General features: G+C 45.3%; 1 protein-coding gene across 10 annotated transcripts; it reads right to left on the bottom strand.

Moving 5' to 3' along the window:
* Nucleotides 1-14625: 14625 nt before the first annotated feature.
* On the bottom strand, nt 14626-62814 carry PLEKHB2 (pleckstrin homology domain containing B2). 10 transcript variants are annotated; one of them, XM_032263989.1, is made up of 9 exons: nt 62286-62814; nt 43925-43969; nt 39670-39822; nt 38688-38790; nt 32317-32356; nt 30091-30201; nt 23839-23947; nt 19572-19613; nt 14626-17439 (listed from the first exon to the last, which is right to left on the bottom strand). In XM_032263989.1, the coding sequence occupies exons 2-9, from the start codon at nt 43959-43961 to the stop codon at nt 17303-17305; spliced, it is 732 nt and encodes a 243-aa protein (XP_032119880.1). In that variant the 5' UTR covers nt 43962-43969; nt 62286-62814; the 3' UTR covers nt 14626-17302. The 10 variants fall into 10 exon arrangements, with proteins under 10 accessions (XP_032119880.1, XP_032119881.1, XP_032119882.1 ...); XM_032263990.1 differs by having other exon boundaries at nt 30112-30201; XM_032263991.1 differs by having other exon boundaries at nt 23839-23944; nt 30112-30201.
* Between the last annotated feature and the right edge of the window lie 9275 nt (nt 62815-72089).

The following is a 72089-nucleotide window of genomic DNA, read 5'->3' as shown; positions in this document are numbered from 1 at the left end:
CAATAATTGCTTAAACACGACAAAAAAAAAGCAGGGCAGCAAAAAAAAAAATAGATAAATCAGACTCGATCGAAATTAGAAACATTCGTGCATAAAAGGATACTACAGTATCAACAGAGTAAAAAGATAACTCAAAGAATGGGAGAAAATTTCAAATCATGTATCTGATAAAAGATTAATATCTAGAATATATAAAAATTCCTACAGCTGAACAAGAAAATTCAACCAAATTAATGCGGGGCAAGGGATTTGCATAGATGTTTCTCCAAAAATATACACATGGACAATAATCACATGAAAAGATGCTCAACAGGCTGGGTGTGGTGGCTCACACCTGTAATCCCAGCACTTTGGAAGGCCGAGGTGGGCGGATCATCTAGGTCAGAAGTTCTAGGCCAGTCTGACCAAGGTGGTGAAACCCCATCTCTACTAAAAATACAAAATTAGCCAGGCATGGTGGTGGATGCCTGTAATCCCAGCTACTCGGGAGGTTGAGGCAGGAGGATCTCTTGAACCCATCTCAAAGTCCTTAATTTAATTGCATCTGCAAAATCACTTTACCATGCAAGGTAACGTGTTCACAGGTTCCAGGGATTAGGATGTGGATGTCTTTGCAGAAAGCATTCAACATTGTTTTTATGTTAATATTCACAGCACCACTCTCCTGATTGTTTTCCACTCAGCTGCTATGATCTTCCTGGTCTTTACAGGTATTGATCGACTTACGACCTATGCAACTTACGACCATTCGACTTTACAACCACAATCCCTAGCCACGACTGCTCCACGTCTGGCAGCGCAAACGTTGCCCAGCTGGGTGTACGACAGTGCGGACCAGCTTCCGGCAGCACTACCATCTCCGCATGCACCATTTCAACTGTACATATAGCCTACTCAACTTACGACCAAATCGTGTTACGACCAGTCTGCCGGTCCCAACATGGTCGTAAGTCGAGCACTAGCTGTATTTACTTCCAATAGTTCTGAAATGATTCTTTGTGCCATAATTTACTTCATTCCCGTTATTGGACATTTAAGATGTTTCCAATTTTCAGCTAAGTGTACATGACGAGCAACTTTGTACAGGAGACATTTTCCCCTTTGGGGTTATCTTTTTTAAGATGGATACTCAGAAGGACATGGTCAGAGTATGCACATTTTTAAGGATTTCAATACAGACTGCCAAGCCGCCCTTCAGATAGATGGCAGCCTATACCTTCCCAGTGTGGGAAGTGTCCACCACACTACACCCTCAAAACTAGCCCAGGTCGCTGCATTTACACGCCCTGAGGAGGGCAAGCCTGGACTGATGGGAGGCTGTGAAGGCACATTCAATGGGGAGTTCCTGGGCCACATGATCCAGGAGGGGCACTGACCTGGCACAGTCACCAAGGAGCCCACAGGGTGGCCAAGGGCAAGCACATCATGTGGCCTGGTAGAGGGCAGGGCTTAACCACAGGAGCAATAGGTGGAAAGGAAGGTGATAAAGGAGGTGGACAGAATCCAGCACAGGTGGAGGTGTGGGCAGCCGGAACACAGGTGGAGGTGTGGGAGGCCGGGCCACGGGTGGAGGTGTGGGCGGCCATAGCACGGGTGGAGGTGTGGGCGGCTGAGCCAGGTGGAGGTGTGGGCGGCTGGGGCACGGGTGGAGGTGTGGGCGGCTGAGCCAGGTGGAGGTGTGGGCGGCTGGGGCACGGGTGCAGGTGTGGGCGGCTGGGGCACGGGTGGAGGTGTGGGCGGCTGGGGCACGGGTGGAGGTGTGGGCGGCTGGGCCATGGGTGGAGGTGTGGGCGTCTGGGGCACGGGTGGAGGTGTGGGCGGCTGAGGCACGGGTGCAGGTGTGGGCGGCTGGGCCAGGTGGAGGTGTGGGCGGCTGGGGCACGGGTGGAGGTGTGGGCGGCTGAAGCACGGGTGCAGGTGTGGGCGGCTGGGCCAGGTGGAGGTGTGGGCAGCTGGGGCACGGGTGGAGGTGTGGGCGGCTGAGCCAGGTGGAGGTGTGGGCGGCTGGGCCAGGTGGAGGTGTGGGTGGCTGGGGCACGGGTGGAGGTGTGGGCGGCTGGGCCAGGTGGTTGTGGGAGCTCCTGGGCATGATGGAGGGGAGTCCCTAAGTGTGGATCCTACCAAAGGGGATGAGACAGCCCCTAGACGAGAGGCCACAGCCAAGGCCTGGCTATAGGAGGCCCGACTCCCCGGGGTGCCCCATGTGGCTATGTGGGTTGTCTGGGGAGCAGAAAGGCCCGGCAGAGGTCCAGCAGGGATGGGGGCAGTCCAGGTGAACTCTGCTTCCAGCCCATCACCCGGCACAAGGAGATTCACTAGAGGAAGAGCCTCCGTTTTCTGACTCACTCACAGCTGCCGGACAAGCTCCTATAGCACCTGGCCATGCCCAGCTCAGGAGCAGGTGTGGAGCAGTTAGTTGCTCAGGGCATGTTTGATGAGGGACTAAGGGAATGAGTGGAGGCAGAATGCCCTAAGACTGCACAAAAGAATCCCACTTTACTTCTGGTCGAAGCTTCCACACCACACAAGGACTGCTAAGTCAGGTCTCCCATTGCTTAAGTGGATGAGTGTCCTTCCCCACCTCCCTGGGGGGCTGTGTCCATCCAGCAGGCCCACACCTAGCCAGCAGAGGGCTGGCCTTGTGTCCACAGGCTGCACGAGGTGAGGAGAGAGGGCTCTGGAGTCACACCAGCCTCAGGAAACCCCGCTCCTGCCATCCCTGCTGTGTGACCAGGGGCTGCTGAGACAGAACTGCCGGTACACATGGCAGAGCAAGGCCAGCCTGGGGCCCACACTCACTCCTAGCTCAGCTCATCCTCACATTATGCTGAAACCCACAGCCCAGGCCCCCTCCCAGGGCCACTGAAGGAGACCCTCCAGGGCAGGGCTTGGAGCATGGTGTTGCCACAACACCCCAGGGGGTTTGCTCAGTAATTTGGAGGAAGCTGAGGGAAACTGAAAGTGTAGTTCTTCTGTCTGCAGGCAGTCCCTCCCTACCTCCCCGCAGCCTCCCACCCTTCTGCCCCCCTCCACAGGGTGCCCCAGGTGTCCCCTCATGCTCAGGCATGGTGCCCATCCCTCAGGGGCCAGTCTCCACCTCCAGCCTCCTAGGGGCCAAGGGCCTGAGGACCAGCGCAGCTCCTTGACCAGAGGCCTTTCCTGTTTCCTGGCAACAGGGCTTCTGCTGCCTTCAAGGTGTGTCCCAGGCAAACCAGCCAAGCCTTCAGCCCTGAAGTCAATGCCACCTCCTCGAAGATGGCCTGAGTATTTGCCACAAGTGACATGCTTTGAGTCTTAATCAGGCGTTACTTTCCAATCCACAGACGTCCAACAGAATGTTATTGATCAACTCCACAACTGCTGAGCACGGCATCCAAGCTAGCACCGAGGTCAGTTGGGACCTGCGTCTGGGAGAGGGTGGCTGAGAGCCCCTGCGGTACTGGCGTCTCCGCTCTGAGTCCTCGTCTGTAAATGTGGTCCTCAGAGCAGCACTCAGCACTCTGCAGCCAACACTCTTCTAAGTGGGTTCCATGCAAGTTCGTTCCTCACCCCAGCAACCCTCTAAGGGGGACATTGTCATTGTCCCATTTTACAGACGCGGTTGCTGAAGCTCAACTAGGATGCTGGGAGAGGTAGAGGCAGCACAGCCCTGCTATCTCTGGAGCTCTCCTCTGGAGGTCCCACCCAGCAGGGAGCTGCCGCCCTAGGCTGGTGGCACGGCTTCTGCTACAGACCCGGTGATGCATGGGACCCAGGACAGCCAGGCCTGGACCACTCACATAGCTGACACAGGGCCAGGTGCGAATTGGGAGTGGAAATGATAATCACCTCTCTGGGCATTAGATGCAGGGAGCAGGAGTGACACTATGGGGGGAAGGAACATGCGCACACGAACGAGCACGCATGAACCTGTACGCACATACGCCCATGGACATGCGCACACATGCACGTACACATGCACACACACGCACATTCGCACACGCGCGCGCACGCACACATGAACACACTTGCTTGCGTGCCCCAAGGCCAGCTGCGCAGTGTCCACGTGGAGCCTCTGAGGGCAGGACTGTGCCCGCCTGGCTCCTTTGTGCTCCGGGCCGGCCGTAGGGCAGTGGCGGGCACCCACAGGGAAGCGATCGCCCGGCAGAGATCGAGAAAGAGCGGGCGCGGACCGCGCAGGGCCAGACCCTTAGCCTCCACCGCCCCTGCGCTCCAGGCTCGCGCTGCGCAAGGCCGCCCTGAAGAGGCCTGGAAGAGTCTGGGGACGGAGGCTCCAGAGGGTGCGCGGAACTGGACGCATGGCCTCCGCATCCCCAGCTCCAGTCCTCTCCACTTTCCCTGAAATGTGTCAGGGCCACCGCCGCTCTCCACGTGCCCAATCCAGTAGAGCCCTCTATTCCCGCCTCTGCCCGGAGAAGTCTCTCCTGAGACTCCGTTGCTACCCGTGCCCAGGCCTCTGAAGTGACCTACAGATATTCCCACCTGGATGTTCAGGAGAAATCTCGCCCTTCACAATCTCACTACTGAGTCTCTGCCCCCCAGCATCACCTACGAGCGATCCCGCACAAGGCCCAGGAGCTCCGCCAGAAATCACTTCCCCCACCCGATAGCTGAGTGAAGGGCTCCTGCAGCCTGGCCTCACAGCGGCGGTCCCCGAATCGCTTCTCCAAGTTCTCTGCCCCGCAGCCCACCGCCCATAGGCACTCCCGCCTGAGCCCGTCTGCAGCCCTCGCCCACTAGCTCCTCAGACTAGAATTCAGCTTAGGCCCTTCCGCGACCCAGGCAGTCCTCCCGATGCTCCGCCCAGCCCCGGTGGGAGGGTAACCGCTGGTTTTGTGTGGCTGCAGGCAGAGACCTTGCTCGCCCTACTCGGCCTCCTGCACCCGCACCCGGCACTGAGCAGGCCCAATCCTGTGTCCAGCGCATGGGAGGGTGTGGGCTGGCCTTGAACTCAGGGGAGCTGGAGCAGGCAAGCTGGTAGGGGACTGTGGGCAAAGCCTGGTGCGCTATGTTCAGGAGGAGGCTTGCGGCCTACCAAGCCTGTGGTGGCGGTCAGGGACGTGTGGTTACAGGGCTACCAGTAGTCCAGGGTCGGCCTCAGCACCGGCACAGCAGGACAGGCCTGGGAGACCCAGCTGTGAGGACTGGACTGGGTAGAGGGTCTGAGGCCCTGGCCAGGAATCACAGTGGGACACAGAGCAGGGTGGTTGGAGAATCCTCCTAGGGCAGAATAAGAGAATGAGAACTCAGCAGTAGAGAGGAGGAGTTGGGCATGCCCCCCAAATCTCACAGCATTCACACTAGGTACTGTGGGGCTGCCCCTGTCCCCACCACACAGGAGCTGACATATCTGCTGCCTTCTGGCCTGGGTGACTCACCCTAGACAGTCAGAAAAGGACAGGGAAACATCCAACCTGTGAGAGGCTTAGGAAGCCCCTTCCCCTCTCAGGACCTAAGCCATCTGGTGCCCCTTCTGGCCTGGAAACACCAGCGGCAGAATGGCTCTCAGGGATATGAAGTAGGTGCACGGCATGAGCCAATGACCGCAAAGCAAGACTGCAAGGTCTCTGAACTCAAACGGGACCCACCCAGAGCCAGGCACTTCCTCATACCTGCTAAATCCCAGAACTCCAAACAAGCAGTCCTAAGACACCGCAGGGGCCAGGCCAGCAGGGTACATTCCTGAGGCTGGAACATTCCTGAGACTGCCCTGACACCTGGTGGCAGCCCTCAGAACCAGCAGCTGCACAGAGGAAGTGCTGGCGAGCAGGAGTGAGCACAGGAAGGGGGAGAAAGGGGAATGGGAGAGAGGGAGTCCATTCTAGACCAGTGGTCCTCAAACTTCAACCTGCAAGGGCATCATCCTGAGGCCTGTGACTGATTCAGGAGATCCGGAACTGCTGGAAAATCTGCATTTCTTTTTGTCGTTGTTGTTGCTATTTTTGTTGAGATGGAGAGCACTAAGTGCAGTGGTGTGATCTCGGCTCACTGCAACCTCTGACTTCCCGGTTCAAGCAATTTTCCTACCTCAGCCTCCGGAGTAGCTGGGACTACAGGTGTGTGTCACCACACTCAGCTAATTTTTGTATTTTTTTACTAGAGACAGGGTTTCACCATATTGGCTAGGCTGATCTCAAACTCCTGACCTCATGATTTACTCACCTCGGCCTTTCAAAGTGCTGGGATTATAGGCAGGAGCCACCGCGCCTGGCCGGAAAATCTGCATTTCTACGAGGTTCCCAGAGGCTGTTGTGCTTCTGGTCTGGGACCAAGCCATGGGTCTGGGAAAGGAATGGAGGGGTGTCTGTACTCCTGCTGGGTGCCTACCAGGTGGTACTGTTACTACTATACCTTCCTTACAGAGCAGGCCACCGAGGCCGGAGAGGCCATGTTCCCATGCTATCCACGTCCATGTCCACAGAAGAGATCGAGCCCCAGAGTCTTCCCTAGGGGGTCCCTGCTGCACATCTGTTGAGCATGTCATAGCCTGCTTTGTTCACAACAGGCAGGCAAAACGGCTCCTGAGAATGAGGACTGAGCAGTCTCCACAGGTGCCCTGATGGCTGAGCCGGGAACATAGGAACTGCTCACCTGGCTTCTGACAGCTTAGTGAAAGAACAGGGTAGGGCCTGCCTGGGGTGCTGCCCAGGAGCACCTGGCTCACTGCCCCCTGGAGATGACCCTGTTTGAGAAATGTCATTCTGATGACACAGCAGTGAAGGGCCTGATGGAGCTGCCAGCTCCTCTGGGGCCCAGGAGGAGGTGCTTCTGACCTGATTCCCACTTCCCAGACAGGGCCACACCCAGAGAGCTATGCAAAGCCAGTGCCAGGCCCCTTCCTGCCTCCCTCTGGCCAGTGAGTGTCCCTGGGCTCAGCAGCATCACAGGGAGGGGGCTGTACCATCCAGTGTTGCTCCTCTCAGCATTGTGCTGAGGTGGAAGGAAGGCCAGGAAGCAGCCCAGCAGACATCAGTTACATGAGCAGGGAGGGAGGGGAGTGAGGAAGGCCGAGGTCTGCAGAAAGGGCAGGGCTTGGAGGCCAGCATCAGGGGCGTCAAGGCTGCACAGAATCACCTGAGGGGTGGTGGAAATGCAGACTCGGGCCACCCCAGATCGCCTCAGGACTGTCTGGCTTTAAGTCCCAGGAATATGCATTTCTAACTAACCTGCTCCTGGCCACTGGAGTTTGGACCTCAGGATTCCCGAGACCTTGGCAAGGTGGCCAACTTGTGCTCCCAATACCAGGTAAAATGAAAGGTAGAGGGTAGCCTCTGCCCCAGCCGAGCCCACACTGCCTCCTCCCTGCCTGATGGGGTCCCACAGGTCCCAGAGCTAGCCACCAAGCCCGGCAAGACATCAGGCCTGTCCAGGTGCCTCAGGGCTGGCACACCACGTCTGTCACCTCATCTGTAGGCCCGCATCATAAGAAGCATTTACTGTCAGTAAATTTTTTACTGACATTTCATTTACAAAGATTCCCGGCACCACTCTCCATGCCTCCCATCTGTGCTGACTCAGTTAATGCACATCACAGTCCTTCAGAGTGCCCCTACTGTGCCTGTTGTAATCAAAAGGGGAAATGCAGAGGCGAGCCACTCCCCCGAGCGCGCAGCTGGTAAGTGCCTGGCAATGGCTCAGGCCAGACCTCACTGCCACCATGCCCAACTACCCCCACATCCACCAGGTTAGGGTGGTGGTTGAAGGGAGAAAGTTCTGCAAAAAGATTAAAAGTGGGGGATTATGCAAAGACCAATAAAGGGTCCTAGGAACACAGAAATGCCAAGACTCCACTTTACATTCCCTGGAGGGGCAGAGGAAGCCCTTCCCACCTGCACAGCTCAGGCATGCAGGGCCTTCCTTGGCCATGAGAACAAAAAGTGAGTGGCCTCATCTTCGAGGGCTATGGTGACCCTCAACTGTCACCTAGTTTTACAAATAACAGAAGAGGGGCTCAGGAAAAGAGAAACAGAGGAAGGGTCAAATCTGCAGAGGGCTGAGTGTGCCCAGCACCATGCTCGGCCTTCCTGCACATTCAAGTCACTTAGTCCTCTACCAGCCCAGTGGGCTCAGCCTCACCCCTCCCATCCAGCCATTCACAGAGAAGGAAAGGCTCAGAAGGGCAGGCTGCAACCCTGGGGCCCCACATGGTGCAGTGTTATCTGGACCTGTCACTCTGGTGAGGCCTGGGCAGTGCTCTTACTGTCCCCCTCCCGAAGTGTGGTCTCGCTCACTGCTGTGCCCCCTCACTTGGCACGGCACCCGGCGGCAGCTCGTCCTGGTCAGCTTTGCTATACAGAAAACAATGCTCCTGCCTTCTGTGACATGGAGCCCCTGAGGGGCAGCCGTGGAGGCTCTGCCCCATGAGTCTTATCTGGGACCACAGGGGAGGGAGCGGCTCCTGCAGTGGGGAAAAGGATGAGAAAGCTGCAGAAACCCCCTCTGCTTCCTAAAGCACCTGCTCGAACATGGCACACTCATGCCCCCTTCCCTCAGGCACAGCACACCACCCGCTGTCAGTGAGGCTTGGACTCTGTTCCTCCAGTGGCCGAGATGACATGGACAGGCACTCAGCACCAGGCAGGAACTGACAAGCTGCTCACAGGGAAGGGGGAGGAGAACAGCCAGGAGCAATAACACAGTCACACTCAGCATGGCTTTAATGTATTAAAGGACAGACGGAAGAAGGGACTATATTCCTTGCTGGAAAGGGTAAAAATCTTCTCAAGGCCTATCCACAGCAGTTGGTAAGTAGGGAAAGAAATGATCTGACAGCAACGAAAGTATCTGTGACCAAATGACATTTGTGTTGTGTGAACTAACAATTTGCTTGTAATTTGCAAACACTGGCTTTATTAATCAGTAAAAACTGTGCAAAGGAAAGTTAATATAAACCCGACTTCTACCAAGCATTGAGGATACTTGACAATCATAATCTGTCATTAACCATGTCCTGTTGTGTTTATCAGCAGCTGAGGCGAGGGCCATTTCTTCCTGAGCTCAGACAACACCCCTCAGACCTTGAGCACGGAGCCCGGACCACCTGATCAGCTCTCACCACTGGATGGGCAACGCCACTCTAGAGCTGAGGATGGGTGGTGTTCACTATCTTTTCTTCCAGCAGGTTGTATAAGTTTCCACGGCAGATCCCAAGGCAGAGATGAAAGCTGCTTCCGTCCCTGAATGACAGCCTAGAGCAGAAGCCTCTCATCCTGAACCCACAATGGACTGCAACTTAACAAGAAATAGAGCTTTTCTGCGTTCAGCTGCTGATGTGGGGTGGCTTACCACAGCAGTTAACCCCGTGTGAACCTCGTGTGGACAGCACTGACTCACACTTCTAGGTCCTGGTGATCCTGGAGGTGAGCTATGAGCTGCAGTGCAGGGAACCTTCAGTCACGGACTAGTTCCACACCACGTTCAAGAGCCCCCACACCAGGAGTAACTCATATATCCTAGCATTGTTAGCTATAGAAAAAGTCAAAATGGTGATGGATAAACTATGGGACAAAAAAAACGAATAAGCAGGTTCTTTATGTTCTGATATGGAAATGCCAGATACATTAAGTGAAAAACTAAGGCACAGAACAACATACACAGCAGTTTTTCAGATCTGATCCCAGGACCCTGAGACTGCCCAGGATCCTTTCAGGCAGTCCACTAGGTGTTCCCCTTCCAACTACACAACTTGTAAGGATGTACTTCCTTCACATGTCCCAACCAAAAAACATTACAACAGTTTGAATGCAAAGATGAAAATCCAGCTATCTTCTACTAAGCCAAGAAAGAAAAATTTTTAATGCAAAAACAATGTTATGCTTCACTGATTTTGTTTTGAAAAATAAATTTTTCTACATTCTTTTAAAATGTCACTATAGGCCAGACACAGTGGCTCACGCCTGTAATCCCAGCAATTTGGGAGGCCAAGGCAGGCAGATCACCTGAGGTCAGGAATTCCAGACTAGCCTTGTCAACATGGTGAAACCCCATCTCTACTAAAAATACAAAAAAATTAGGCAGGTGTGGTGGCAGGCGTCTATAATCCCAGCTACTTGGGAGGCTGGGGCAGTAGAATTGCTTGAACCTGGGAGGCAGAGGTTGCAGTGAGCCGAGATCACACCATTGCACTCCAGCCAGGGCAACAAGAGCAAAACTCTGTCCCCCACCACCCAAAAAAGTGGGCACTATAGGCCAGGCACAGTGGCTCAGGCCTATAACCCCAGCACTTTGGGAGCCTAGAGCAGGCGGATCACCTGAGGTCAGGAGTTTGAGACCAGCCTGGCCAACATGGTGAAACCCTGTCTCTACTAAAAAAAAAAAAAAAAAAAAAATTAGCCGGGCTTGGTGGCAGGTGCCTGTAATCCCAGCTACTCAGGAGGCTGAGGCAGGAGATTTGCTTGAACGCAGGAGGCAGAGGTTGCAGTGAGCTGAGATCATGCCACTGCACTCCAGCCTGGATGACAGAACAAGACTTTGTCTCAAAAAATAAAAATAAATAAAATGTCACTATACAATGGGTTTATCATTTTTTAAATCTCAATTTTATTTTCTAATATAATATTGACATAAATCACATTTTAAAAGCTCTTTGGGGGCCTCACAACTTAGTGTAAAATCATCCTGAGACCAAATTTTGAGCACCACTGATCTATATGGTATACTACTTTTGTGTAAAAAAGGAAGAAAATTCATCTTGTACCAGCTTACAATGCATAAAGAAACCCATTAAGAATAATCCACTATCAGTGGTACTGGGCAGATGAAAGCCCTTTTACTGAATGTATCTTTTTGTTGTTAACTTTTGAGCTATATATAACCTATTCATTAAAGTAAGTTAAAAAAAAACAAACCCTAGGAGCCACAAGAAGCAGGAAGGCCAGCCCAACAGAAGATGGGATAGACTAGAAAGCCTGTGTGTGGACGACACTCCTTCAACCCAATCCCTCCAGAACCATGGTCTCCAGGAGAAATATCAGAGGATTCTTCTCCAAAGAAACAAAAGCAAGGGACTTAAGAGCTTAACTGTAACTGGCTCCCTCATCTTAACTGTAAGTGGCAACCATGATCCCACATAGTCAGGGTCTATAAGATGTGAGAAAAGCAGAAAAGCTAGCCCAGAGAAGAGAGGCAATTCAGAAACTAAAATATTTTTTTATTATTCTTTAATTTATTATACTTCAAGTTCTGGGATACATGTGCAGAACGTGCAGGTCTGTTACATAGATATGCATGTGCCATGGTGGTTTGCTGCATCCGTCATCCCGTCATCTACATTAGGTATTTCTCCTAATGCTATCCCTCCCCTAGCCCCCCACCCCCCAACAGGCACCGGTGTGTGATGTCCCCCTCCCTGAGTCCATGTGTTCTCAATTATTCAACACCTAATGGGTGAGAACATGCTGTTTGGTTTTCTGTTCTTGTGTCAGTTTGCTGATAATGATGGTTCCCAGCTTCATCCATGTCCCTGCAAAGGACCTGAACCCATCCTTTTTATGGCTGCTTAGTATTCCATGGTGTATTTATGTGCCACATTTTCTTTATCCAGTCTGTCAATGATGGGCATTTGGGTTGCTTCCAAGTCTTTGCTATTGTGAACAGTAGCCACAAAAAACACGTGTCCATGTGTCTTTATAATAGAATGGTTTATAGTCCTTTGGGGATATATCCAGTAATGGGATTGCTGGGTCAAATGGTATTTCTATTTCTAGATCCTTGAGGAATCACCACACTGTCTTCCACAATGGTTGCACTAATTTACACTCCCACCAACAGTGTAAAAGTGTTCCTACTTCTCCACATTCTCTCCAGGATCTGTTGTTTCCTGATTTTTTAATAACTGCCATTTTAATTGGTGTGAAATAGTATCTCAATGTGGTTTTGATATGCAGTTCTCTAATGACCAGTAATAAGCTTTTTTTCATGTTTGTTGGCTGCATAAATGTCTTCTTTCGAAAAGTGTCTGTTCATATCCTTTGCCCACTTTTTGATGGGGTTTTTTCTTGTAAATTTGTTCAAGTTCTTTGTAGATTCTGGGTATTAGCCCTTGGTCAGATGAGTAGATTGCAAAAATATTTTCCCATTCTGTTGGATGCTGGTTCACTCTAATGATAGTTTCTTTTGCTGTGCAGAAGCTCTTTTTAATTAAGATAGCATTTGTATATTTTGGCTTTTCTTGCCATTGCCTTTGGTGTTTTAGTCATGAAGCTTTTGCCCATGCCTGTGTCCTGAATGGTATTGCCTAGATTTTCTTCTAGGGTTTTTATGGTGTTAAGTCTTATGTTTAAATATTTAATCCATCTGGAGTTCATTTTTGTATGAAGTGTAAGGAAGGGATCCCGCTTCAGCTTTCTGCATATGGCTATCAGTTTTCCCAATACCATTTATTAAAATAATTTTTTTTTGCAAATACTTTTTAGAGGAAGAGAGAAAGAATAAAATAAGAAAAAAAAAAAAAAGAATGAAGGAGAGGAAGGAAGAGGAAGACGGAGAGAGAACAGGGGTGTTGCTTTATTGCCTGGGCTAGAATGCAGTCTAAAAATGGGTATGCCTGTAATTGTGTTTAATAATAGAGACATAAAAAAAAATGAGGGAAGAAAATAATGAACAAGTAGCCAACCAATATTTCATTTAAACCTATAAATAGGTGTGATGTAGTACTGATAAGAGTGTATATTTTGTGTATTTAAAGTCGAGAGTTCTATAAACATTAATTAAGTCTACTTGTTCCAGATCTGAGTTCAAGTTCTGGATATCGATGTCAACTTTCTGTCTCATTGATCTAATATTGATGTTGAAGTCTCCTACTATTATTGTGTGGGAGTCCAAGTCTCTTTATAAGTCTTATATATCTGGGTATTCCTGTATTAGGTGGGTATATATTTAGGATCTTTAGCTCTTCTTGTTACATTGATCCTTTTATCATTATGTAATGTCCTTCTTTGCTTTTGATCTTTGGTGCTTTAAAGTCTATTTTATCAGCAAAAATTGCAACTCCTGCTTTCTATCTCATTATTTTTGCTCTCCATTTGGTTGGTAAATCTTTCTCCATCCCTTTGAGTCTTTGTGTATCCTTGCATGTGAGATGGGTCTGGATGTAGCATACCAATGGGTCTTGGCTTTTTTTGCCTGTCTGTGTCTTTGGATTGGGGGATTTAGTCGATTTAAATTTAGAATTAATAACAATATATGTGAGTTTGATACTGTCATTTAATGTTAGCTGGCCGTTTTGCCCATTAGTTGACGCAAGTTCTTAATTATGTTGATGTTATTTTTTGGTATTTTTTAGAAAGGCCAATACTGGTTGTTCCTTTCTATTTGTAGTGGTTCTTTCAGAGGCTCTTGTAAAGCAGGCCTGGTGGTGATGAAATCTCTGAGTGCTTGCTTGTTCACAAAAGATTTTATTTTTCCTTCACTTATGAAGCTTAGTTTGACTGGATTTAAAATTCTAGGTTGAAAGTTCTTTTCTTTAAGGATGTTGAATATTGGCCCCCACTCTTTTCTGGCTTGTGGGGTTTCTGCTGAGATCTGCTGTGAGTCTGATAGGCTTCCTTTTATGGGTAACCTGACCTTTCTCTCTGGCTGCCCTCAGTATTTTCGCTTTCATTTCAACCCTGGTGAATCTGAGGGCGATTATGTGCCTTGAGGTTGGTCTTCTTGAGGAATATCTTTGTGGTGTTCTCTGTATTACCTGGAGTTGAATATTATCCTGCCTTTCTAGGTTGGGAAAGTTTTCCTGAATAATATCCTGAAGCGTATTTTCCAGCTTGGATTGATTCTCTTCATCACATTCAGGTACACCTATCAAACGTAGATTAGGTCCTTTCACACAGTCCCATCAAAAAAAAAAAAACCCCATCAAAAAGTTTAAAATAATTTTTTAAAACAAAAATAAGAGCCGGGCACAATGGCTCATGCTTGTAATCCCAGCACTTTGGGAGGCGAAGATGGCAGGATCACCTGAAGTCAGGAGTTTGAGACCAGCCTGACCAACATGGAGAAACTCCGTCTCTACTAAAAATACAAAATTAGCCAGGTGTAGTGGTGTCTGTAATCCCAGCTAGCTGAGGCTGAGGCAAGAGAATCACTTGAACCCAGGAAGCGGAGGTTGCAGTGAGCCAAGATCGCGCCATTGCACTCCAGCCTGGGCAAAAATAGCCAAAGTCCGTCAAAAAAAAAAAAAAAAAGTCATGTATCCAAAGATGCTGGAAAAGTTATTGGACACACACTGCCAGGGGGATCTGGTTGGGGAAAACAGTGTCTGTTTTCTCACAGCCATTTGAAGTGTGTGACTACACAGCCCATTCCTATGTTTGTGGAACTCATGTTCTCATAAGCACATGGCACAGGGAACAAGGCGGCGTTTTAACATCCGATGTGGAGACCTACTGCCTGCACACTCCTGAGTAAGTAATTTAACTTCTGAGCCTCAGTCCCTCCAGTGGAACTTGGATAACACCTCCCTTACAGAGTCACTAAGAATTCAGTGAGTTGTCTCTGATGTGACAACACATTCCAGCACTTGCTAGGTCCTCAATAAATGCCATTCTTATGATCCATGACAGCAGAAAAACCTGAGAGTATGTTACTGCCAGTAATTTTTAAAAAAACAACAGAAGTCACAAGGAAACATCCTTTAAGGTTAATGCTTTAATGTATTGACATTTTCATTTAGAAACGTACAATTTGCATATGTAGGAAAAACTCAGTTCTGTAGACACAACGGAATACTAGAGACGGGAAAGCAATCACAAAAAGATCAACTCTGGGGAGAAAATGGAACTGCATTCCATGCCTTGTATCTGCATACACTAGGGAAGGAAAAAGAAGTTTTACACAGGATCAAAACTTGTGGAAAATACACTTGGGTCATTTTGTCTCCACTGCAGGATCTTCTTAGAATCCAGAGATGGCTACCTTGAATCTTGACGGCCTAAAATGGGCAAAGTCTGGTCTTGCTCACAAATGATGATCCAAAACATTAAGCACAGTTCTCCCTCTCCTCTTTAATATCCAAGTCCCTGAAGTTGACTCAAGGAATGAAAAGAACATCAGATCAGCATGTATACAATGTGTCATTAGCCAACTTCTTCAAGGTATGGATCATTATTTAAAAGTACACATGGAAGTAATATGCTTACTCAAACCTAAACAAGAAGTTTCTTCTAACTCACGCACTTCTTGACTTAGATGCTAAGTGTAGCACTGTAAACAAAGGACATCGTTGAGAAACTGAGGCTGTCAAAACATTGGCATCTATGGGAGTTGTGGTCAAGAAAATGAAATACTTGAGCCCACCTTATCCCCAGTATGCATTTCATACCAGAATCAAGTCACTAATGACAGTCACTTTCCAGGCTCATCTACGGCTGCCTAATGAGGCTGGCCCCACTGGGATGGGGACTGCGGAGGGTACACACATGGTGCCCAAGTTTCAGTCCACACCTCTCCCCTTCAGCCAGAAGCAGCCAGGAGAACATAGGAACATCTGCCTCAAGAGCATTTCGGCAGCCAAAGTCAATACTCTGTGGTTCCTGTAATTCCCACCCAGTAATTCCAAGTTCAAAATTACCACCAGTGCAACATGAAAAACTTAATAGTTTAAAGTAAAGTGTACATACAGCTTTAATAACAATTATAACCTGAACAAAACCATTCTTCTTACAACGGATGGAATATCCTCAAAGCAACATTTTAAACCATGGACACTAGTGTTGTCATACATTGCATCTATTCAGAGATGAAAGGTACACATCCTTCCATGTGGGAACAGACACTTCCATGTCAACAAGTCCCCTGGGATTAGAGAGAAAACACAGACCCATGGTCACCACTCAGTTTCTCTGGTGTCTGGCTTCATATGGAGTCCTATATAAGTCGGCTTAAGTTGGCCTCAGAGGGAGGTGGCTGAGCAGTAAAGCAAGACAGCATGAGTGTAACCAGCCAGGCAAAATAACAAGTCTGTGCTACCTGGAGTGTATTTTAGGGAAAAAAGGACCATATGGAGCGTGGGGCAGGAACATTCACTGTGCTAAACTGCCTTTGTAAAAGCACACTGTTTAAAGCATGCAGGGCAGAAAACTGGAATAATTCAGAGCTTGAAAACAAGAAATAACAGAAATGTGAATATCTGAAATACATACTTCATAATATTGGAAATAAGAGCATTTGACAGAAAGGCTGGACTGTGTTTTCCAAAGACTTATACTTTTGGGGCTCAAAATTCAATGTTCTAAGTTTCTCTATCACATAGAGATCACGAACAAAAGCAAGGCTGAGTGAGGGTCCTGGCCAGGCTGAGTGGTACCTTGAGCCAGTCTCTTTGTCCTGAGGGTCCCTGGGCCCCATTTCACATCCATAACCCAAGTCTGCTCAGCTACGGTCTGCCCTGGTGCTCAGTGAACAGCCACAGGGCCCCACTTCTGCAAAATGGGAACACTCTACTAAGGCTCTCCTTCCACTCCCTCACTGTTCCTCCAATATTACTCCCTCAGCAAGTAGAAAAATAGCCTTAGGCAGACACACACTCAGACAGCTCCCTCTGAATCAAGTAAATCTGCCTCCACACACTTGTTATTGTTTGGCTTCTCCAAGTTTTAAAGGATAAAGCCCTAAAACTCTCAGGCTCAAATCAACTCCTAATGTGGGTTATGTTTTCCAAGTATGGCTACCAAAACCATACCAGAATAAAGTGAGAATAGGAAACTCGGGTCAGGCAGATTTCTGAAGCATCATTCTTCAAAGGCAGCTATGCCCCATCATCCCGGGCCGACGGCCTTGATGGGGGCCTGTGGAGCCCAGAGGGCAGGTCAGGGGCTCTCACACCATGGCCTCAAGAAGTACCTGGGAGCTTACCAACCCACAACTCCTAAGTAACATGCAACCAGTTCTGGCCTGTGGTTTGAAAAAGTTAAAACGGAAGAGGCTGTAGCTTTTCTTGCCACTGTCACTCATTAGGCATACAACACTGGCATAACACGAGAGTAAATTAACCCTTAAGCACTACACCTAACTCTAAAAAGAAAATGCCTTTCAAAACAGGTATGCTCAAATAAGGTATTCTGAGAGTTCCACAGTCTTGGAATGAGCCTGTGCCCCCGGAGAGCCAATGTTTGAACAAAACAGCATAGTTCAAACCCTTCTCTGTGGTACTTATGTGGATTAGTTACAATTATGACATCACTACTTTCCAAGGAATGATTAAAACTATTATTAAAAACATTTGTCACAAACAGAAATGCCCTGCAAATAAATCATCTTATTGCACACAGGGTTGTGAGAAGCTATGCACATCAAGACCCTGAGGCCTCTAGAAGACCCAAAATAGAGACCCTAAGGCCATGCCCGTAGCTGCTCCTGCCAGCATGCCCAGCGCCAGGTCACTGTCATTGTCCCGATACCGCTCTCGAATGATGACTTGGTTAGCAGGCGGCTGTCCATAAAGTCCTAAAAGAGAAGGAAAATAGCAGATCTCTGAGCAGCAGTTTGTGAAGTTCAACATATGCAAAGCATCAGTTCTCCTTTCACAACAAGGATCCGCCGTCTCCTGTCACACGGGGTGCCCCACCCCTCCTCCACTACAGGCACAACACATGGCCCGCATCCCTGAAACCGCCCTGGGAGGAAACCAAGATCCTCAGCTCACTAAGGGCCAAAGGCCCTAAACTGCAAAGAGCAGAACCCTAATGAACCTTCAGATTCCAGCTTCTGATTTCTACTTCAGCCTTCCACACCATGCTTATTAAGTGGCAGACAAATGGGGAACATGAGAGATACAGAGTGCCCATCAAAAGCCCAAAAAGGAAATGTCCACCTAATGCAAATTAGCTTTTTAGTATGCATGCAAACCAATTTTTAAATTAAATCTTAAATCTGCTCAAGTAACTTTTTTTTCTTTTTTTTTTTTTTGAAATGGAGTCTTGCTCTGTCCCCAAGCTGGAGTGCAGTGGTTGGATCTCAGATCACTGCAACCTCCACCTGCCACGTTCAAGCAATTCTCCCACCTCAGCCTCCTGAGTAACTGGGACTACAGACACCCACCACCATGCCTGGCTAATTTTTGTATTTTTTGGTAGAGATGGGGTTTCACATGTTGGCCAGGCTGGTCTCAATCTCCTGACCTCAAGTGATCCACCCACCTCAGCCTCCCAAAGTGCTGGGATTACAGGCGTGAGTCACCGTGCCCAGCCTACTCTATTTTATTGCATGTCTTTATGGGGAAAAAAATAAATACTTATGTTAGAGATGAAAACTTCAAAAAAAAATAAACTACAAACAAATTTAATATTTAATTTGCAAGATTAAAACTTACAACTGGAAATGTACTGTTTGCTCTCTTCCATGCTTCACCGCTATATTGCCTAGTAGCTTTCAAACTGCTCAGGTATTAATAGTGTTAACTTTCCTTCTTGATCTTCTATTCCCTTAATGGTTCAACAGCAGGGCGAGGTGGGCCACAGATGTAATACCAGCACTTTGGGAGGCTGACAAGGTGGATCACTTGAGGCCAGAAGTTTTAGACCAGCCTGGCCAACACAGTGAAACCCTCTCTTAAAAAAATTACCAAAAAAAAAAAAAATTAGCCAAGGGCAGTGTTGCATGCCTGTGCCTGTCAACCCTCGCTGAGGCATGAGATTGCTTGAACTTGGGAGGCGGGGGCTGCACTAAGCTGAGATCCTGCTACCACAGTCCAGCCTGGGCAACAGAGTGAGACTCTGTCTCAAAAAAGAAAAAAAACTACTCACTAGTGATGTGCACATGTGGATGAAGAGCAGAAGTGAAACCCGCAGTGATAACAAAGGTGAACATTTCCAACCACTTACAGCACTACATACGTTGAAATGCTCTGGTTCAGGTGAGTGTGCTCTTGTCCCTATTTTGCAGATGGGCAAACTGAGGCACACAGCGCTTAAGGACAGTAAGGGCATACAAACCCAGGCACTCTGACTACAGTATGCACTTATACCCATTAATGCCTCAAAAACAACAGAGGACGATGGAAGACAAAAATCAAAGGCACAGAGTAGCACAAAGAAACCATCATAAATCTAGAGGCTCATCTGGTACAGGTAACAGTATTGGAAGCAAGTGATTATTTCTGCAATGTTAAAATTTCAAAACTAGGGAATTATGGCATTTACTTTCACAGCCTTGACATTTTAAAATGTTCAGTACTGTCAACTCCGACTAGGCAAATGTAACACAAGAGAACTTGTAAGTGACCTAAGGAAAAGGTCCCATGGAAAATCTACATTGTGCATCCCCCTGCAGGTCACACTCCTGTGGCTCCTACTGAGCTCTGCTCCTGCATTGAGCTCACCTTGCCGGAGTCAGCTGTGGATGCTTCCACGTCACACTCATTATTAATTGCCTAATTTAACTAATATTACACAAATGGTCAAAATGTGAATGAGAAAAAGGCAGACACAGTTTCTATGGCAACTAAGATACTACAGGAAAGACTAAAGGAAGGTTACTTTTACAAATTACCATCAAAACAGGGAATTGAGAAAACTATAAAAGATGGGGGGATGGGAGGACTATAGTCCCAAAATCTAGAAGTCTGCTCTTGGACTTACCCCTGGAAACTGCAGTGCAATGACGTGTCATGAGGATGGTCTCTACAAGACAGAAATAGAAGACTCCAACCAAAGGAGCCGACTCAAGCAAACACCTCAACCCCACAACACGAGAGAGCCGAACGAGCACCCACTAGCAGGTTAAATCACAGCACAATGTTTACAGAATGTCTACAGCACTCTGTACCTTCTCAGTTGACCGACTGACCCACTAGTTCCAATCACACTCAACAGAATGCCATAACCAGCTCTGTGCAGGACTAGGAGGGTTCTTGTGGACTAGCTCTAGGCAGTGAGACCCTGGCAGACAGGATGGCATGGAGGTGGCAAAGCACCCATCTGGTTGTCAGCACAAGCTGCTATGCATCAACCACAAACCCACCTGACCCTTCCACCCAAGCAAGTCTGGGGACTGCCTGGTCACCCCCCTAAGGCAACCCAGGGTCAGCATAAGGCAGGCTGACCACAGTGCCCACTGGTTCAGCCCCTCATGTGGCAAGCATTCCGAGTACTGCCTGTGAGAGTGCCACCGCTACTCTACTGAGGAGAGCTAAGGGCAAGGATGAACTCATTTCCAGAAGTGCCCTAAACAACCATGTCTGCAATATCTGTGCTCTCTATACAGTAAGAAACAATGGCAACTGCCCTATTCTGTGGGCTGGAAGCTGAGAAAGAGGCTGGGTCTCACGTGGCATGTCTAAGGCTTAAAAATCACCACCCCCATAGGATCCCAACAGAAAAGTGTGCAAAGGAAAATAATTCATAAAAGGGGATATATAAACTAAAGCAACTCAATGGTTCCACTTGAGACCTACTGAAGCTGTCAAAACTTTTAAAGCACAACAGTCAATCTTTATGGGATTACAGATAAACCACTGCATCGGCAACTGCTAGTGGCATTATAAGTTGGTAAATCATTCTGGAATCAACTTGGTAAAATGCTATCCAGGTTTAATGTGTATTATCAGATGAAATTATTAAAAATCTAGGATGTCTCTTAAACTAATCCAGAGATAGAGAAAGGAGGCTGAAGTAGAGATAAAAGATTAGACATAAGGTGGTTAACTGCTGAAGCCAGTGATGGGCACAAGATAGTTCATTATTCCATCATCCCTATTTTTTATGTTTGAAATCTCTTACATTTTTAAATCATATCCCAAAAAACCCTCAAAAATGTCTATGCCTCTTGACATATTAATAGAGATGCTCCTCAGCTTACAGTGGGGTTACCTCCCAATAAACCCATCATAAGTTGAAAACATCATAGTCAAAATGCATTTAATACAGCTAACTTACCAAACATTATAGCTTAGCACAACCTACCTTCAACTGCTCAGAGCACTTACATTAGCCTGCATCTGGGAAAATCAACTAACACAGAGCCTACTATAATCAAGTGTTGAAGATCTCACATAACTGAGTACTATACTGAGAGTGAAAAACAGAATGAAGGTAGGAATACCTGAAGTACGGGTTCTACTGAATGCACATTGTTTTTGCACCATTGTAAAGTCAAAAAATCATTAAGTCAAACCATCCTTAGTGGGGGCCTGTCTGCATATAGAGATACATTCTAATTGGGGGGAAAAAAAAAAAAAAGAAACATATTCTAGGTCAGGCGCAGTGGCTCATGCCTGTAATCCCAGCACTTTGGGAGGCCAAGGAGGGTGGATCACCTGAGGTGAGGAGTTTGAGACCAGCCTGACCAACATGGTGAAATCTCATCTCTACTAAAAATACAAAATTAGCTGGGTGTGGTGGCACATGCCTGTGGTCCCAGCTACTTGGGAGGCTAAGGCAGGAGAATCATTTGAACCTGGGAAGTGGGGGTTGCAGTGAGCTGAGATCGTGCCATTGCACTCCAGCCTAGGCAACAAGAGCGAAACAAGACAGGACAGGAACAGTGACAGGGACAGGGAAAGGGAAGGAGAAAGGGAAGGAGAGGAAAGGGGAAAGGAAAGAGGAATAATACATATTCAGTAGGAACAAAAAGAAAAATGACTAAAGATGTTCAAAGCAGTATCTACAACAGCAAAAAAAAGAAAAAGAAAAGAAAAGGTGGGGGAGAGAAAGAAAAAACAGCCAATACTGCAAGGTTTAGTAATACCTCACCCAATATGATAATAGGCAATTACTAAAAATATTTATGAGTATTACGTAGCACTTGGGACAATACACAGAATATTTATAAACAAGACTAGAAATATAAACGCATGTTTATAAAGAGAGAAAAAAAAAATTCTTTTTTAAAGATGGATTCTTGCTCTGTTGCCAGGCTGGAGTGCAGTGGCACGATCTTGGCTCACTGCAACTTCCAGCTCCTGTGTTCAAGCAATTCTCCTGCCTCAGCCTCCCGATTAGCTGGGACTATAGGCATGTGCCACCACACCCAGCTAATTTTTGTATTTTCAGTAGAGACAGGGTTTCATTATGTTGGCCAGGATGGACTCAATCTCTTAACCTCATGATCTGCCCACCTCAGCCACCCAAAGTACTGGGATTACAGGCGTGAGCCATCACGCCCAGCCAAGGAGAAAACGCTTTATGTGGAGGATGTACAGCAGGTCCCAGATAACACTGTTTCATTTAACATAGTTTCATTATAACATTGATAAGAAGAAAAGAATTGATTCCCCTCTGGGCACCACCTGTGTGAGTTTGAAGGTTTTTTTTTTCCATGTCTGTGTGTTTTCTCCAGATAGTCCAGTTCCTTTCCATCCCAAAGATGTGGCCCTTAGGTGAATCAGTGTGTCTAAACTGTCCCAGCCGGAGTGAGAGTGGGTATGGGTGAGTGTGCCCCGCAATGGGATGGCATCCTATTCATGGTGAATTCCCCACCTTGAGCCCTGAGCTGCTGGGAAAGGGTCCCGCCATCCATGGTCATGAACTAACTAGGTAAATCATTATCTCACTTGTTTTTATTAATCTTTCTTACATGTATGTATAGCTCACATTAATTTCAATGGTTGATATTAGAAGTGGTGATGTTTTTGTGACCAGAAATAAGCCATAGAAACTTAACTCTTGTTTATACCAATTAGCCTACAGTAAAATTGGTTTTGTTACATGTTTCACTGGAAGTCACATTTTCCAATCATCTACTGTTGATGTTAAGGAAGAACTTACTGTAATTCAAACGAAAATATCTGTGCTAGGCTCACAAGACAATGGACAAATATTTAACCTGTCATAATTACTTATTATTATTTTATTGGTTTTCAACTTGACATGAAAAAAAGTCAAGCAAAGTAGAATTCTCCAAAGTCCATGCTAGTTGGGTGAATCTGCCTCAGATTCCCGGAACAGAGGAGTATGAGATCTCTCTATTTCTATTCTAGAACCCATTTTAAGTGCTAAATGCATCAAAAGCCAAAGCAACCACCAACAACTACAAGGACGCCATCTAAAATTGTAACCCGGAGGTCTTGACTTCTCTGGGCACCACTATTAGTGACCGACCCACCCTTCTGGTACCAGCTTGCCTCCCACTGCCTCTGTGCTGAGACACCATGCTAGTTTTGCTCACAGCCCAGAACCACTCCTCCTCCTGCAAACCTCCACATTTCCATCTCTTCTGAGCTTGGCCTCTGGCTCCAGCCCACCTACCTGTGCATCCGCCTGTGCTATGGTGCTATGCCCACTGCATCTGCCCGGCCTCACTTCATAGGAACTATCAGCACAGCTCTGCCCTTCCCACCCTCACTGCCACGCCAGCACCATGCAGCCCCAGCAGGTGGCCAGCACTGTCCCACAACTCTATCCTGCTGACCCCCTTGCCAAGTGATGCCCTACATCAGTCACTCACGCCTGCCATGTGTTTCATCTGACATGAAGAATAGAAATAACAGACTCCAAGCCCAGAATAAATACAAGCCCTTCTACTCCACTGTGAAACAGAACATCACCTCAGCAGTGACAACTTTCCATGGATGTCACCAGAAGGAGAACAGCTGAAAGGTCACCTCTCATCCCTTAAAATGGGCCTCTTACTTTGATTGCTTCTTAACGTAAGCAAATCCCAATGAGTACAAATTCCTTCTGAGAACTAATCCAGACACAACAGCAAAGTCCTAAAAATCAAGCCTACTCTAGCTTTGCAGAGCAGTATGAAACTACCAAAGGCTTTTTTTAAAGCATAACAACAGAGTGATTTGCAGTCCACAACCAGAAAATATAGCTTAAACCGAAAAATAAAAATGTTTATAGGTCTCTCTGGTCTACTCAGTAAATGGAGAGAAATCAGGCAGGAAAGGCTGGTGTGAGTTACCTGCATATGGGTACTGGTAGGGCACAGCATACGCCTGCCCGTTTGCAGCATAGACAACTTGAGTTCCTGGCGGGTATGCACCACCGTACGGCCCATAGCCGTATGCCTGCTGAAAAGAAAGAGGCACATTAGAAATACAATTGTGAAACCTCTGGTAAAGTATTAAAATTGGGTCTCCAGGTTGCAATCGATAAAATTTAACAGTCAATTTAAACAACAACAACAAAAAAAAACACGAAACAGTGTGGTTACTAAAAAAAAACACAAAAACTACAACTGAAGCCCACTTTCAGGCTACAGAATGAAGAAGGCAGAAAAACCCAATAAAAGAAGAGAACTGGACTTGCATGAGATTTGGATTTCAATTCAGCTGTACTGTTAACCTGACCTTCAGTAAGACACCTGGGCCTTCCTTTGCCCATCTGTAAAATAAGGTTGAACCAGGTGATAATGAGATTCACCAAAACTATTTTCCAGGCAAAGCCAGCCTAGAAGCAGAATCCTTTCTGCCCCAAGTTTGGCAATTCCAGGCACAGTATGGAAGATGAAGGTGCCCTGAAGTGTGGTACCTGGGCAGGGGACCGATGGTTTTCTGGCTGCACACACCCATGAAAGGGCACAACCAGAAACGGGCAGCAGTCCCACCTCCACTGACTGAGTGAATAACCACTATATGCTGAGAAATACTGAAATCAAGGGCTGGCCTTCCATATGTACTCACAGGTGAGAAGGAATCAGACACACAGACACAATTAATGTCGTTCTGTGACAAGTGCTCTCATACAGGGAGGACAAGTGCTCTCATACAGGGAGAACAAAGGTATGGCCAGGCAAACGTGTGTGTAGATCTAAACCTGTTATCATACAAAAGCAGGAGACAAGAGGTTTCTAGAAGATGGAGTAGACATTCTTTCCCATATTCCTCCTAAGTACAACTACAATCTCTGGGCATTATATACAAAGCAAACACAAGAAGACTGAAGAGTGACAAGACAGATGTGCTAGGAATATTAGCACATGAGGGAGGATGCACGGTAGGTCCCCTAGGATTCCTTTTCGCTTCACACATCCCAAACTGGACAATGGGGAAGGTGGCAAGCTGGAAGTGCCAACCAGTGCAAACCATAAAGGCCCTGAGAAGAACTGCTCTCTTTCACAAAGACCCTAAACAGGAAAGGGGCAGCCCAGCAAGATAGAACATTTTTAGACAATAACCTCTCTACTCCAGGGAACAACCACAGAAAAGCCCGCAGCCTCACACCAGAAAAGGCCAAGTATGAAGAGCCTGAATTTCCGTGCTCAGCAGACTATAGCAGGGTACCGCCAGGCCCTCAGAATACTGTCAAATAAGACTGAGTGAGAGACTGAGAATTTCTTCCCAGCCAGACAGAAACAAAACACCCACAACCCACTGGACAGTGTCCATGGAGGCCTTGTGGGGAGCCAGAACCCCACTCCCACCCAGCAGAAATAAGATGCTCTCCCTATCCCACTGAGATGGGATCAGCAGAGGCCAAGTGGAGAGTGAGTCTTTTAGGACCTCTCAGTGGCAGCCATGGTATCAGTGGAGGCTACGGGGGAAGCAATAAGATGGAGCCTTTCCTCTTCCCAGACAGGGTGGTCTCAGTGGAGATCTAGTGAGAGCCCAAATTCACAACCCCCTCTGCAGTGACAAGAAACCTGGCCCATGAGTGTCAACTGAGGCCCAAGGAGAGCCCGGACTTCCACCTCCATCTGGCAGATATAAAGCAGCCCCCCAGAAGGAGGTCTGCTAAAACACGAGATTTAAATAAGATTCAGAGTCTTACAGTACTTAAAATGTCCAGCTTTTGATCAAAAGCCATTCATCATACCAAGAACCAGGAAGATCTCAACTAAATGAGACAAGACAACAACAAAAAACACAACACCAAGATGACAAAGATGCTGGAATTATCTGGAAAGATTTTAAAGAGGCTATCATAAAAACCTTCCAATAATTATGAACACACTGGAAATATAAAATATCTACCATAAAAGAGAAAAATCTCAGTAAAGAGTATATAAAGACATGCATTCAGTATTTTATATATCAAGATATAAAGAATAACCAAAGAGAAATTTCAGAAGTAAGAAATACAATAACCAATTTAAATGGTTCAACGAATGGGCCCAACAACATAATGGAGATGACAAAGTGAAGAATCCATAAGTGTGAATATAAAGGGCAGAAATTACCCAATCAGAACACAACAGAGGGAAAATAGACTGAAGTAAAAAAAAAAAAAAAAAAAAAAAAAAAAAAAAAAAATGAGCAACTCTGGGACACATGAGACTAACAGGGACGTCATCAGAGTGCCAGAAGGAGAGTAGAAGGAGGCTGGGGCTAGAAAAGCGCTCAAGAATAATGGTTCAAAATTTCCCAAATTTAGCAAAAAACCCAAGCCTGTATATTCAAGAAGCTGAATGAATACCAAACAGGATAAACCCAAAGAAATCCACACAAACACATACATTATAGTCAAATGTTTGAAAACCAAAGGCCACAGAGCAAGCAGAAGGAAGAAAATAAAAGAGCAGAATCAGTAAAATTGAGCGACAGAAAAAGTGAATGAAACAAAAAGTTATTTTTTTGAAACTATTCATAATATTAATAAAACCTTTAGTAAACTGTCAAAAAGAGAAAAATCAAATCACCAGTATCAGGAATGAATGAACTAGATGATATGTTACTATAGACTCTGAAGACATCACATAAATCAGACAACTTACAAGAAAAGGAACAATTCCACAAAAAGTACAAACTATTAAAACCTACTCCATACGAACTAGAAAATTTGAGGGGACAAGTAACTACTAACAAAGATGCATCTGCGGTAGGCCCGAGGAAAGGTCATGTGAGGATACAGGGAGAAAGAGGTCATATGCAAGCCCAGGGAAGGCCTTAGGAGAACCAACGCTGCCAGCACCTTGATCGTGGGCTTCCAGCCTCCAGAACTGTGATGAATAGATATGTGTTGGTTAAGCCAAAACAAAGGAAAAAGAAAACAGAATTTTTCATGTAAAATCTCCCAAAAAAGAAATCTCTAGGCCCTGATAGTTTCAATGGAGATTTCTACCAAATTTTAAAAAATAATTAATGCCAATTCTACACCATTTCTTCCAGAAACTAGAAAAGCAGAAAACCACTTTCCAATTTATTCTATTGCCAAAGTATAAAAAAAGAAAACTATAGGCCAATATCCCTCATGAATATAGCTGTAAAAATCCTTAACAAACATTAGTAATTGAATTCAGCAATAAATAAAAAGAATAATACACCATGACCAAGTAGACTTTATTCCAGGGAATGCAAAGCTGGTTCAGTATGTGAAAACCAAACACTATAATCCACCATATTAGCAGGCTAAAAAGAAAAAAATAATAATCATAATCATAATAATTACTACAGAAAAAGTATTTAACAAAATCACTTTGGGAGGCCCAGGCAGGAAGATCGCTTGAGGCCAGGAGTTCAAGACCAACCTGGGCAACACAGCAAGATCCTGTCTCCACAAAAAAAAAAAAAAATTCTTTTTTGCAGGCATAGTGCCACAGGAGGCTAAGGCAGGAAGATCACCTTAGCCCTGGAGTTCAAGGCTGCAGCGAGCTAATGATAGTACCACTGCACTCCAGCCTGGGTGACAAAGTAAGACCCCATCTCTGAGAAAAAAGAAGAAAAACTGACACCCATTCATGATAAACACTCTTGGAAACCAGAAAGAGAGAACTTGTAAATCTAATAAAGAATAGCTACAAAAAACCTCCAGCTAACAGCATACTTAATGAATGTATTAAATACTAAATAAATGCATATATAAAACCAAATACTAAATTCAGCACTAAAACGAGGTCAGGAGATTGAGACCATTCTGGCCAACATAGTGAAACCCCGACTCTACTAACTATAAAAAGTTAGCCGGGCATGATGGTGTGTGCCTATAGTCCCAGCTACGCAGGAGGCTGAGGTAGGGGAATCACTTGAACCTGGGAGGCAGAGATTGTAGCGAGTGGAGACTGTGCCACTGCACTCCAACCTGGGCGACAAAGTGAGACTCCGTCTCAAAAAAAAACAACGGTAAATTTTTAAAACTCAATAGATCTCCCGTAAAATCAGGAACAAGGCAAGAATGTCTTTTCTCACCACTGCTACTCAACATATTTGAAGGTCTAACCAAGGCAATAAGGCAAGGTAAGAAAACAGAAGGCACACAGATTAGAAAGAAAGAAAACTGTTCCTATTTGTAGATGACATGATTGCCTATGCAGTATATCCCAAAAAATCTACAGGAAAAGGAACTAGACTAAGTGAGTTTAGAAAGTTTACAGGCTGCCGGTGGGACGCCATGGCTCACCCCTGTAATCCCAGCACTTTGGGAGGCTGAGGGAGATGGATCACCTCAGGTCAGGAGCTCAAGACCAGCCTGGCCAACATGGTGAAACCCCGTCTCTACTAAAAATACAAAAAATTAGCCAGGCATGGTGGTGGATGCCTATAATACCATCTCAGGAGGCTGAGGCAGGAGAATCTCTTGAACCCGGGAGGCATTGCCTAAGTCAAGATCGCGCCATTGCACTCCAGCCTGGGCAGTAAGAGTAAAACTCCATCTCAAAAAAAAAAAAGAAAGAAAAGAAAAAGAAAGTTAGTTTACAGGCTGCAAGGTCAACCCACAAAAACCAATTCTATAAGAATTGGCAATAAATATAAGAAAACTAAAACTAAAAATGTAATACGATATGCAATCACTAAAAAAAAGTGGAATACCTGTAAATCTAACAAAACATATATGGGATTTTTATACTGAAAACCTCAAAATGCTGATGAAAAAATTAAAGAGGATCTAAATACACAGGCAGTCTATGTTTATAACTGGAAGATTCAACATTAAATAAAGATGTCCTTACTCTCCAAATAAATATGATACACAGGTTTAAGGCAATTCCTGCAAAAGCCTTGCAAGGTTTCCAAAAAGGAATCAAGAGGGTGCTGATCAGTCCACCCAGTTCCCAGACTTATTATATAGCTACAATAATTAAGATTGTGTGGTACCAAAGGAAGGTAACCACACAGAACAATGGAACAGACCACAGACCTCAGAAATAGATACATACAATAGAGCCCTGAAACAGACATATATCTTATAAAAAACTAATTCAAAATCAATACAGACTATTTATAAAACCTAAGACAATAAAACTTTCAGAAAATAATGTAGAAGAAAATCTTAGGAAACTTGGGCTACGTTTGTCAAGCTAAGTTTAGCATAACAGCAAAAGCACAATCAAAAGGCAAGGCCAATAAATCAGAATGTGCCAAAATTCTTAATTCTGTGAAAGGCCTTGTTAAGAAAAAGACAAGTTACAGGCCAAGGCCACATGTAGACTGAGCATCTCTAATCTGAAAATCTGAAATGCTTCAACATGAGTCAGTGATACCTTTCTTTGCTTTCTGCTAGCTCAGGATACAAACGGTTTCATGCACAAAATGATTAAAAATATTGTATAGAATTACCTTCGAGATATGTAGATAAGGTGTATACAAAACATAAATAAATTTTGTATTTAGACATAGGTTCCATCCCCAAGATATCTCACTACCTATGTAAATATTCCAAAATCAAAAAAAATCTGTTATCCAGAACACTTCTGGTCCTAGGCATTTTGGATAAGATTTACTTGACCTGTATCTAAAAATAATCCATGGCCAGGCGCAGTAGCTCATACCTGTAATCCCAGCACTTTGAGAGGCCAAGGCGGGCGGACTGCCTGAGCTCACTCAGGTTCACATCCAGCCAAGGCAACATGGTGAAACCCTGTCTCTACTAAAATACAAAAAATTAGCCGGGCGTGGCAGCGTGCACCTGTAGTCCCAGCTACTCAGGACACTGAGGCAGGAGAAGTGCTTGAATCCAGGAGGCAGAGGCTGCAGTGAGCCGAGATCAAACCATTGCACCCCAGCCTGGCGACAGAATGAGACTTTGTCTCAAAAAAAAAAAAAAAAAAAAAGGATTCATTTCTCAAACATGTATGTAAGAATGATTGAACCCAGGGAGGTGGAGGTTGCAGTGAGCTGTGAGCTGAGATCATGCCACAGCACTCCAGCCTGGACGACAGAACGAGACTCCACCTCAAAAAAAAAAAAAGGAAGAAATGGTTCAGAGTATGTTTCTAATTTCATTTAAAGAAACAAAACAAAGCAGGACAGCAGCATAGACCCCAAGCTTCCCTGAGATGGAGGCTCGGGGTTCTCCCTACCTCAGGGGCTGGTGCAGCATAGGCCGTGTATGGTGGAGGGGAGGAAACCACGGATGTCTCATCAGTCATGACTGCAGAGCCCACATACGCCTGTGGGAGAGAGGAGAGGGTGAGGGCAGGATAGCGTCCCAGCAGCTGTGTGCTCAATGATGTTGTGCATGTGTCCCTTTTATTTAGCAAATTAAAAATTTTAAAGGACAAAAAGTTATATAGCTCTCTGCAAAGTAGGAAAAACTCCCCCAGTCCAGTGGGGGCCCCTAGCCCTACTCTGGTGTCCTCTAAATGCAGGAGCAAAGTGGCCCTCATTCAGCCCCTAGCAGGATTAGCACTCTCACAGCTAGGAAGGCACTCAGAGGCCCCATTGTTACCCAATACCTTTTAAAAGATATTACACCAGGCCAGGAGCAATGGCTCATACCTGTAATCCCAACACTTTGTAAGGCTGGGTGAGAGGATCGCTAGAGCCCAGGGGTTCAAGGCCAGCCTAGGTAACAGAGGGAGAGCCCATCTCTACAAAAAAGAAATTAGCTGGGCATGGTGCTTATGGGAACAGCTACTCAGGACGCTAAGTCTGAAGGATCACTTGAGCCCAGGAGGTCGAGACTGCAGAGAGCCAAAATTTAGCCACTGTACTCCAGCCTGGGCAAGAGAGCAAGACCCTGGTCTCAAAAAAAAAGATGTTACAGCACTCTCAACATCCTTTATTCACAAATGAAAACCCTACAATCTAAAATGTATCAGAGATATGTCCTATACACAGTCTGTTTTTACCTTAAAAAACAAAATTCTTCATTAAATTACTCCTCAATGTAATTTAAAGAAAAACATGTTAGTTATTAAAAAAAAAATCTGGCCAGGTGCGGTGGCTCACACCTGTAATCCCAGCACTTGGGAGGCTGAGGCAGGCGGATCATGAGGGCAAGAGTTCAAGACCGGCCTGACCACCATGGTGAACCCCGTCTCCACTAAAAATACAAAAATTAGCCAGTCGTGGTGGTAGGCACCTGTAATCCCAGCTACTCCGGAGGCTGAGGCAGGAGAATCGCTTGAACCCAGGAGGCAGAGGTTGCAGTGAGCCGAGATCGTACCACTGCACTCCAGCCTAGGTGACAGAGAGAGACTCTGTCTCAAAAAAAATAAAAAAAATCCATACAAAGAATTAGTTGGGGATCTTGCCCTTAACTGTATGGATCATTAATACTAATTTTACCCACGAAAAGCATTTTCACGAAGAAAAGGTAACTGCAACTATAGAGTAAGCTTGGAATGAAGTTCTGCGTTGTGCTAACACTGACACTTGGATATTAAGCCTTTTACCTTCTTCTCCCACATGCACACATTCTTGTGTAAGCTTGATCCACCTTCTTCTTTTCTTAGAGATAAAAGAGGAAAAAATCCCACCTAAAGAATGAAAGCTCTGACCAGAGTAACACTCCCTGATCCCTGACAGATAAAGATGGCATTACAAGCTCTACAAATGGGGTTCACTGTCTCAGTGACCTCCTAAGGCCAGAAACAGGATAAGAGACAAGTACAAGTCACAAAAAGGTTTGTTTCACAAGGCTGAGCTCCTGTGCATAAAAAGGATCCTGCAATTCTTTCTGAGCCTTTACTGCAAACCACAGCAGAATTCAAAGTGTTGCAGAACTTCAAGAAATACAAACATTTCTAGAAAGCAACACTGGAACAAGCATGCCTGTGTGAGGAGGGTGCCTTCTGCCAAAACATTTGGCAAACCCAGCTTGCTCACTGTTGGTTAAAGGTGCCCTGCCCAGTGCTACCCGCCCAGTCATGGCTGGATGGCCAGGAAACCCGTTTTCCCCCTTCTCCAATTGTTACGTAAGACCATGTGAAAACATTACTGGTGGCTGGGTGTGGTGGCTCACACCTGTAATCCCAGCACCTTGGGAGGTGGAAGTGGGAGGATCACTTGAGCCCAGGAGTTCAATACCAACCTGGATAATATAGTGAGACCTCCTCTCTACAAAAAAAATTTTTTAAATAAGCTGGCCATGGTAGCATCGGCCTGTAGTCCCAGCTACTGGGAAGGGAGGAAGGGGAGGCTGAGGCGGAAGGACCACTTGAGCCCAGGAGGTAGAGGCTGCAGTGAGCAGCACCACTGCACTCCAGCCTGGGTAAAAGAGTGAGACCTTGTTAAAAAAAAAAAAAAAAAAAAAATTACTGATGATTGTATTAGCAACTTACTGTGTTTGTCCTAGAATCTTGGAGTGTAAATTTCCAGGCCCTGGAGAAAAGAAAAAGGGTACTTAATATTTAAGGCAATCCAACATTTCAATGATTCTCAAAACCTGGGTTGGCATCAGAATTCCTGAAGAGACCTGCTTAAAGAACAGGTCTTCAGGCCTTGCCTCAAACCACTTGAGATATGCACTAGGAATATACATTTTTTAAAACTACATCTATAATAGATACATAATATTTAAAACATAATCTATACAATACTTTTTAATAAATGCGAAATGTACTGCCACTTGCTTTGTGAGTTCATGGCATACACACAGATCTACTTCCTTTTTAACAGCTTTATAATATTCCATGATACGATTAAATTTAGATGTTAGCAATTTTTCGACATTAAAAAGAATGGTGGGGACCAGATGCAGTGCCTCATGCCTATAATCCAAGCACTTTGGGAGGCCAAGGCAGGGGGATCACCTGAGCCCAGGAGTTCAAGACCAGCCTGGGCAACATAGTGAAATCCCAGCTCTACAAAAAACACAAACATTAGCCGGGCATGGTGGTGCATGCCTATAGACCCAGCTACTTGGGAGGCTGAGGTGGGGGAATAGCTTCCTCCTGGGAGGTCAAGGCTATAGTGAGCCAAGATAATACCAGTCCATTCCAGCCTGGATGAAAGAGAGAGACCCAGTCTCAAGAAAAATAGAAAAAAGAATGCTATTAACATATTAACATCCCTATTACCCTTGCACTCTTATGTAAACATTTCCATAGGGCAAATTCCAAAGACTGAAACTGCTAGGTCAAAGGATATAAACAGAATTTCAGCAGGTATTGCAAAATGGCCCTGCAAAACGACTCTAACAGTCTCTGTAACCTACCAGCTTTCCTCCATATTGTCAAGAAAAAACTAGATATCTGAATCTTAAGTATCACAATTAAGTTTTTGCTTTAATTGATAGGCAAAAACAGTCTCTCATCCAGGCACCATGGCTCACGCCTGTAATCCCAGCACTTTGGGACGCCAAGGTAGGCAATCACCTGAGGTCAGGAGTTCGAGACCAGCGTGGTCAACACGGTGAAACCCCGCTTCTACTGAAAATACAAAATCAGCCAGGCATGGTGGTGCATGCCTGTAATCTCAGCTACTCCGGAGGCTGAGGCAGGAGAACTGCTTGAACCCGGGAGGGAGACAGAGGTTTCAATGAGCGAGATCACACCACTGCACTCCAGCCTGGGCTACAAGAGACTCCATCTAAAAAAAAAGCAGTCTCTTGTGTACCCACTCATTCCTTTACCCCTTACTTTTCTTACTAACCCCAGCCCTCTTACCTTCATCAATTCCTTTCATTTTTATTCTCATTTTACTATCGCCCTAAGTTGAAAGATTCATTCAGTTATTTTCAAGTGTTCTGGCTTTCTAAGGAATGCAGTTAAGTTGCAAAATTCCCCAACAGATTTTGTATGTGGCATACCACTGTCATTCACTTTGCTAAAGGGATCACATTGGATTATTCATATATGTTATACAAATTTTGTTGTCATTTCAGGTGAAAGAGTTTAGTATGGCCTTTGGTCTGCAAATTCAGTTCTGTTATTTCAGAACATATTTCTTGCCCTGAATTTCTAATTACCTCTTTTGGGGTTCTATACTTTCTGCACATCAATAATCTTTCTGAACTTTTTTTAGTGTTTCTAACATATCTCTGATCTTTTCTCCAAATCTTTTCATCTTTTTCCCCCTCACTGAGATTATCTCCAGTCTCTTCCCCCATGCCAGTGATTCACTTTTCATTTGGTGTTGTATGCAAGGGAAGACCACTTTCATCAGATTATAATGTGAATGGCACCCTCTTGACAGTGACAGACCTTCTAGATTATAGACACAAAAGAGCAGAAAAGAAACATAAATCTCTGCCCTCACATAGCATACATTCTAATGAAAGCAGATGATGAACAAGATAAATAGTTGGTAGATGGTGAGTGTGTATGCAGACAGGGAGATATAAGTTTAAATATGGTGGCCAGGAAAGCATTCCTGAAGACTCTGCTTCTGTTCCTTGGATTTTATTTTCCTCCACTCTAGGAGCTTTTCCTGAGGCTTGCATTTTACTTTTCTTATTTTTCCTTCAAGGTCTATCTGCATAGCTGCCAAGCCACTTCTTTACATCCTGCTCACTTTTTACATGGGAAGTGATTCTAAAACTTCTGTTTGTGCTGATAAGGTAGGAGTTATTTCTCCTTGACACCCTCCCTACCTAATCTGGTATCAACCGGTAGCTCTGCCCTGTTCCACCTCTGTCCAGCCCAGCAACAGTCTGATAGCTAGGTGTACCCTCAATCAATATTCTATAATCTGAGGGCACAGGGCTGGAAGAGAAGGAAATTTCTTCTGAGATCGAGTAAGTCTTTTCTGAAAAATCTGGGTCCTACACTCTCTTCTGAGCATATTCCTTTGAATGTCCCCATGCAAAGGCTCACTTCACAGCCATAAAATTATCCAACTCCTGTGAGCTTCAGTGCCTTTCACTGCCCTGCAAATGATGGGCCCTGGGAGAACCACCCAGCCTCTGCTGAGGTCCCAAGGACATCACATTCTCAAGGATTTTTCCTTAGCTTTTCCAAAAAGTACCTTACTCTTAATCAGCATCACTCCAGACTACAGGGTAAAACTAAACATTTGCAGTATTTAATTAATCCATCTTGTTACTGCTTCTGGGATTCGCATAGGATTAAAGAACATCTCAACAGAATCATCTATTTCTTTGGCTGTTTGTATTTTGTGATTGAAATCAAACTTCTTTATTTGGTTGCACCATTGAAATGTTTTCCTCTCAGGGAAGATGATCTAATCCATTTCACCATTGTTCTCAAAGGTCTCTATGATGGGGTTGACTTGTGTCCTCATGAAAATGATATGCATAAATCCTGATCCCCAGTAGCCACGAATGTTGGATTGTTATTTGGAAATAGGGTATTGGCATATGGAATCAAATTAAGATAAACAACTCATAGTGAATTAAGGTGAGGGTCCTTAATCCAGTATGACTGGTGTCCTTTATAAGAAAAGAGAATTCTGGACACAGACACAACAGAAGAAGGCCATGTGACAACAGAGGCAGAGACCGGAGTAACACGGCTGCCAGCCAAGGACACCAAAAACTACCAGCACCACCAGAAGCTAAGAAGAGGGAAGGGACCCCATCCAGCATCGCAGAGGGAGCAGGGATCTGTTGACACACCAGATGCCAGACTTCCAGCCTCCAGAAATATGAGACAAGGAATTTCTGCCATTTTTGTCACTTAGTGTTCAGCAACTTGTGACAGCAGCCCTAGGAACTCACAGTTTCCTTACTCTTTCCTTTTTTGTTTTTCTGGCCATTTTATTTCAAGTGTGTTTCTTCTTAACAGAATATATTGCTGGACTTTGTATTTTCTGCTCAATCTCAGATCTTACCTTTTTTTTTTTTTTTTTTTGAGATGGAGTCTCACCCTGTCACCAGACTAGAGTGCAGTGGCACCATCTCAGCTCACTGCAACCTCCGCCTCCTGGGTTCAAGCAATTCTCCTGCTTCAGCCTCCTGAGGAGCTGGGACTACAGAAGCATGCCACCACGCCTGAGTAATTTTTTACATTTTTAGTAGGGACAGGGTTTCACTGTGTTAGCCAGGTCTTGATCTCCTGACCTCATGATCTGCCCACCTCAGCCTCCCAAAGTGCTGGGACTACAGGTGTGAGCCATGGTGCCCAGCCCTCAGATCTTACTCTTTTTAGGTAAATTTCACCAAATCACATTTACTAAAATCACAGAAACTATCAGTCTAATTATTGCCAGGACATTTACTGTTGTACTTTATTAAGTTTTCTTTTCACGAGGAATATTTTCTGTTCTTTTTATTCTTCTGGTTTAAAAATATTATCCTCCACTTCTATCCGCCCAAATTTGTGCCCTTAAAATATGACACATGTATAAAGCTCTCTTTTACATCTAGGTTAAGAACAAACTCACTCATTCTTTCAGGCTAAACAAGACTAGCCCTTCAAGTATATATTTTTGCCTCTTCTCTTATGTGCTTTGCTTTTGTTTTTTGGAGACAGGGTCTCACTCGGTTACCCAGGCTAAAGTGTGGTGGCGTGCTCTCGGCTCACTGCAACCTCTGACTCCCAGACTCAAGCAATACTCCCACCTCAGCCTCCTGAGTAGCTGTGACAACAGGCACACCCCACCACGCCCAGCTAATTTTTGTATTTTTAGCAGGGACAGGGTTTCACCAAGTTAGAAAGGCTGGTCTCAAATTCCTGACCTCAGGTGATCCAGACGCCTCAGCCTCCCAAAGTGTTGGGATTATCGGTGTGAGTCACCGCACACAGCATTCTCCCATGTTTTGTTAGATTACTCTAAAACTCTAGTTTCAGATGTTTTTCCACTGTTTCTTTAAAAAATATTTTGTACATGTGATACTGCCCCCCAGCAGAGCAGAGCAGTTAAGGACAAAGGGCTGTAGAAACAAGGGTTCAGATCGAGTCTAGCCTACCAGCTCTAAAGCCTGTAGGAAGTGCAGCAGGCAGAATGACAGCTCCAAAGATGTCCACAACCTAATCTCCATAGCTTATGAATATGCTGCCTTACAAGGTAAAAGGGATTCTGGGACCAGGTACGGTGGATCACACCCGTAATCCCACCACTTTGGGAGGCCAAGGTGGGTGGATCACTTGCGCCCAGGGTTTGAGACCAGTGTGGGCAACATGGCAACACCCCATTTCTACAAAAACTAGCTTGGCGTGATGACAAGCACCTGTAGTCCCAGCTACTTGGAAGACTGAGGCAGGAGAATTCCTTGAGCCCAGGAGGCAGAGGCTGCAGTGAGATAGCATCATTACACTCCAGCCTGGATGATAGGAGTGAGACTCTGTCTCAAAAAAAAGGTCGGGGGGGTGGGAAGCAGGGAAGCCAGATTATGCAGCAAGAATTAAGACTAAGGACCTTGAGATGATGAGATTAACTTGGAATATCCAGGTGGGCCAAACTAATCTCGAATCCCTAAAACCACGTAACCTTCCTGGCTGCAGAGAACCAGAGATGGCGGCAGGAGAGGACTCCACCTACCACTACTGGCTTTAAGGATGGAGGAAGGGGCTGCAATCCCAGGAATGCAGAGGCTTCTAGAAGGTGGAAAAAGGAAACAGATTCTCCCCTAGAGTTTACAGGGCGAATATGACCCTGTAGAAACTTTGTGACAAGTGAGGCTCGTGTTGGACTCCTGACTTCCAAAAGCATAATAGTAAGTTTGTATTGTGTGAAGCTACTAAGCTTGCGGCAATTTATTACAACATTAAAAAACATATAGAAGTTACTTAACCTCTCTATGTCTCCACTTCATATGAGTGACAGCACCCACCTTGTAAAATAAGACATGATGAGGATTACAGTCATCTGTGAAGCTGTTAACTCAGTGTCTAGTGCAAAGGAAGTGTTCAATACATGTTGGTTTAAATTTTTAAACAGTAATAACAGAGCTCCAATTTACAAAAGTAGCAAATTAGTTTGACACATGGTCATTTCTCCACTGGACTTTAGGAAAGCCCCATCCCTTCCAGAATGTGCCATATTTGTATCAGAGTCACTAATATAAATTAGAAGAATGTAAAAAGACAGCTACTTCTGGGACTTAAAACAGACCCTAGAGTTTGGCATGGAATGACGTTTATACAGAGGCTGAGCACAGATATGTGTGGCAGGCCCTGACAAAATGGCCTCCAAATCTGTGAAGACATTGCATATCTACAAATATTCCAGTAATCTCTGTTAGTGAATTCTCACAACATCCAGAGTTCACCCACTTAAGTGGTAAAGTAGACAGAAAAACCAATTCCAATTCTCCCCAAATTTCATTCAATCAGTGTTTTCAAGATTCTGATCCAACATCAATGCCAATGTTAGGAGGCCAAGGAGTATTACAATTGGGATTTCCCCATCCCTTCTTCAGAGATGGCAGAGAAATGACCACCAAAGAAGGAAAAGCTGCACAGTAGAGATGTGAATGCTTTTCAAAAAGACATTAACATAAAAAGAACCAATCTTAACAAACCATTCAACTATGCCTGTTACCCATTGTGAATCTAATAATGAAAGAGAACACAACGAGACTACAATTCCTTTCTGCCATTTTCACCGCAATGGGATCGGCTCAGGCAGTCCCAGAGAGGCAGACACTAGAACTGAAAAAGCAAGTCTTGTATTTCTCTCACACATCCACCGAGTCCCTCATTCTGACGCCTCAAGGAAAACTCTACTCCCATTCTTTTCATTTTTTGGCAATCAGACATTAAAATAGAAAATACTTTTTAAATTAAACACATAAGAAAGCAAAACTTACAAGCAATCATCTGTGCTTTCTGCACAAAGACTAATTGTTTTCCCATCTCGGCAAACAATTTGCAGCATGCAGTCTTTTGACTTTCCATCCGGAGGCTGAATATCTATGAAAAATACGGCAGAATAAAGGAAATTTTTCAGGATTTCTTCTTACATTTTCTAAGAACTACCAGCTCAGAGAAGCAAAGGACTAGACAATAAATCAAGTGCTATATCTATGAAAGAACCCTCTGCCTTTCCAAGAAGGCAGAAAGAACATAGCTAGGCTGACTAACAGGACCAGCTGCCAAGAAGATATCTACAAAATGTATTCCTTATAATGGGTATGAAGAATAACTTCAGGAAACGACATCTCAGATGTTTTCTTTTTCTTATTTATTTTTTTTTTTGAGACAGTCTCACTCTGTCACCCAGGCTGAAGTACAGTGGCACAATCTCGGCTCACTACAACCTCCACCTTCCAGGTTCAAGCAATTCTCTGCCTCAGCCTCCCGAGTAGCTAGGATTACAGGTAACCGCCACCATGCCCAGCTAATTTTTGTCTGTATTTTTAGTAGAAATGGAGTTTCACGATCTTAGCCAGGCTGGTCTTGAACTCCTGACCTTGTGATCCACTGCACCTGGCCAACATCCCAGATTTTAAGCAACTGACTGGAGTCAGCATCAAACAGAAGCCAGTTTCTGAGTACAAAATCAACACAGTCTAGGCTGGTCTGTGCTTCTTGAGGTTCCCAGAATGCTGGTTCCCTCGACTCAAGTAGAAGAGACATGGAATGGTGAGTTTAACTCAGTTGAGAAAATTGATTTGCCCCTACCACGTGGTTCAAGATCTAAGTGCCTGGGGCCCCACTGTGGTCACCCTCTAAGAAGAAACCCTTCTTCAATCTGTTAATGAAAGCAGAATAGGGAAGGAAGAGGACCCAGCTCCTACTAAGACAGAGAAACAGCTGAAGACAGAAGTTGGCCAAGACAGGCCAGCTTACCCCGACATTCCTGCCCCGTGCGGATGTTGATGCAGTCCACTGGCATATGGACCTTATCCTCAACATTCTGCCGAGTCTGGTCATCATAATAGATTAGGTGACCATCCGACCACAGATCAAACCAATTCTTCTTCCAGCGCTTCAAAATAGTACCTGGAAAAAAATAGTAAGGTTAGTAAGTCTTACTATTTCGCCCAAGTTAGAATGCAGCGGCTGTTCCCAAACGTGATCATAGCTCAATGCGGCCTTGAATTCCTGGGCTCAAGCAATTCTCTCACCTCAGCCTCCCTTTTAGCTGGGACTACAGACACATGCCACCATGCTCAGTTGAAAAATTGGCTTTAAGCCAAAAGACCAAGGACATAGTCCTCTAATTCCCAGCAGAAACAAAAGGAGCTCTTCCCTGGCCCCTTAATTACACCTGTGTAGAATTACCGAAAGCAATTCATCAGGATGAAAGGGAAAGCAGAGCACGGCAGCCACCCACTGGTACTTTCACAGGCTGCATGCAGCACACACTGGCAACAGAGAAGACTGCCAACCAACTTAGAAGTCCCAATACTTTCAATTTAGGTTTTTTTTGTTGTTTTTTTTTTTTAAAAAAAAAAAGCTTGCTTTTCAGCAAATGAAATGTATCTAACACTTAATTCTTCATACAGTACTAAAGTTTGAACCTCTCAAACTTTTAAACTTTCTAAATTTCCAATACTGCCTAAATTTGCTAGATTGATCAGAAAATGGTGGACTGTAATTTCTCTACATGCAAATAAAAATAATACATTTCTCTTCTGAAAAAACATGTTTTGGCCAGGCGCAGTGGCTCACGTGAGTAATCTCAGCACTCTGGGAGGCCAAGGTGGGTGGATCACTTGAGGCCAGCAGTTCAAGACCAGCCTAGGCAAAATGGTGAAATCCCGTTTCTACTAAAAATACAAAAAATTAGCTGGGCATGGTGGCTTGTGCCTGTAATCCCAGCTACTATGGGGCTGAGGCAGGAGAACTGCTTAAAGCCAGGAGGGGGAGGCTGCAATGAGCTGAGATCACACCACTGTACCCCAACCTGGAAGACAGAGCAAGACTCTGTCTCAAAAAACAAAAGAAAAAATACATTTTTTTCCCTTGTCCTTAAGAGCTTTCACAGATACTGTTTCCTACCATTTCCAAGAGGAAGCCCACAGTATGGAAGGTGCCCCCTTCCCGATGCATACACTGGAGAAATGAGCACAGCAGGATGTAGACCAGGCCCTGCCTGGCCTCCCATGCCAACTCCCATACTGTATACATCCTACTACCTCACACACTTCTGTCAACTTGAGTGAATTCATCCTTTCATTTGTGATCTTGGATCAGGTACTTAACTTTATAAAATTGTAATTTCCTTGACTGCGTAAAGGGAAAACCCCAGTAATGAACTTAAAGGCCAGTTGTAGCTCCAAGTCATCTCTGTACCTTCCTCACATCCATTCACTGCCCACTACACCTTCTGTTCCTATCCACCTCACCCTGTTCCTGGCCAACATGCACAATCTCATTTCACGCACTTCCCTTTATACTGCCATGCTTGCAACTGGTGTCAACCAGATACGTGCCATCCAGCTTTCCTGCCACTATCAGGCACTCTCCTCACCAAGAGGGGTGTCAAATGCACTTGCCCAAGTGACCACTAAGTGATACCCAAGCATCCATTTGATTGACCACCTGAGCTGTGCAGAAACTACCAAATAGGCTGGGTGCAATGGCTCATACCTATAATCCCAACATTTTGGGAGGCTGAGGTGGACGCATCACTTAAGCCCAGGAGTTTGAAACCAGCCTGGGCTACACAGCAAAAGCCTGTCTCTACAAAGAAAAAAAAAGCCAGGTATGGTAACACAAGCCTGTATGCCCAGCTACTCGGGAGTCTGAGGCAGGAGGACCACTTGAACCTGGAACATCAAGGCTGCAGTGAGTAGTTTTCATGCCACTGCACTCCAGCCCAGACGACAAAGCAAGTTCCCATCTTAAAAAAAAAAAGTCAGCCAGGCACGGTGGCTCACACCTGTAATCCCAGCACTTTGAGAAGCCGAGGCAGGCAGATCATGAGATTAGGAGTTCAAGACCAGCCTGGCCAATGGTGAAACCTTGTCTCTACCAAAAATACAAAAAAATAGCTGGGCATGGTGGCGCATGCCTGTAATCCCAGCTACTTGGGACACCGAGGCAGGAGAATCGCTTGAACCCAGGAGGCAGAGGTTGCAGTGTCCCAAGATTGCACCATTGCACTCCAGCCTGTGTGACAGGGCGAGACTCCGTTTCAAAAAAAAAAAAAAAAAAGCCCTACTAAATAGAACCACAGAAACAGAGAGGTGGAACCACTGGGTCAAGGAGTTCTGCCCAAGTGTCTCAACCTGCCATCAAAGCCCTGGCTGCAGACTCCCAAATCAGGCTGTCCTCCAGGGGCCAGGACTGGGTTCCAACAGCATACGTGGCAATGGCATGAAAAAGTCTCAAGGACAGCTTTGTCCACATCACATGTGTATCACCACTGCTCTACAACCCCATGAATGTAATACACCTCACCTCGTTTTACTGGCATTGATCTTCTACTTTCAGGAAAAGAAGGAAAATTAACCCACATCTATAGGTATGGGGTTATAGAATAAGTCTTCTGAATAAACACTTCTCAAACACCCATGGACGAGGACACTGGAAAAGTCTATGTGACTTATTTAAAGTGTATCTATTTTATGTACATCACCATGCTAGGCGCTGATGGGGAGCACAAAATTACCAAAAGGGTCATTGTTCACTACGTTGACAGAGAATTTACATCAAGTTGTGGTGGAGAAGGGAAAGCTTACCCTCAAACAAAGGTGTGGTAGAGCCTGGGGAGTAAAACCAAAGGCCATCCGAAGGGCCAGTAAAGGAGGGCTCTAATATGCCAGGACTGTCTTTGTGAAGCTAATATGATACCTCTGTCTATTCTAGGACTACAGGACTAGCACAGACAAGGGACACATGGTTCAGCTCCAGGCTAGGAACACAGAACTAGTCACAGACACACAGGCTGAAGGCCCGTCTCCTGGTGCATATAGTGTCAGTGCTGAAATCAAACAGTCCTAAGTCTGAATGTACATTTGTCACCATAGTTTACAGTTAGACAAGTTACCTAACCTCACTGAATCTCAATTTCTTCAACTGGAAATAATAATACTACTTATCTCATGTCTCTGAACAATAAATGGTATGTGACACAGCTCAGTTTTTGACTAGAATCATAAATGACATACTAGTCACTTTACCCTTAACTTCATTCTTTCTAGTATAGCAGAATAATCTGCTTGGTCTTTTCTTTTTAATAAATAGGACTAGTTCTTCCTACTTTAAAACACAGTATGAATCTCACCTGGAGTGACAGCCTCAGAGATAAGCAGACAGTGTATGAAAGATAGGTTTGAAAAGATAAGCCTAGAAAAGTGACTCAAACCCATTTTAAAAAAAATCCTGAGTCTCTTCTCGAGTCCTTTTGAAGACACAAAAGTTTTGGTTTTAGATAAACTCATTGCCTCAGATCAAGTCTTCAGCCACATAATTACAAAGACTCCCACATTTGAGAATCTGAGTCACTGCTCAATCCCCAGATAACAGAGACAAGCTGGGCTCAGTTAGATCCAGGCAGTCCCAGATTCATCATTAATAATAAAGCACACAGCCGTGTGCAATGGCTCATACTTGTAATCTCAGCATTTCGAGAGGCCAAGGAGGGCAGATCATCTGAGACTGGGAGTTCAAGACCAGCCTAACCGACATGGAGAAACCCCATCTCTACTAAGAACACAAAATGAGCCGGGTGTGGTGGCACATGCCTGTAATCTCAGCTACTCAGGAGGCTGAGGCAGGAGAATCACTTGAACCTAGGAGGCAGAGGCTGCATTGAGCCAAGATCGCACCATTGCACTCCAGCCTGGGCAACAAAAGCAAAACTCCATCTCAAAATAAATAAATAAATAAACAAACAAAAATAAATAAAGCACACTAGTGAGGAGAGCAAAAGCAGCAGGGACTGCCATTGTTTCCTGGTTCCTGACAACTCAGCAACCAAGGAAGAGCTCCATGGTGTGCAAAGTCAGTTCACAGAGATCTAAGAATATCCAAGGGGAAACTCAAGGCCACAGCACTAGTAAAACTTTGTTTTTAAACATGATCAGCTTAAGCAAACAGAAATAGAGATTGCCCTTTGGCAATGCCGATCACAGGCCGTACACCCTGTACTCACTCTGTCGCAGCAACCAGCCACTCTTCACAAACGCCATCTCTTCACCTACAGAACAAGAACAGGCAGGTTCAAAATCATACACAGAATGAGAATAGCCTGCCCAGCCCAAGTCTCTCTCCTTATCCCCTTTAGCATCAGCTGAGGAAGGGTCCAAGGCCATTTTAGCTCAGTGCCCCCCTGGCATTTAACAAATACCTCTCCTCAGTGGGGTTGACGCACTCCGCACCCTGTGCCATGTCCCTTCCTCCCACACTAGCCTTCAGCCTCACCACCCAGCCCACCTGACCGAGTTAACACCACTCAACAAACATAAAGCAGCCCCACGGACACAAGATTTAGCCTCTCAAGGACATGGAGGATTCTCGTGGCTTGCTGGAGCCCCGAGGTGCCTACATTTGGCATTCCCAGTGGGGTCCACATGGCCCAGGCAGGGGTACTGCACTGGTGTCGGCGGTGAGTGATATGGAGTGTCCAAGTTAGGGCTAAAAAGCAGAAGTCATCAAGAAAACGGTTCATAAAGTCAACTCCATAAAAATTTAAATTTTCTGTGTGGAAAAAAGTCAAATGTGACTTTAAAAGTGACAAATTAGAAGAAACATTCATGGCTGGGCATGGTGGCTCACGCCTGTAAACCCAGCACTTTGGAAGACCGAGGCAGGTGGCTCACCTGAGGTCAGGAGTTCAAGACCAGCCTGGCCAACATGGTGAAACCTAGTCTCTACTAAAAACACAAAAAATTAGCCAGGTGTGGTGGCAGGCTACTCCAAAGGCTGAGGCAGGAGAATTGCTTGAACCCAGGAGGCAGAGATTGCAGTGAGCCAAGACTGCAGCACTGTACACCAGTCTGGGCAACAGAGTGAGACTCCAACTCAAAAATTAAATAAATAAATAAAAAGAAACATTTACAACCATATGGCAAGAAGGAGCTTATTTCCTTCACTTACAAAGTTTACACATATCACACAGAAAAGGCAATCACTTAGCAGTTCACAGAAAAAGGAATACAAAGGACCAACAAACTCATAAAAAATCTCTGAATTTCCCACTCAATTCAACAGATACAATTCCAACTATACAGTTACCTACTGTACCCATCAGGTGGGCACAAATGAAAACCTCCAAGACACTCAGCAAGGAAAAAGTGTGATAGAGGAAAAAAAAACTGCCGCAGCCTTCCAGAGGGAAATTTGACAAAATCTATTGAAACTTTAATAGTTCACATACTTGCACCCAGCAATCTCACCATGACTAGGAATTTGCCTCACTGAGATATGTGCAGAAGTTCACTCACACACACATATACATAGAAAAACACTTGCTGCAACATCACATATACTGCAACAGCACACCATCACCAACATGCCCCATGATGAAGGACTGCTGAGTGGCACCTCCACACAGGACAGATCGCCAGGCAGGCAAGGGAGAGCAGCATGTGCTCAGGCTGCCTCCTGGGAGGAATCCTAAAACCTGTGAAGGATGTGTCTCTGGAAACAAAATGAGGTGATTCTGCGTGTGTCACAGAAAAAACAGGGTGACTGGTCCTATTACTCTCTCCTGGACTATTTGAATTAGTTAACAATTTGCATGCATTATTTTCTTTTTTCTCTCACTGCAACGCCCAGGCTGGAGTGCAGTGGCGCGATCTTAGCTCACTGCAACCTCCACCCTCCAGGTTCAAGCAATTCTCTTGTCTCAGCCTCCCAAGTGGCTGGGACTATAGGCACACGCCACCACACCTGGCTAATTTTTGTATTTTTAGTAAAGACGGGTTTCACTGTATTAATCAGGCTGGTCTTGAACTCCTGACCTCAGGTGATCCACCTGCCTCAGCCTCCCAAAGTGCTGGGATTACAGGCATGAGCCACTGCACCAAGCCATTTTATTTTTTGAAATCAATAGGAATTATTTGGAAGCTGAAACCATGGGCCACTTTTGTTTTCTGCTTTAGCTTTTTAGGTATTTCTTTAAGTCACTAAGGTTTATAAGGTTATCAAAAGCCCAAATGGGCACCTCAGAAGAACAAATGAGTCTCTCATGCAGTTCCTTCCCCATATCTAAGCATGGCTGAATTCTCACCTTTCTCTAAATCTTTATAAAGAACTCCACAAGCCTCAGTCATCCCATACTCCAGCATCTCCAAAATCATGCACGCTGAAGCTTCTTGCTCTCTTTGCAGTTTTTTTCAATTTGTGCTATTTGTCCTTACCAAGAAAGGAAATGCTTTTCATCTTTCCCCGGTCTTTCTCTCCCGCATTTAGGTTCTCAAACACAATCCCCAGCAAACAAAAGCCAGTCTCCTGTCTCCCAGAGGATGTGAGAGAAAGCTCAGCGCTGTTCACTGTGCTGGCAGCCACCTTGAGGGACCAGGTGGGGGCAGCTGACCCAGAAACAGCAGAGCTCACACTGCTGAGCCCACACTACTGAGCCACCGACTTCGCCAACCCCCAAACCCACCCTTACCCAAGACTTTCTACTAAGCAGAATGATAGGTTTATCACTTAAGATGGTTGAGGCCGGGCGCGGTGGCTCAAGCCTGTAATCCCAGCACTGTGGGAGGCTGAGGCGGGTGGATCACGAGGTCAAGAGATCGAGACCATCCTGGTCAGCATGGTGAAACCCCGTCTCTACTAAAAATACAAAACATTAGCTGGGCATGGTGGCGCGTGCCTGTAATCCCAGCTACTCAGGAGGCTGAGGCAGGAGAACTGCCTGAACCTAGGAGGCGGAGGTTGCGGTGAGCCGAGATTGCGCCATTGCACTCCAGCCTGGGTAACAAGAGCGAAACTCCATCTCAAAAAAAAAAAAATAAATAAAAAGATGGTTGAATTTGGTTTCCTGCAACTTACAGCCTACGACATCCTAAGACAATTATTTTACTTCCAAAAAGCATTTGAGGCAGAGAACCACCAGCATCATATTTTCATTAAACACAATATTCTTAGAGCACCTAATGTGTGCCCAGCCTTGTCCTAGACACTAAGGATACAGCAGCGACCAAGCCAAAATGCTACTTTCATGTAGCTTAGTATAAAGGGAGGGATGCTGTAGACAGCATCACATCTGTGCAGTGGTGTTATTAACACAGAACACAAAAAAATGAGAGGGCATATACATGTATGCATTCACGTCAAATCCTAGATATTTACATTAGAACTACAGCTTCCTGCATCCATAATGTGAATTCTCAGCAAAATCCATATGAAAAAAAAAAATGGAAACAGGCTAAAAATTACTAGCAAAAGTACTGAGAGATACCTAGTCACAACAAATACAAAACCTGACTGAAACACAGCCATACAACTTCACTGGTGGTTATATAAATATAAAAATGTGGAGTAACAGAAAGGAGTCTCCTGAATTTCTGTGGTGAATTTCTTTACATTTCTAATGGTTGTTTTTGTTTGTTTGTTTTGCTGTCACCCAGGCTGGAGCTCAGTAATCTCAGCTCACTGCAGCCTCCACCTCACAGATTTAAGTGATTCTCCTGCCTCAGCCTCCTGAGTAGCTGGGCTTACAGGTGTGTGCCATCACACCCAGCTAACTTTTCTATTTTTAGTAGAGACAGGATTTCCCCTTGTTGGCCAGGCTGGTCTCAAACTCCTGACCTCAAGTGATCCACCGGCCTCAGCCTCCCAAAGTGCTGAAATTACAGGTGTGAACCACCGTGCTAGCCTTGTAATCATTCTTGATATTAATTTAGCTACATTTGCTATCTTTTTTTTTTTTTTTTTTTTTGAGACAGAGTTTTACTCTGTCACCTAGGCTGGAGTGCAGTGGCACTATCTATGCTCAATGCAACCTCCACCTCCCAGGTTCAAGTGATTCTAGTGCCTCAGCCTCCCAAGTAGCTGGGATTACAAGCATCACCACACCCAGCTAATTTTTGTTATTTTTAGTGCAGACAGACTTTCACCATGTTGGCCAGGGTGGTCTCAAACTCCCAACCTCAAGTGATCTGCCTGCCATGGCCTCTCAAAGTGCTGGGATTATAAGTATGAGCCACTGCGCCCAGCCTTCTATCACTCTTAATGGTTAAAATGTCAGACCAGTGTAACACTGAGATTAAGAACAGCTTCATTTATTCAAAGGCCCTTAAGAATCTGAGCCCAACAATCCTACATGCTGTAAGATCAACAGCATGAAGATAAAGAGTTAAAAGAGAGTTTTATGGGAAACTTTAAGGACCCAGGGATTTCCTGGTATCTCTGAGTATTATGTACTAATTCTATGGGTCAACATCTGCTTTACCAAATGACATGGTTTGGCTCTGTGTCCCCAACCCAAAATCTCATGTTGAATTGTAATCCCCAGTGTTGGCAGAGGGGCCTGGTGGGAGGTGACTGGATCATGGGAGTGGCTATCCCCGATGCTGGTCTTGTGATAGAGTTCTCAGGAGAGCTCGTTGTCTGTAAGTTCACTCTCCTGCTGCCATATGAAGACATGCCTGCTTCCCCTTCACCTTCTACTATGATTGTAAGTTTCCTGAGGTCTCCTCAGCCATGCCTCCTGTACAGTCTGCAGAACTCGTGAGTCAATTAAACCTCTTTTCTTCATAAATTACCCAGTCTCAGGTAGTTCTTTATAGGAGTGTGAGAACAGACTAACACAACGAATGTTGTGCCTATGTTTTCTTTGGTGTTTCCTTGAGGTGGACCTGGATTTCTCTTACTTTTCAGGTAGTTGAGTCTCAAAGAATGGCAACAAGGAGAAACTGAACAGCAGACTTGGGAATCAATTCAGGCCACTTGAGTAAGATTCAAAAAGAAAAAAGAAATGGAAATGTCTGCATCTAGAGGCCATTATAAACATACCTTTGGTGTTCCTAAATAAAATAACTCAAAACTCTTAGAGAAAAGGGAAATCAGATTATGAGACAGAAAAGAAGTTAAACTGGAATTAGCAACAGAAACTCATGACTTTTTAAAAGCTCAATTCCTCTGCTGACTTAAGTAGCTTCTTATCTCGTGTCATACTGTCTATCTCTCCTCATTCTGTGGAACAATCTCATGTACCTCCCACAGCCCAGATTTTTATCTCTAACACTAGTCTCCTCTAAAACAAGCCAGCACACTTTGAAAATGAGCTACTTACAGTTTACAGGCAGGATATGTCAAGAGGTACCTAAGATATCTTATTACCAAAAGGAAAGATGCTTTCAAAAGTGCCTTCAGAAAGCATCAAGAAGCCACCCAGCTTAAGAAAGAGCATCTAACAGCCAAACTGTGACACAAGTGTCAAATTCAAAGGAAAAATTACAGCTCATTACAACCAACTAAGGCTGAAAGGCATCCTGCGTTTAAGATGATTAAAATGAGATATATGACAGTAGAATGTATTAGAGAAAAGACACACCTTCTGATAATGGTTTGGCTGTATTCCCACACAAATCTCCCTGAATTGTAATAATCTCCATGTGTCAACAGTGAGGCCAGGTGAAGATAACTGAATCATGGGGGCAGTTTCTCCCATACAGTTCTCATGGTAATGAATAAGTCTCACATGATCTGATGGCTTTATAAATGGGAGTTCCCCACATAGGTTCTCTTGCCTGCCACCATGAAAGACATGACTTTGCTCATCATGTGCCTTCCACCATAATTGTGAGGCCTCCCTAGCCATGTGGAACTGTGAATCAATTAAACCTACTTCCTTTATAAACTACCCAGTCTTGGGTATATCTTTATTAGCAGCATAAGAACAGAGTATTACAGAAAACTGGTACTGGTACAGCAGAGTGCTATTATAAAGATACCTGAAAATATGGAAGTTGGAACAGTCTGGAGGGCTCAGAAGAAGACGGGAAGAGGTGGGAAAGTTTGGAACTTCAGAGACTTGTTGAGTGGCTTTAACCAAAATGCTCATAGTGATATGGACAATAAAGTCCAGGCTGAAGTGGTCTCAGATGGAGATGAGGAACTTGTGGGGAACTGGAATAAAGGTCACTGCTGCTATGCGAAGAGACTGGTAGTATTTTGTTGCTGTCCTAGAGATCTGTGGAAGTTTGAACTTGAGAGAAATTATTTAGGGAATCTAGAGAAAGAAATTTCTAAGCAGCAAAGCATTTGAGAGGAAGCAGAGCATAGAAGTCTGGAAAATTTGCAGACTGATGATGCAATAGAAAAGAAAATCCCATTTTCTGGGAGAAATTCGACCCTGCTGCAGAAATTTGCATTAAGTGACAAGAAGCCCAATGTTAATCACCAAGACAATGAGCTGCCCAAGGCCATGGGAGCTCACCTTTTGCATCAGCATGACCTAGATGTGAGACATGAAGTCAAAGGAGATCATTTTGGCTTTAAGACATCAATGCTCCATTGGGTTTCAGACTTGCACGGGAACTGCAGTCCCTTAGTTTTGGCCAATTTCTCCCATTCGGAACAGGTGTACTTACTCAATGCCTACACCCCAACAGTATCAAGGAAGTAACTAACTTACTTTTGATTTTACAGGCTCAGAGGCTGAAGAGACCTGCCTTATCTCAGATGAGACTTTGGACCATGGACTTTTGAGTTAATGCTAAAATTAGTTAAGACTTTGGGGAACTGTTGGGAAGGCATGATTGATTTTGAAATGTGAGGACATGAGACCTGGGAGGGGCCTGGGTGGAATGATATGGTTTGGCTGTATCCCCACCCAAATCTCACCTTAAATTGCAGTAATTCCCATGTGTCAAGGGTGGGGTCAGGTGGAGATAATTGAATCATGGAGGCAGTTTCCCCCATACTGTTCTGATGGTATCAAGTCTCACTAGTTCTGATGGTTTAATAAATGGGAGTTCCCGCCGGGTGCGGTGGCTCAAGCCTGTAATCCCAGCACTGTGGGAGGCCGAGGCGGGTGGATCACAAGGTCAAGAGATCGAGACCATCCTGGTCAACACGGTGAAACCCCGTCTCTACTAAAACTACAAAAAATTAGCTGGGCATGGTGGCGCGTGCCTGTAATCCCAGCTACTCAGGAGGCTGAGGCAGGAGAATTGCCTGAACCCAGGAGGCGGAGGTTGCGGTGAGCCGAGATCGCGCCATTGCACTCCAGCCTGGGTAACGAGCGAAACTCCATCTCAAAAAAAATAAAAAAAATAAATGGGAGTTCCCTTGCACAAGCTCTCCTGCCTGCTGCCATGTAAAACATAACTTTGCTCCTCACTTGCCTTCCGCCATGATTGTGAGGCCTCCCCAGCCATCTAGAACTGCTGAGTCAATTAAAACTCTTCCCTTTATAAATTACCCAGTCTCAGGTATGTCTTTATTAGCAGCTTAAGAACAAACTAATACACCTTCCAATATGAGTTCAATTTCACACAATTGAGGACAGGAGGACTGATTTAAAACAAAGGAACAAACAAAAAAGGTTGAAACACTTGAAACACTTTGATAATTGTGATAAACACTTGAAAAACTTTTAAACACTTTGATAATATCCCCTCATTGGATAATTCAAATGGTTACTATGTTAATTGTAGGGGATATTTGTTGCATTTACTACCTAATATCGGGATTTCCCTTTTAAGACAAAAGACTAGACTTGTGAGTTGAGAGCTCATGTGTACTGAAACCTGGATAGCAGGGGAGACTGCAGGAGCAGGCTTCAAGCCTGCCTAAACTCAAGCTGCTGGAGAGAAATGGCTGTGGGGAAACCAATCATGGATTCAACACAGTAAGGAATATGTTGCAGGAATACACTGCTTTTAGTGACTTGCGCAGCTGGGCAAGCACTTACACACCAATCTCCAGAACTCAGAAGAAAATAAGGGGATATATAATAAAAGTTCTACGACACTGAGACCTCCTAAGGTACCTGTGGTACCTTCACCTGGATCAGACAGTATTATTAGCCACAACGCATCTTGGGGGACCGAGGCTGGGCATTTTGTCACCTTGGCAGCTATGCTCTTCATCTCCATTAAAGAGACGTGTATCCTTTGTCTGTGTTAACTGGCCTCTCCTATCTGTCGGTCACCAAGCTGGTACCACCACCACCACCACCACCGGGAACATTACTTGCCTCACCAGTTTCCACCACTGGCAGCAACCCACCCTTGCCTCTAGTTCCCAGTCCAAAAGTAGCATGTAGCACAGCCCAGACCCCTCCATGTGGGCAGGATAAATAAGAAACACCAAGGGAAACAAGTCCTTAAATAAGTCGTCATACTCATCCTCTCCCTAAATGACCCATCTCCCCTGAACTGGACTGCAGCGAACCCTTTCTATCTACAGTGTGTCCCCTGCCAGGTTCTTCCACTGTATCCTGAATCTTGCTCACAAAGCAGAGGAGTGGACACTGTCACTCGACCAATGTGCCTTCAGCCTTCCAGAGACTTACATGTCACTACTTCACAGGCGTCCCCTTCCCTCCACCTCCCCATCAAGCTAGACCAATTCCTGATCCTGATATGGCTGGCCTGCCCTGCCTGAAGGTTACATAGGTCCCAAGGCTCACAGGGAAAAACAAAAAGAGGCAGACTTTAAACATCCATCTTTCCATTCTTTTCTTTCCTTATGTTTGTCTAGATAATTCATATTTCTTGTCACTACACACTGCAATTCAGGCGGAGTTATTTTAAAAGGGAGATGACACAAGCGTGACATTGAAACATGGATCCAAGACAAAAGAAACAACAAGCTAGGCAGTGGCTCATGTCTGTAATCCCAGCACTTTGGGAGGCTGAGGCAGGCAGATCACCCAAGGTCAGGAGTTCGAGACCAGCCTAGCCAACATGGTGAAACCCTGTCTCTACTAAAAACACAAAACTAGCAGTGTTGTGGCGGGTGCCTGTAATCCCAGCTACTCAGGAGACTGAGGCAGAAGAATCGCTTGGACTCGGGGAGTGGAGGTTGCAGGGAGATAATATCACACCACTTCACTCCAGCTTGAGTGAGGGTGAAATGCTATAAGAAGGAAAAGAAATGAAAGGGAAAAGGGGAAAGAGGAAAGGGGAAAGGAAAGGAAAAGACAAACCAGTAATATGAAGCTTGACATGCTGGCAATTGCTTTGCAATTTCCAATGTTAATGATGAATTGTAAAAAGCACAGACAGCTAACTCCACTCCCTCCTGAAATTGCAACAAAAATGAGAGTTAAGGAGAAAACAAGGCATAAATCCACAGAGAACAGCAGCAGACAAAAGCAGATGAGACACAACAACATTTTGAAGGTTCTAAGTGAACCAGACAAGTGGCAACTAACATAAAATATGGCCACCTCTGCTTTGTCATATGTTAATAGAAGCCAAAACAAAGCAAGCCAACTCCTGCCACATAAAAATAGAAAGACTGACAAACTGGAGGTAAGAGATAATTCTAAAGGTGGGGGACAAAATCAAGAGAATTAATTGGAAGTTTTTAAAAGGGTCACTAGGCACCTTACCCACGCAGACAGTGACCTTCCCTGATCCTGAAGATGACACTTTGGGCGTGACCACACCACACACAACTCAAGAGTAACAGGTCACACTTAGAATGGACATATACTAGGTGAAAGTCAAATTCTCCATCTTCCTCCTTACTTCCCTTACTTACTAGCTCTGAGCAAAGGCACAGTCCCAAGAGGAAAGGCTCACTGATACTAACTGTCTGGTAGAAGGCCTCTCTGGCCCCACCCCCCAGCCACATGGAAGGAGCTTAACTTCCTTACGTGACTCGGCACAATGCCCCCGACTGAAGGAACTCCAGCCCCTTCCACCTAGCAACCACCTAACCAATCATCACCTGCCTCTTTAGCTCCCGCCCAGCAAACTTCCTGCCCAAATCCTGACCAATCACCATATGCCCTATCAACCTCCTGCCCACTCAACTTCCCGTTCGGCAAACTCCCCGCCCGGCAACCGGGACTAACCAATCATCACCCGCCGCCACTGCTCTCCCACCGCCCCAGGCCCTCTGCCCCTATAAAACCGACCGAACAAGGAAAGCGGGCGCGATTCTCCCTTCCCGCTTGAGTCGCCCGGAGGTCCCAATAAAGTCGGTACCGGTCACCATGCGTCCTGCCTCGTGTCTACTGGGTGCCTGCCTCCGTGGGTTGGGGTCCCACAACCAGAGGTCGCACACTAACAACTGGGTGTTCTGCAATGAAAAAGCCAATCTTTGCCTAACACTCTCCAGGGAAGCTCATCAAGAGATAGACGTGAAGCAAACACACAGACTTCCAACCAGCTTTTCAGTTCCTCTCTTAAATAGGAATACAGAGCAAGCATCATCAGTCTGAATGGAAAAAACACTGGTTTTCCTCTGCTCTCTCATTGCAACAATCAATACAGAAGTCTTCTATGACCAAATGTGTGAGGGTTTCTCCCCATACACCAAGCAAGCAATCAGTTATGCGGCAGGCCCATGCATGGTGTCAAGCATCTGTAACCCCAACACTTTAGGAGGCCAAGACGCAGGGGGAAAACTTGACCTCAGGAGTTTGAGACCAGCTTGGGCAACATGGTGAAACCCCATCCATACAAAAATTAGTGGGGCGTGGTGGCGCACACCTGTAGTCTCAGCTACTGGGGAACTGAGGTGGGAAGACCACTTGAGCCTGGGATGGGGAGGCTGTAGTGAGCCGTGATCGTGCCACTACATTCTGACCTGGGCAAGAGTGAAACCCAGTCTCAAAAGTAAAAATAAAAATAAATTCTACAGCAAACACCAACTAGGTGTCCAGTAATTCAACTGTCACACTATCTACCTGGATACAGCATCAGATCCCACAGGTTGAGGGCTCAGTCCCATAAAACTGCCCACCCTTCAGACACTAGCTGCAAGTCAAGGCCTCTGGAACAAGTGACCAACTAGCTTCAAATCAATGAGGAAGCAAAGCAGCTCGGAAACCAGATGTCTCTAAAAAACAAAAAAGAAGAAGAAGAAAGAAAAGTAGCTCAGAACAATCAGAAGAACATAAGGCATGCGAAATTTAGAAAATGGGTCTTTAGTTACCACAGCCTCACCCATGCTCAGGGTTAATTGTTTAAAGACACTCGGAGGCTTTTTAATCTTCCCTTTCCTGTAGTTTCCAGACAAGATGATAAATTACCAAGACTTTTACTACAAGTTACACAATTTGGCCCTTACCCATTTTCTTCATGTTCCTGGAATATGTGATACAAAAAACAATATACAGTCAACCAATAGTTTACATTCAACTTAGAAACTGCCCCAATTTTTGCCCTTTAAAATCCCACTTGTAACTGTTGCTACTAGAAGCATATATTCAGGCAGGGCAACTTGAACCTATGCTTCCCAGGTTGCTGTCCTCAAATCTGGCCTAAATAAACTCTCTATTTATAGTAATTTTGGCTTTAGTTTCTTTACGTCTATTAGAATTCCCACAGCTCCCTGTGTTTGATTAATTTGCTAGAGCAGCTCATAAAATTCAGATAAACAATGACATATTCACCAGTTTATTATAAAGGGTATTACAAAGGACACAGATGAACAGATGCATAAGGCAAGGTATTAGTGTTCAGGCCTCTCCAGGCATACCACCCTCCCTCCAGGAACTGCCACATATTTAGCTATCCTGGAAGCTCTCCAAACCAGACCCTTTTGGGTTTTTATGGAGCCTTCATTACATTAGCATAATTGATTAAACCATCAGGCTGTTGATGATCAACATCACCCTGACCCCCTCTCTCCTCCCTGGAAGGCTGGGGGGCAGAAATTAAAGTTCCAACCCTCAAATCCCACAAGGGTGTTTCAGGTGACCAGAGCCAATTCTGAAGAAGGTCTGCAGGCCATCAATTAATCATTAGCATACAAAAAGACAACATTTTGAAAATTTTAAGGATTGCATTAAATAGGAGTTGAAAGGCAGGAAATGAGGTTAAAGACCAAATAAACGATTCACGTATCACAATCAGACACCAGAGAAAAATCCAGGCCATAAAAGATTGTGATTAAAGAAAATAAAATTTTAAAGGAAAAAAAAAAAATCTTCACAAGAATCAAAGACAATGCTTGGTACAAAAGAAAACTTTAAAAATTTTATTTTCAGCCAGCCACGATGGTTCACGCCTGTAATCCCAACACTTTGGGAGGTTAAGGTGGGTGGATCACTTGAGGTAAGGAATTCAAGACTAGCCTGGCCAACTTAGTGAAACCTCGTCTCTACTAAAAATACAAAAATTAGCCAGGCGTGGTGGCAGGCTCTTGTAGTCCCTGCTAATCAGGAGGCTAAGGCAGGAGAATAGCTGGAACCCGGAAAGGAGAGCTTGCAGTGAGCCGAGATCGCACCACGGCACACCAACCTGGGGGACAGAGCGAGACTCAAACTCAAAAGCACAAGAAAAACAAAAGAAATATTCAAAGTTCTCAATTTAAAATAACCAAAATTAAAAACTCAATACAAGAGTTGAAAAGATCAAGATGGAAGAAATCTCTCTGAAATGAAGAGTTAAAAAAAAAAAGCCCAAGAGATGGAAAAAAATTAAAAATTAGAGGATAAGCATCAAATATAAAATTCTGCTGATCGGGTGTGGTGGCTTACATCTGCTAATCCCAGCACTTTGGGAGGTCAAGTGAATCACTTGGCATCAGGAGTTCAAGACAAGCCTGGCCAATATGGTGAAACCCATCTCTACTAAAAATACAAAAATTCGCTGGGCGTGGTGGCACACGCTTGTAGTCCCAGCTACTCGGGAGGCTGAAGCAGGAGACTGGCTTGAACCCAGGAGGCAAAGGTTGCAGTGAACCGAGATCATACCACTGCACTACGGCCTGGGCGTCATGAGACTCTGGCTCAAAAAAAAAAAATTCTGCTTATAGGAGAATTTCATAAGTAAACCTCAGAGGAAAGGGCAGAGAAACAATACTATAAAACCATTTCCCACAACAGGACAACACATTTCTAGATTCAAAAGCTCCAATGAGTGTCCAGCAGGATAACTTTTAAAAGATCCTCCCTCCATACGTAGGATGACTGAAATTTCGGAACATCAGTGACAAAGAAAAGAACCTAAAAACCTCCCAGAGAAAAAAAAGCATATATAAAGAATCAACAATCAGCAAGGCACAGGACATCTCGAGCAATACCTTCAAAATGCTAAGGGAAAATTATTTCCAAGCCAGAATTCCATACCCAGTCAAATTAATAATCAAGGCCAGGCATGGTGGCTCTTGTCTGTAATTCAACACTTTGGGAGGCAAAAGCAGGAGAATTGTTTCAGCCCAGGAGTTTGAGACCTCCCCAAACAACACAGTGAGACTCTATCTCTACAAAAAAATAAGAAATAAGCTGAACATAGTAGCACACGCCTGTAGTCCCAGCTACTCAGGAGTCTGAGGTGGGAAGATCACTGGAGCCCAGGATGTTGAAGCACAGTGAGCCATAAATAATCATGTCACTGCACTCCAGCCTGGGCAACAAGAGTAGGACTCTGTCTTTGGCTGGCAGGGGAGAAATTCCCAGACAAACATCTGTGAAGAAGGACTTGGGGGGATAAAAAAACAGTCCAGATTGGAGCAGGACCAAGTACTACAGAGGGGAAAAAAGTAACTGACAAATTTTCTGCAAGTTTTTGACTCCCTGGTGAATTAAAGGGTTTTACAAGGCAGTAAAAGTCTTCTACGGGCCGGGTGGGGTGGCTCACGCCTGTAATCCCAGCACTTTGGGAGGCCGAGGCAGGAGTGCAATGGTGTGTTCTCGGCTCACCACAACCTCTGCTTCCTAGGTTCAACTGATTCTCCTACCTCAGACTGCCGAGTACCTGGGACTACAGGTGTGCACCACCATGTCCAGCTAATTTTTAAAATATTTTTAGTAGTGACGGGGTTTCACCATGTTGGCCAGGATGGTCTCGATCTCTTGACCTCATGATCCACTCACCTGGGCCACCCTAAGTGCTAAGATTACAGGCATGAGCCACTGCACCCAGCCTAGAAAAGTTTTCAGTTGTTAGCCAATCAGGTTCAGTTTAATTGTGAGGTCTGGCTCCAACCAACAGAGATCAGACACAGAAATAAGGACCCAATGCGTAAGGAATAAATATGTCTGCCTTTCCTTTGTTCATTGTACCCTCATGGCAAGATGGCTAATGAGAGCACCCTTTCTTCAGAAAGGAAAATTGCTTTGCTGAGAAAAATTTTGTCTGAATGCTAATTTTTCCTTGCAGTACCTCGGAAAAAACATTCTGCCTCTAGTTGCCTATAGTTTAAAAAAAAAGTGGGTGGGTAAAACATTGATTTTTTTTTTTTAATTCTAAGGATTTAAAAAGTACTTTTTTTTTTTTTTTTTTTTTTTGGGAGACCAACGGCACGATCTCAGCTCACCGCAATCTCCGCCTCCCAAGTAGCTGGGATTATAGGCACCTGCCACTTCCCCGAGCTAATTTTTGTATTTTTAGTAGGACAAGGTCTCGCCATGTTGGTCAGGCTGGTGTAGAACTCCTGACCTCAGGTGACCCACCTGCCTTGACGTCCCAAAGTGCTGAGATTACAGGCAAGAGCCCCTGCGCCCAAACTATTTGGTCTTTCAATCTAAGTACATGTATTATTTTGATAAATGTAAACATGTAAGTAATAACCTAAACCAAAACTATAACAAAACTTCAACTATATCAAAACATAAAACCAACCTAGATTAATCTACCTACTTGAACCTTCTAACAGTGCTCTGCTTTTGTTTTTAAATTGGGGAGAGAAATTTACAGAGTATCTTTAGCAATCAAAAATCATAAAAGTATGATTTTGATCACAGTTTGTTTTGCTTTTGTAGAGATGAAATCTCACTATGTTGCCCACGCTGGTCTCAAACTCCTGGGCTCAAGGGATTCTTCCACCTCAGCCTCCCAAAGTTCTGGGATTACAGGTGTAAGCCACTGCGGCCAGCCCATCATATACTTTTGAAAATTCATGGAACCTAGTGTTTGGGTATAAGCTTTAGAGTCAAAAGACCTGTGTTCAAATCCTGACTCAATTGGGCAAGTTACTTTTCCAAGTCTAGTTTTCTGATCTATAAAATGATGTTTGGAAAATTGGGTGAAATAATACGTAAGTATTTGGCATGGTGCCTCACAGTTACTAGAACTTGATAAATGGTAGCTGCTATGACAGCAATTATTACTATTTACTACTATTACTTGCTTATTTTCCCCCCAACCAAAATTTGCCTAAAACATTCTAGAATGAGCTTGTCCAACTGGTGGCCCCAGCCCAGGACAGCTCTGATGCAGCTCAACACAAATCTGTAAACTTTCTTAAAATGCTATGAGATTTTTTGCACTTGTATTTTTTAGTGCAATGGCTATCATTAGTGTTAGCGTATTTTATATGCGGCCGTCTTCCAATGCTGCCCAAGAAAGCCAAAAGATCAGACACCCCTGTTCTAGAAGAAACACAACATCAAGCTACTTCTCCAATGGCTTAGAAGACTTCTATTTGTTTGCCTTAGCATGCTGAATTTCACACCACTCCATGACTAAATTCAACATTTCACTATTTCTTTCCTGGAGCAAAACTGAATGCATAAACTAAAACTCATCAGATAAAACACTAGCCCTAGCTGTTGGTCTCTAGAGAATAAAATACCAGCAAACTAGCTACAGAATAACATTTTTATGATAATAAACCCTATACAAAGCTTTAAAATATAAGCCATATTAAACAATTCAGATTTTTTTAAATTTCGATTCGTTATCTCTTTGAAAGCACTGAGTGGAAACAGACAACAGGTGGACAAAAAATACTGCCTTTGGAATCTGAGAGTTCTAAGCCTGAAGGCTACTTTGCCTTCTGTTCACTGGTATGACCCTGAGCAAGATTCTGAACTTCTCTAAGCCTCAGTTTTCTTACTGGAATGACAAGGCACAACCAATTACTTACACATAACCAATGGGGTTATTGTGACAATTAAAGGAGATATGTCCAAATAGCCCTGTAGTAGATGGCCCAAAAGTGAAACTGGCCAGTCACAGTGGCTCACACCTGTAATCCTAGCACTTTGGGAGGCCAAGGCAGGTGGATCCCCTGAGATCAGGAGTTCAAGACCACTCTGACGAGCATTGTGAAACCCCATCTCTACTAAAAATACAAAATTTTAGCCGGGCATGGTGGCACACACCTGCAACCCCAACTACTTGGAGCCAGAGGCAGGAAACTCCCTTGAACCCGGGAGGCAGAGGTTGCAGTGAGCCTAAGAAACAAGGGCAAAACTCCACCTCAAAAAAAGAAAAAAAACGAAACAAGTGAGAACTGCTACAACTACATTTCTATTTTCTTCCAAAAGCTAGAATTCAGGTTTAACTGTCTACAACTAACTCCTGAGGATATCCCAGTTCTCTAGCTCTCTTTAGCTGTAAAGCGGCTTCCTTATGAAAAAGGAAGAAAACTCATCTCTGTTTTTCAAGGACAATAATGGAGAGTCAAAGAGATGTCCCAGGTACATTCCAAAACAGGAGGGAAAGAAGGGTTGGGTGACCCATCATCATGTAGAAGTCAGTTTCTATGTGGCATTGGCCATTTCCAGCTGGGAACCACTTCTTGACAAGTCTAATACAAGCGCAATCAAATGGCAGACAGGCCAAGAAAGCAAAGAGGCAAGGAAGTCCAACTTTCCATTTCCATCATCCACTGTGGGAGCAAATATACAATCAATAAAACAACTGGGTCAATTAGCCCCCACTTTGGGAACATTTGTTTTGTAGTTTGAAGTAGTTACTGTCATTAATAAGGTAATTCTTTAACCTCTTGAGACATACAGTAGGAAACAAGGCAGAGGAAAGGAGAAAGAAAAATATTAATGCAAGCTGAGAAGCATAAGCAAAGCTTTCGGAAAGAGCTAAGAGAAACCTCCACCTTCCCAAGGAGTACCACCACAAGAGTATCTGTCCTTTCTCTACCACTGCTGTACACATTTATCAACTCAGTCCTTGAGACTATCGGGAAATTTACTTACAGAAGGTACGAATGCCTTTAAAATATAATGCTAGCAAAGAAGTGCTGTCAGGCTCTGAGTTCTGTTCTGCAGCCTTCTTCAGTAAGCATTTACCGACCACCTACGAAATGCCAAACACCATGCTGTCTACCAGGGAAACGCTGCAGGAGAGCAGCATGTAAGTCGAGTAAAGAGATACCACCACAGAGTAAACACCAGGCACGAGGGAAGCCCAGACAATATCCAGCCAAGCAGCCCAGGGTTAGGAACTTTCTGGACCTAGGAACAGTCCTGAGCACCACAACTGAACCGGTCACAGCAGTATTCCCACACACCCACAGGTCCTTAGGCAGTCACACCCACTGCGCGGGCACAGGTACACAACTGTGTCTGTGCATACATGTTTTGGTCACGTGTATTCAACAAATATTGAGGGCCATACTAAACAGGCGGTTGGCAGTGCCTGCTAGGGTTCTAATTCCTCATGTGACTTCGGACAAGTCACTTCCTGCATTGGCACTGGTTCTACCAAAGGCCACAGAAGACCTTGAAATATCGCCCCCCCCCTTAGCTGTCAGCCCTCCTCCCTCGGCGGTGGTTCCACCCTTTACTAAGCAATAAAAATTTAAAGGCTGAGACCATGAGTCATTATCATTTTGAATTAACCATGTTCCCCTAAATTTTTAAGTGACCGCTCCACTTCATTCGTTTCCTCCACCCACCCTGAAACATCGTAAATTTAGTATTCGCTCATTTATGAAGCCTTTTCTAGTGTGAACCGATCTGCATTTGAGATTTAAGGGGGGCGGGGGGCGCGGAATCTCTATGCTAACGCGAAATAAAAATCCCTGACCTCCGGAGTTTTCAACCTAGCTGAGTAAGAGCATCAAACCTGAAGACAGGTGTGTAACATAACGTACACCGAAGACACTGCCAGGCCGAGCAGGAGAAGCGCGGCGGCGAAGGGCCGCGCCGCGAGGGTAAAGCCTCAGTGCCCCTCAGGACTTAAGGAGCGCGGAGACTTCTGCGCAGAACTGAGAAGGCAAGTTCCCTGGAGCAGATCGGGCGCCGAAAGAGCCCAGGCGGCGGGGCCGCGGCAGGTCCCGGCAGGCAGACCTGTAGGACACTCCCGAGCGGCCGGAAAGTGTGCAAGGCGGGGGCGGCAGTCGCGAAAGGGGGAGTCCGCGGGGCCGGGGGCAGGGGACGCCCGGGTAGCGAGCGGAGGGGGGCGGGGGAGGTGAGGGCCGGCAGGGATGGCCTGCGGCTGGGCGGCTCCACGGGAGGCTGAGAGGGCGGACCCGGGGACGGGGGCGGGTCAGGGCTCCGGGAAGCCGGAGGACCTGCGGCCAGGCGCCTCAGGGGAAATTAGGGAGTGGGGACGCCGGGGAGGTGGCGCGAAGCGGGTCCCCTCGGAGGGGCGCGAGACTGGGCGGCTCTAAGGGAGAATCTGGAGGGGCGCGGGCAGGAGGGGAAGGGGCTAGAGTAGCCCGGACCCAACCTGGACACTCACCTGCGAACCAGAGTGGAGAACGCTACGACGCCGCGGCGGTTCCTCGCCCTTAGCAGCCGCACGTTCGGCGTCCTGGCCGCCGCTCTGACGTCACGCCGCGGCGCGCTTGCGCGGCGGGCGGCGGCTGGTGCGGCGGGGTGTCTGGGTGGTTTCCCAGAGAAACGGGACGTGAGAAGGCAGGGGGCGTAGAGATCCCCGGAGGTCTGCGCTTCCACTGAAAGGAAGTGTTACAGAGTGAGGTCCTGCCTTTAAAAAATAAAACAATTGTTAGCACCCTGATCTTGGTTTCTAAATATCGCTCTCTAAAAATAGGACCAAAACTCCTGAGAGAATTGGACGACTCTAGGACCCGGGCGCAGAAAGCGCCAGCTGAGCCGGGAGCGTCTGGTAGGCCAGAAGCTAGAGGTGCTCAAAAAACAGAAGGACGGGGCGTCCAAGGGCGCAGGGACCTACCCTGAGAGCTCCTGGGGCCACGCCTCGGACAATTTGAGCAGCAAAATAAAGTACCTTGCATTGAGTTATAACCTAGAGTATCAATCATCCCAGAGCCCGTGCTGATACAAACACATGAGTAAATAAATGAGGGAGAAGGGATAATCTTCCTTGCAGAGGAATTCTAATAATACCTCACCCAGAGCGGTGTGGTAATCCACCCTCTACCCCGAGTGTGGCCTGCGCCTGGGGACGCCCTTTCCAAGAGTACAGTGTGGAAAGAGAGCTGTAATTTCACAGCGGAGGCACCTGACAAGTGACCAACATGAAAATCAAAGTGATTCGTCACTCCATTTGCCGTTGACGTGATGTGATGAAAAAACCGTGACCTCAGTCCGAGTGAAAGACAAATCTCATTTGTGAGCTATTCCTCAAAACACCTCACCAGTACTCCTCAAACTATCAAGGTATTCAAAAGCAAGAAAAAAACCGAGAAACTGTCATATGCGACCTGGTGATGTAGATAGGTTATAAACTTCAAATGAAAGTTCAAGTTTAGGTAATTGCAGTTTTTAGTTTTGATGAATGTATAATGGTTATGTAACATGTTAACAGTAGGTGAAATTGTGTGAACGGTATACTATCTTTACAACTTTTTTGTAAGTCTAAAATTATTCCAAGTGAAAAGTTGGGTGTTTTGTTTTGTTTGTTTTGTTTTTAAGACAATAGAGGGGGGAAAAATGTTGGCCAGGTGAAGTGGCTCATGCCTGTAATCTCAGAGCTTTGGGAGGCAGAGGCAGGAGGATATAATCAAGACACTGCATTCCAACCTAGCAGAGGTTGGCGGGCAGTGCAAAGGTACTGCATGAAAAGAGGCTTGAGAGAGCCTCCTGGCAATCCCACTCCTAGGGTGCCGAAAATGTTCTATACATTGATCTGAATGGTGGGTGCATGCGTATAAGTAAAAATTTATCAAGCTGAGCACTACACTTAAGATTTGCTCATTTTTCTGTATGTAAATTATATGTAAACTTAAAAGGGAAAAAACTTAAAAAAAAAAAAAAAGAAACTTCGGAAGAGCCCTATTGTTATTGGTCTTCAAAACCCCAAACTCTGCCAATGAGGGCCCAGTCTTAACCCAGCTGCTCTGGGGGGCGGGGGGATGCAGGATAGGGAGTCCTGCGACACCTGCAGTCCCATCTTTTGTGAGATATTGTGGCTTAGTCAACACAAGAGTTCAGAGATTGGTGTCACACAGGGTTCTTCCTGGTTCTGCTGCTCCTGAATGAGCTTGGGTAAATTGTTTGACATCACCAAGCTTCTTGACCAGCCCTCATTAAAGATATACTAGGCCTGACCACCTTCAGGGTCAGTCTTAGGGATCTTTCAGGGTTTGAATTTGAAGTATCCAAAAGTACACTAACATGCTCTCTGAGTGATGGGACTGTGGATGATATTTCTTTTCTCTACTTTTTTGCATTTTCCAAACTTTCTTTCGTAAGTATCACTTCAACAACAGGAAAGAGTAATATCTGAGGCTTGGTGTGATGGCTCACACCTATAATCCCAGCACTTTGGGAGGCCAAGCCAGGAGAATCACTTGAGCCCCACAGTTCAAGGCCAGCCTGGGCAACAGAGTGGGACACTTTCTCCACAAAAAATAAAAATAAAAAAATTAGCCTGGCATGGTGCCATGTGTCTGTAGTCCCAGCTACTTGAGAGGCTGAGAGGGAAGTTTCACTGGAACCTGGGAGGTCAAAGGTGCAGTGACCCATGATTGTGTCACTGCATTCCAGCTTGGGCAAAAGAATGAGACCATGTCTTAAAAAAAAAAGGAAAAAGAAAAAGAAATAAAAGAAAAAAGTAATATTTTAATTTTAATCAAGTTCAGTTTAAGTAGGTGTTCCAGGAGCTGGAAGAAGGAATGTCCCTTAGTAAGTTTTCTGATTCAGTAAAACTGGCTTTCTGTTCATGTTTATTGAGAAGAGTCGAGGCGGAAGAAGGCTGGCTGCAGGTGAGGTGCTTTCTCGCCCTCCATCTGCCTGTCCTGAAAGTGTGGCCTCTTGTCTGAAACTGAAAAGGGAATGCCCAGGAGTTCAAAGAGCTGCCTTGGGACTCTGTACTCATCAGTCACCTGCCTCTGTGGGCCTCAACTGACTCAAACCAAATTACCTGCCCCACTCCCTTTTCTGCCCAATTACTAGTATGAATTTCTTTATTGAAGAAAATAAAGTGAGAAGTTCTGGTAGTTAAAAAAGAAATTCCAGGCCAGGCGCAATAGCTCACACCTGAAATCCCAACATTTGGAAGGCTGAGGCAGGAGGATCACTTGAGTTCAGAAGTTGGAGACCAACCTGGGCAACATAGTAAAACAAAATATACAAAAATATAAGTAAATTTTAAAGAAGAAACTCCAAATAGAACATGAATTAAAATGCCACGTCTCCCCTGCCACATCCCACATAATTGGGAATAGTGAGCTTCCAAGGAATGGGAGATAACAGAAGCTCTTCCTTTACTTTTTCTAAGCAAATCGTAGCTGCTCCCATTCTCTTCTTTACTCAATTTCGTTTCTTCTGGAATATCTCAAGAAATTTTTTATATGTATGAAAGTAGCCAAGGTGGCACTTAGGGTGGACAGTGGGACTTCAGCTGCCCCACAATCTTTACCAACACCAGGTCCATCCCAAACAGATACACAGCACTAGCGAGAACAGCAGGGGCCAGCAAAGCAGAGTGCAGCCCAGGAGCCCTTCCAACCTGCTGGATGCACCTTTGCTCCTCCTATATAGAAATTCTGGAACTGCCTTTTGGGGTGGGAAACAGTTTTTGCATGTCTAAATTTTACTTCATTTTGCCCTCAACATCTACTAAGAAGCCATTGCTTTCTTCAGACAGTGGAATCCATTTCTTTTTCTTTTCTTTTCTTTTTTCTTTTCCTTCCCTCCCTTCCTCCCTCCCTCCCTCCTTTCTCTCTCTCCCCCCCCTCTCTCTCTCTCTCTCTCTCTCTCTCTCTCTCTCTCTCTCTCTCTTTCCCCCTCCCTTTCTTTCTTTGTTATTTTGAGATGGAGTTTCGCTCTCGTTGCCCAGGCTGGCGCAATCTTGGCTCACTGCAACCTCCTCCTGGGTTCAAAAGATTCTCCTGCCTAAGCCTCCTGAGTAGCTGGGATTACAGGCATGTGCCACCACATCTCGCTAATTTTGTGTTTTTAGTAGAGACAGGGTTTCTGCATGTTGGTCAGGCTGGTCTCGATCTCCTGACCTCAGATGGGTGATCCGCCCACCTTAGCCTCCCAGAGTGCTGGGATTACAGGCGGTGAGCCACGGTGCCCGGCCAAAGACAGTGGAATCCATTTCTTTTGAGGACAGTAGTTGGGGTTTTGCCCACTATAAACAGGAAGCTGCCCATGCACACAAGAATGGGGAAATGAGAAGAGGCGCAGCTGTGGTACAGGCAGCCTTGCAGCTGATGTCCCTGTTCACAGGTCTGTTTCCTTCTTCGCCCTCTGCTCTGGGTTACAGCCTTTTCTGCCTATTTCAACCATCCACAGAAAAGTGAGTGCCCTTTCTCCTCCAGCCCCCATGAGCCTCTGCTGCTGCTTCAGTTTGCCGTGTTGCTTATTTGCTGTTGAACATCTGTCACCTATTTCACAGGCACCTATGGAGGGACAAAATGTGTTCTTAGCTTCCCATTTTGAATCTGAAGCCCTCACCCCCAAATACTTTCTGTTGTTTTTCATTTCTTGGGACAGGGTCTCACTCTGTTACACAGGCTAGAGTGCAGTGGCATGAACACGGCTCACTGCAGACTTGAACTCTAGGGCTCAAGTGATCCTCTCACCTCAGCCTCCAGAGTAGCTGGGACTAGAGGGTGTGTCACCACACCCAACTATTTTTTTTTTATTTTTCTAATTTAATAAAACATAGGGTCTCACTATATTGCTCAGGCTGGTCTTGAACTCCTGGACTCAAGTGATCCTCCTGCCTAGGCCTCCCAAAGTGCTGGGATTACAGGTGTGAGCCACCACACCCAGCCCTCAACTAATTTTTTTATTTTGTGTAGAGATGGTGGGGGGGGTCTCAATATATTGCCCAGGTTGGTCTCAAACCCACTGAAGGGAGTGAGCTGGGAAGGCCAGCAGCATAGTGCTATACAGCATGTCCACAGGCAGGTACAATCGATGCAAGGAGTCTTTTTTTTTTTTTGAGACGGAGTTTCGCTGTTGTTGCCCAGACTGGAGTGCAATGGCACGATCTCGGCTCACCGCAACCTCCGCCTCCTGGGTTCAAGCAATTCTCCTGCCTCAGCCTCCCAAGTAGCTGGGACTACAGGCACGCACCATCATGCCCAGCTAATTTTTGTATTTTTAGTAGAGACGGGGTTTCACCATGTTGACCAGGATGGTCTCAATCTCTTGACTTTGTGATCCACCCGCCTCGGCCTCCCAAAGTGCTGGGATTATAGGCGTGAGCCACCGCGCCTGGCCGATGCAAGAAGTCTTAAAGGCACATAAGAAAGTCATTAGGAAGAAATGCATTTTGAGCATACAGTCTCTTTGTTTTTAATATTAATTTTTTTTTTTTTTTAACGATGGGGTTTCACCATGTTGGTCAGGCTGGTCTTGAACTCCTGACCTCAGGTGATCCACCCGCCTTGGCCTCCAAAGTGCTTGGATTACAGGTGTGAGCCACCACCCCCGGCTTTAATATTAAATTTATACAATATAATTTTTAATATTGGCTGTGCTTAACAAATGGCTTACAAAATTGCTGAAAATTTGTCCTTTGGCTTTCCCTAGTGGCCCAATGCATCCCTGAACTTGTTTAGCTGTTCTCCTGATGATAAAGGCATGAATGCTTTCCTGTCTGAGGCGATTGCCAACAAAATTGTAACGAACATGTCTGTGCAAGTCTTTGCATGGACACACGATTGCATTTCTCTTTGGTACAATTTGCAGGGTGATAAGATAGCTGTTTAGTTTTTTGTTGTTTGTGTTTTTTTTTTTTTTTTTGTTTGTTTTTTGTTTTTTTTGAGATGGAATCTTATTCTGCTGCCCAGGTTGGAGTGCAGTGGCATGATCTCGGCTCACTGCCATATCTGTCTCCTGGGTTCAAGCGATTCTCCACCCTCAGCCTCCAGAGTAACTGGGATTGCAGGTGCCCACCACCACACCTGGCTAATTTTTGTATTTTTATTAGAGTTGAGGATTCACCATACTGGCCAGGCTGGTCTCAAATTCCTGACCTTTGTTTTGTTTTAAGACAGGGGCTTGCTGGGCGCGGTGGCTCACGCCTGTAATCCCAGCACTTTGGGAGGCCAAGGCAGGTGGATCACGAGGTCAAGAGATCGAGACCATCCTGGTCAACATGGTGAAACCCCGTCTCTACTAAAAATACAAAAAATTAGCTGGGCATGGTGGCGCGTGCCTGTAATCCCAGCTACTCAGGAGGCTGAGGCACGAGAATTGCCTGAACCCAGGAGGCGGAGGTTGTGGTGAGCCGAGATCGTGCCATTGCACTCCAGCCTGGGTAACAAGAGCGAAACTCCGTCTCAAAAAAAAAAAGACAGGGGCTTGCTTTGTCACCCAGGCTGGAGTGCAGTGGCACAATCATAGCTCACTGGAGTGTCCACCTCCTGAGCTTGACAGTCCTCCTGCCTTACCGTCCTGCTACCAGTAGCTGGACTACAGAGTGCACCACCATGCCCAGCTAATTTTTGTTTTGTTTTGTTTTTTTGAGACAGAGTCTCACTGCTCTGTGTCACCCAGGCTGGAGTGCAGTGGTATGATCTCGGCTCACTGCAACCTCTACTTCTCGGATTCAAGAGATTCTTCTGCCTCAGCCTCCCCAGTAGCTGGGACTACAGGCACACGCCACCACGCCTGTCTCATTTTTGTATTATTGGTAGAGATGGGGTTTCATCATATTGCCCAGTGTGATCTTGAACTCCTGACCTCAGGTGATCCACCCACCTCAACCTCCCAAAGTGCTGAGATTACAGTCATGAGCCACCAAGCCCAGTCTGTATTTTTTTTTTGTGGAAACAGGGGTCTCGCTATATTACCCAGGCTAATTTTGTATTTTTAGTAGACACAGGGTTCATCATGTTGGTCAGGCTGGTCTCGAACTCCTGACCTCAGGTGATCCACCTGCCTTGGCCTCACAAAGTGCTGGGAATACAGGCATGAACCACCACGCCCAGCCTGATGTTGCACAATTCTTATAAAAGTTTATTGCTAGATATTATATTCATAACTTATTTATAAACATAAAAACATTTTTAAAATATATGTATTATAAATTTATAAAAATTATAAGTATAAAAATATAAAATTTAGCCGGGCGCGGTGGCTCAAGCCTGTAATCCCAGCACTTTGGGAGGCCGAGGCGGGTGGATCACGAGGTCAAGAGATTGAGACCATCCTGGTCAACATGGTGAAACCCCGTCTCTACTAAAACTACAAAAAATTAGCTGGGCATGGTGGCGCGTGCCTGTAGTCCCAGCTGCTCGGGAGGCTGAGGCAGGAGAATTGCCTGAACCCGGGAGGCAGAGGTTGCGGTGAGCCGAGATCGTGCCATTGCACTCCAGCCTGGGTAAAAAGAGAAAAACTCTTTCAAAAAAAAAAAAAAAAAAAAATATATATATATATATATATATATATATATAAAATTTATAAATGGAACATTGTAATTGTCATTATATGTTTATTTAGTCATTTACTTTTCCTATAAATAACCCTGTATAAAATGGATCTTTTCTTTGGCTATACTTTTTTTTTTTTTTTTTTTTTGATGGGTTTTTACTCTGTTGCCCAGACTGGAGTGCAGTGGAGGGATCTTGGCTCACTGCAACCTCCGCCTCCCAGGTTAAAGTGATTCTCCTGCCTTAGCCTCCAAAGTAGCTGGGATTACATGTGCCCGCCACCATGTCCGGCTAATTTTTTTGTATTTTTAGTAGAGACAGGGTTTCCCCATGTTGGCCAGGCTGGTCTCAAACTCGTGACCTCAGGTGATCCAGCCACCTCGGCCTCCCAGATTTTTGGGATTATAGGCATGAGCCACTGTGCCCGGCCCAGCTATGCTTTCTAACTTGTTATTTAGAAACATGATAGCTATTGTTTTTGGTTTTTGCTTCTTACTGAATTCTCTTATTGTTCATGTAGGCTTTTAGATTATCTCACCTGCCTTGGATGTGATGGTTATGAGAAATAAATTTCTGTAAGGACACAGATTTTGAGCTTGTTTACTGAAGCGCATCCTGGCTATCCTGACTGATACAAGTGATTAAAAAAAGACTCAACATATGAAATTTTGCAGTTATAGAAAATTTATTCAAGTACTTTATAAATGGAAATGACCAAAATCTCAGAAATCACCACTAAAAAAACTCATTCATGTAATGAAACACCATCCATTCCCCAAAAATGATTGAAATAAAAAATAAAAATAGAAATAGCGGGAATCAAATCACCATGTTTATATTCCAATGGACAGATTTAAAAATGTAATGTCCTAATTTTATTTAAAACTATCAACATTTATAGTACCTTAGTTGTGTCCTTTGTAACTATTTATTGGAGATGGAGTCTCACTCTGTCACCCAGGCTGGTGTGCAGTGGTACAATGTCGGCTCACTGCAACCTCTGCCTCCCAGGCTCAAATGATTCTCCTGCCTCAGCCTCCTGAGTAGCTGTGACTACAGGTATAAGCCACCATGCCTGGCGAATTTTTGTATTTTTTGTAGAGACAGAGTTTCATCATGTTGGTCAGGCTGGTCTCAAACACCTGACCTCAGGTGATCTGCCCTCCTTGGCCTCCCAAAGTGCTGGGATTACAGGCATTAGCCATCATGCCTGGCCATATTTATTTGAGACGGAGTCTTTCTCTCTCGCCCAGGCTGGAGTGCAATGGCAAAATTTTGGCTCACCCTAGACTTGAACGAGTGCGCTCAGGCCATCTTCCAACTTCAGCCTCCCAAGTAGCTAGACAATAGGTCTGTGCCACCACAATTGGCTAATTGTTTAATTTTTGGCGGTGGTGGTGGGGGTGGGTGTCGCTGTGTTGACTAGGTTGGTCTGAAACTCCTGGCCTCAAGAGATCCTCCTGCCTCAACTTCCCAAAGTGTTGCGATTATAGGCATGAGCCACTGTGCCCAGCACTTTGCAACTATTTAAACTTGCACTGAAATCTTACAGAGGTCACTGAAGAACCTTTAGTTGAATTGTAGCTGGCGACACTTAAGATCTGATGGCACTCGGTTAGGGCAAGGTGTGGTAGACTGACCAGGCTCCTTCTGGCAAGCACAGGCCCACGATCCTGCCCTCTCTGGGCCCTAGCCAGACCACCCACTCGGCCTCCAGCAAAGCCTCTCCCCCACCGGGAAACCCTAGGCCTGTTTCTTAGTGATTGTGCGTTCTTGAAGAAGCCAGTCAACCTCTTTATGCCTAGTTTCCCTATTTGTAAGATGTATCAGGTAAAAGTAAATAAAATTTAAAACCTATTAAAACCTCCAAAACACTTTAAGCCTTGAGAGATGTTATCTGAATCAAATAATGTGGTTTACAATTGCTCTTATTTTTGAGATGGAGTCTCGCTCTGTCTGTCACCAGGCTGGAGTGCAGTGGCACAATCTGGGCTCACTGCAACCTCTGCCTCCTGGGTCCAAGCGATTCTGTTGCCTCAGCCTCCTGAGTTGCTGGGACTACAGGCACATACCACCACGCCCACCTAATTTTTGTATTTTTAGTAGAGACAGGATTTCACCATGTTAGCCAGGATGTCTCCATCTTGTGATCCGCCCGCCTTGGCCTCTTAAAGTGCTAGGATTACAGGCTTGAGCCACTGTGCCCGGCCTATAATTGCACTTGTTAGATTACTCCTTAACTCTTCTTCTCATTTTTATTCTTGTTCTTTTCCATTTAAACTTTTTTTTTTTTCTTCAGGGTTTGGCCACGTCCAGGCTGGTCTGAACTCCTGGGCTCAAGTTATTCTCCCACCCCGGCCTCCTAAAGTGCTGGGATTACAGGCCTGAGCCACTACACCCGGCTTTTTATTCCACAAAAAGCCGGGTGTAGTGTAGACTAAAAAAAAAGACCAGGGCCAGACGTCCACCCTTCCATCACTAATCTTTATTGCAGTAACTCCCTCCTTTGTCGTCCTGTACCTAGCTCAGACTGGACAACACCCCAAACACAAACACGAAGACAGGCACCTCCTCAATACGAAATAGTAAACATACATCCCCCCAGAAACCCTCCCTAACTAAATCATTCTAATTACACACTAAGCCTTACGTAAACATACTAACATTCGGCCGGGTGCGGTGGCTCACACCTGTAATCCCAGTACTCTGGGAGGCCGTGGTCTCGAACA

This window comes from Sapajus apella, unplaced genomic scaffold (genome assembly GCF_009761245.1).
Source record: "Sapajus apella isolate SASKATOON/1434 unplaced genomic scaffold, GSC_monkey_1.0 scaffold140, whole genome shotgun sequence".
NCBI lineage: Eukaryota > Metazoa > Chordata > Mammalia > Primates > Cebidae > Sapajus > Sapajus apella.
Note: the sequence above shows the minus strand (reverse complement) of the source record. Positions and strands in the feature narration are given on the sequence as shown.

Excerpts from the sequence above, each read along its gene's own strand:
- PLEKHB2 (XM_032263989.1), bottom strand. The coding sequence starts at position 43,961 with ATGGCGTTTGTGAAGAGTGGCTGGTTGCTGCGACAGA. Across the intron at positions 23,948-30,090 it reads TAGGGAGAACCCCGAGCCTC|CAGGCATACGGCTATGGGCC; the intron begins CATCTCAGGGAA and ends CTTTCTTTTCAG. Across the intron at positions 17,440-19,571 it reads TTGCACTGCAGTTTCCAGGG|GACTTTATGGACAGCCGCCT; the intron begins GTAAGTCCAAGA and ends CTTCTCTTTTAG.